General features: G+C 34.9%; 1 protein-coding gene across 1 annotated transcript; it reads right to left on the reverse strand.

Annotated features, from left to right (window-relative positions):
- Positions 1-23965: 23965 nt before the first annotated feature.
- LOC135215728 (tyrosine-protein kinase RYK-like) lies at positions 23966-58870 on the reverse strand. The gene is made up of 9 exons (XM_064250684.1): positions 58849-58870; positions 47876-48003; positions 33934-34189; positions 29613-29796; positions 29102-29486; positions 27630-27916; positions 26687-26821; positions 25694-25853; positions 23966-24693 (listed from the first exon to the last, which is right to left on the reverse strand). Exons 1-9 carry the CDS (start codon positions 58868-58870, stop codon positions 24445-24447), a joined length of 1806 nt encoding a protein of 601 aa, XP_064106754.1. The 3' UTR covers positions 23966-24444.
- Positions 58871-64522: the final 5652 nt, after the last annotated feature.

Raw genomic sequence — 64522 nt, forward strand, 5'->3', positions numbered from 1 at the left:
TGAACTTCTGTCACCAGAAATACACTTTTCTCACACCTCAATGGAATGCCAGAGAATCGAACTCGCGGCCAACGAGGTGGCACGCCAACACCATACCTACCACGCTAATGAGGCGCTAATGAATTGTCTTTAAAAAGAAAACATGTGCACAAGGGAACAGACAAATTACATTAGCAAGGTTGGAAATATACGCAAACGTTGCTGATTAGTAAACACAATGAAAATGAAAATAAAGAAACTATAGCAGAAGCCAAAAATATTAGATTGATTAGTTAACGATAGTGTAAACTGAAAAAAATGTTGACACTGTCCTGTAAGGTAATTAAATATAACTAATGAGTCTAGGTATACGGTCCACAATAATATAGCAATGGTAAAATGTGAGACTTTATACACTTTTATAAAATTTCACATTTTACCATTTCTTTATTATTGTGGACCTTATGCCTAGACTCATTAGTTATATTTAATTACCCTACAGGGCAGTGTCAACATTTTTTCAGTTTACACTATCGTTAACTAATCAATCTAATATTTTTGGCTTTTGTTATAGTTTCTTTATTTTCATTTTTATTGTGTTTACTAATCGGCAAAGTTTGCGCATATTTCCAACCTTGCTAATGTAATTTGTCTGTTCCCTTGTGCACATGTTTTCTTTTAAAAACAATTCATCAGCTCCTCATTGGCGTGGTAGGTATGGTGTTGGCGTGCCACCTCGTTGGCCGCGAGTTCGATTCTCTGGCATTCCATTGAGGTGTGAGAGAATTGTATTTCTGGTGACAGAAGTTCACTCTCGACGTGGTTCGGAGGTCACGTAAGGCGTTGGTCCCGTTGCTGAATATACAACCACTGGTTACATACAACGTAAATTCACCATACAAACAAACAAACAAACAAAAACAATTCATTAAACAATATTGCTATATATCAAGGGAATTATTTTTATAACAATTCCTTTTTGTATTTCTTCTTTGCAATTTCCTCTTGCATTCACGCCCTGAAGAGAAGCAGAAAATAGAAAAGAATCATAATGAAAAGAGCTCCCGCAGTGTAGCAATATTATTATTATTATTATTATTATTATTATTATTATTATTATTATACAAAGTTACTTTTCTGTTCTCGGCATTGAGAGTTCTACACAATAATATGATAATAATAATAATAACACTGTTCAATAAAATGGCAGAATGCCACGAATTATTCTTAGATGTTATCTTTTCTATTTTTCTTACTACTCGCTTCTTTGGCCCAGCGATACTTCTTAATAACTGGCCAATATTCATGTTGGGAGGAATCTAAATGACGCTGAATGTGATTCTTTTGTATGCAAAACAGGATTTTGCTGTTATAAACTAGTATACTATAATAGACTCACACCAACCGTCCCTTACGACGCTCCTGATTGGCTGTTGATAAGCCACTCACAGTGCTGCAAACTCTCAGTTTCCCTCGAGAGTTCATACAGGTAAGATGTATGTTTCAACTCTTCTGAGCGAAACTTTTGAAATACCTATCCCTCAGGAGAGGTGGAACATGCATCCAGCCTATGTGAACTCTCGAGAGAGACTGGGAGTTTCCAGCACTGTGATTGGCTTATCAACAGCGACAATCAGAAGCGTCGTAAGGGAAGGGCCTAGACATTATATGCATCATTATTCAGATTTCTCCCAATACGAATATTGGCCTGTTATTAAGAAGTATATCGCTGAGCCAGAGAAGCGAGTATATAATAAGAAAAATAGAAAATATTAATCTATAAGATTAATTCACTGAATTCTGCCATTTTATTCAATATAATAATAATAATAATAATAATAATAATAATAATAATAATAATAATAATAATAATTGTTAAGAAATTCACAGTCTCGTGAAGAACAATCTGTTATAAAAATCCACAATTATATATCAAAGTATATTACTATGTGAAATAAAATAGACTTTCGAACTCCTGAACGGTGTTCCTCATCAGTGTCGACATTAATATTATAATAATAATAATAATAATAATAATAATAATAATAATAATAATAAGATTATTCCTTTCACTCTCAGTGAAACGGACCTTCTCCCACATTCATTCTTTCCTTTTTTTATTTACCCTTTGTTTTCTTCCCATTCTTTATCCCGTAAACATTTTTTCCCTTCGATGACCGAAGCTGTTTTGATTACCGTTTGCCGAAAAGCAATCAAACGCACCCTTCAGTGGTCCACTTTTTCAGTTTCATTACCTCCCCCTTTTATGTTCGATCGCCATTTCGAAAGTTTTATTGAGTAAGCCAATGCATATATATCAGTTTTATGAAAACCGGCAAGGCCAAATCTGTTGGTTTTTTACTGGGAGCAGCTAAAACAATTCCAAGGACGTTTAAAAATAACGGTGAAAACATAACCTCCCCCACCTCCACCCCCGTTACGGATATCAAACGCAGCAATCCCAGATTTGGCTGTTTGTTTGAAAAACATGAATAGAAAGGGATCTATTTGGTATATCATCACTTTCTCTTGATCTTTAAATGGTAAAATAAAGTTCACGGTAGTATAAATATGTAGTTTATCAACATTGTAAATAGGGGCTAATTTAATTCTTAAATAAAGAGATAAGATGTCTGTTTGTGATTTATAATCATTGTTTTAGTTTTGCATAAAAATTTGAGAAATTTGACAACGGAATGGAGTCTTCCAACAGTATCTAATGAATACTGTTAGCTTCTTCATATCCCCGTTGCCAGCATGTAAATACGCTGTTTCAGATCATTTTCACTCATACAAAGAGACACATTCCTGGTAAAATAAAGTCCACAGTAGTATATAATATATTTCTTTGAATGCTAATACGATGAGCAGAAATACGTTCATATGAGCGCCCTATTAATATGTTGTATATTCCTTTTCATACAGTGGCAAATAAATACACACATGAAAATTTACATAGAGAGAGAGAGAGAGAGAGAGAGAGAGAAGAGAGAGAGAGAGAGATGCAAGCCATGCATATTCCTTTCCGGAGACTGGTGGAATGCCCGAAATTTAAATATTGACATTATAAATGCTGATAAGTACGAGACAGAGGGGGAGCAAGAATAAAAATAAATACACATAAATATAATGCAACTTTACATTTATAGAAATAATATAATTTCAAACGCTGAATTTCCCTGTTAGACAATACTAACTTCCTTTCCCTTTATGTCATTTTGTGAAAGTAAGAGTATCACGATTAGCACAATAAAAGTTATATAACTAGCTGAGAACCTGAACGAATATACTGTCAAAGTAAATATGCACCAAACGAATATTTAAAATCGCGCCGCGTGAAGAATCGGGAAAATAAACAAAATTCCTTATTAAAAGGTGTGTCAAAATTTTTCAAAGGAACGAAGATAGTAATAAAATATAATAAATAGTAAGATTAATAAGTTGTAAAATGGTAAAATAATAAATAACAAATTTATATTAAAGTAGTCAAATAATAAAATGATAAAGAGTAAAATAGTAAAATAATAAATAGAAAATTAATATCAAAACTATAATAAAATAGTAAAATAAAATAATAAATCTTAAAATAATAGTAAAATAGTAAAATAAATAGTAAAATATATAAACCATAATAAAATAATAGTAAAATAATATACAGTTAAAAAATAACGCAATAAAAAAATACTTAAAACACAAATACAATGTAATTCCATCTACCAGCCTCGTAGAAGGTTTGATCACCAACCAGAGACTTGCTAAGAGGTGAATTGGAGTCGTCAGTGCAATTAAGACTAATTTCGTGAACAGGAAGTCTTCGAGATGCACTGCGGAAACACACTAAGATAGAGCCTCGATTCGCCTGGCCTGTAGTTTACGTGGTTGCTGTATGTAGTCGCTAATAACAGGAAGCTGGCTATTAATCAAGGGTTTGAGAAACCGCTGCTGAATTAATGGTTGTCTGTGTACTTCTTGGTGAGAGATTCCCGTGCGATTACGGGAAAGTGAGATGATGATAATAATAATATAATAATAATAATAATAATAATAATAATAATAATAATAATAATAATAATAATAATAATAATAATAATTTGCAATTACGGGAAAGTGAGATAATAATAATAATAATAATAATAATAATAATAATAATATAATAATAATAATAATAATAATGAAAGCCAAGAATTTGGAAAACGTCTGCAATTACTTTTGCATGAGGGGGAAGTGAGATAATAATAATAATAATAATAATAATAATAATAATAATAATAATAATAATAATAATAATAATAAATATTTGCAGTCATTAAAAAACAATGAGCTTGCAGGTAGTCTGCAATTACTTCTACATAAAACCAGAGACGTGATATAATAATAATAATAATAATAATAATAATAATAATAATAATAATAATAATAATAATAATAATAATAATAAAGGCTTGCATTCAATAAAAGATCTGAAAAAGTCTCTGGTTTAAGCAAATGCAAATGTTTTTAAACAGGAAACCAAGGAATGGTTTGATCTTAATTTTAGTGAAAAATTGATTTTTTGTTTTAACTCACGATTTTCAGAAATTACGATGACGTAGCCTAAGAAGAACCTCATAAAGCAATGTTGCAGCAGATGGGTCTCGGTTTTAAACAACCGTCAATGAGAATCGTGCTTATCATTTGAAGCTCTTCCTACAAGCGCGCGCGGACACAAACACACTATATATATTAACACATGTATATATATAATATTATATATATCTATATATATATATATATATAATAATATAGTATATATATATATATATATATAGTATATATATACATACATATATAAAGAGAGAGAGAAGAGAGAGAGGAGAGAGAGAGAGAGAAATATGAATTTAAACTAAAAAAAAAAAAAAACATAGAAAACGGAGACACATCCGCAAGCTTTCAATGAGGAAAAAATCCTTTTTCTTTGGAACGAATTCTGAAAAAAGTATCATGGAAAAATCATAAAAACCAGCAAATACTTTAGAACCACATCTGAAGCGATCAGTAATAATCCTATAAAAGCCTAAAGAGATTTTGATTTGTCGAATCTCTAGCCAAAGTCTTGCATTACAAACACACACACATACTCAAACCCGGACACAACGTTGCCATGTCAATCAAGTTCCATCAACATACAAATAGAATATGTAAATAAGGGCCAGATTTGGAGGCATTTCCGATGACGCTGGGAGTGAAGATATCTTCAGAGATAAACATCTTTGGCAGATATGTGAACAGGGCGATGATACGTTGTTTTTCTCCAGGGAAGTCTTTTTCTATTTTTTAAAATTCAATTCATTTTTTTTCGGATTTGCAATTTAGAAGAATAAAAAGGTTAGGGATTAAGGAACAGATGAAGGGTGGATAATGGATATGCCAGAATGCTAAGGAAAGGTGAAATTATAAAAGATTCACAGAAGACTTTCAAAATACATGAAAATATAAAAATCTGGAAGTTTATATATCAAGGATGGGAGAAATTGGATTACGTACCATTTTCCCATTTTTAAAACCTTCAAGTATTGTTTTTTTGTTTCCCAGATAGTTTCCATCCTGATCTATTTTTTAAGATCAAGGGTAAACTTAGTATACCTCGCTCTCACAACCAAACTTCAATTCTTAGATTCCTTGAACTGATCTTCCGGGGAGGTCATTTCAAATTAACATGTAACGTGTAAGAGAATTTAAGTAGCAGTCAGTTTTTAAATGTCACTGTAATTAATGTTGCAGGCCATATTAGACGGAAAAATGTAAGTTATTTTATGATGAAAAAATTACCACAAATTTACCGCTGACGTTATGAAAAAACAGTCGCAGATTATTATTATTATTATTTATTTATTTATTTTAAGAAGATGGGAATTCAAGAAATATGTAATAAATGATTAGAATACGGATTCTAGAAGTTGACTGACAGAAGAATTGCCAACTAAATTAGAGAGAAGACATTTACTTACAAAGCACTTGAGCGCGTCTCGTTTCTAATGACATTACCAGTACAAATACTGTAATCAATTGCTCAACCCCAAATGCATAAGGTATAGGGTAAAAAACCGCATGGTACAGGGGTGGACCATGTACAATCAATGTGTACAACCTCAAGAAAAGTACATTATAACACGTCCTGACACCGGAGTAGAGGTCTTTAGCTCCGTTTCTCACCAACAACAAGTCGCGTCTGATGCCCATCTCCGATGTCAGGACGCGTTATAATGTACTTTTTTTGGGGTTGTACACATTGATTGTACATGGTCCACCCCTGTACCATGCGGGTTTTTACCCTATATGGTTGCACTTAAATGATTAGTGCATTATTCTGAAGAAAAAAAACGCTATCATTTTGAGGACATGAACGCCAGTGAGGATGGTGGTAGAATGGACGTGATTAATTTGGGCGTAAATAGAATGGATGAAGGTACAATGTCATGAAGGCAGCCTAAGATATGAAGTTAAAAAGAGCAGAGCAGTAACTATGAAGGCAATAAGTGAAGTAAGTGAAAACCTTGCTGAACAAACCCTACTTGATGGAGAGAGAGAGAGAGAGAGAGAGAGAGAGAGAGAGATTCAAATAAATAATTTGACTCATATAGGCACAATAAATGAGGCAAGTTGAAAGAGCGAGAAATTCAAAGCAACGAAGATTATTTTGCAAAGATTCGCTAAAGAGATGAGATATAACAAAAGTATTTTGAGAGTGAAATTGAAGAACCTTTATTTGACAACGTAAAATAAATACAAATGTTATATAACTGCCATTTAATGCTGAGCCAGTATTCAAATACAATACACTGGTATTGCCGGTATAAGAAAGGCTCAAAACCCACCTTAGTCTTGCTGTGTGACTTTTCACTCCTAGTCGTCATATGTTTCTGTTGTTGCAGAAACGTTCCATGCATGTTTCTTTTTTTTTTTATAATCTCAATAACAGGCTTTCCTATGAACACTGAAGGACATGAACAACATCTAAAGACTTTAGTACAGGAAGTCCTATAATAGACCTACAAGACCCAGTGAAATATCTAGAGGCTTTGGTACAAGAAGTCTTATGGCCTACAACACCCAGTGGAAGCCATAGAACACAATTGAAATTCTTTAAAATATCTAGAGGCTTCAGTACAAGATATCCTATCGGCCTACATCACCCACTGAGAGGACTGAACCAAATTTTTTTTAAAAATAAAAAAAAATTCTAGAGGTTTCGTACAAGAATCCTAATAAAGCCTAACATCACCACGGAGAGCACTAGGAAAAAACTCGTAAAATTCTAAGGCTTCAGTATAAGAAGGCCTATCAACCTACAATACTCACTTGAAATATCTAGAGGCTTCAGTAAAAGCTCCTGCTAAACACTTAAAATATCTAGAGGTTTCAGTACAAGAAGTCCTGTAGGCCTGCAATATCCACTGAGATCACTAGAACAAGTTAAAATATCTTGAGGCTTCAGTAAACGCTCCTGCTAACACTTTAAATATCTAGAGATTTCAGTACAAGAAGTCCTGTAGGCCTGCAATATCCACTGAGATCACTAGAACAAGTTAAAATATCTAGAGGCTTCAGTATAAGAAGTCCTATCAACCTACAATACTCACTGAGAGTAATAGAACACTTGAAATATCTAGAGGCTTCAGTAAACGCTCCTGCTAAACACTTAAAATATCTAGAGGTTTCAGTACAAGGAGTCCTGTAGGCCTGCAATATCCACTGAGATCACTAGAACAAGTTAAAATATCTAGAGGCTTCAGTAAACGCTCCTGCTAAACACTTTAAATATCTAAAGGCTTCAGTACAAACGTCTTTCCTTCTACAATACCCACTGAAAACACCAAGAACACGCTAGAGCGGTAGAATAAAATAATATAAAAAAAGCACTTTACTCGACGACGGCTATACGATACTGAACTGCCGTAGCCAACCACACTGGCATAGCATACATACTACCTGGAGCTCTCAAGTCGAGAGTCGAAGTCGAGCTTTCGACTCGATTGTAAACAGTAACAAAACAATTAGGCGTAAACGATCTACTACGTTGACCTAATGTATTTGTCAGTACACATCACGGCAAGCTTAGGAGGCACTTGGCGAATCTGCAACGTTGTTCCTTAATGCTATCAAAATACTAATATAACGTTTGTCATATATTAAACGTGCTCATGAGCATGTGGTAACACGGTTAAGGGACGGCGTTTCACAAGCAGTGTTGCCAACAGCTTCTCGTTTTATGGCAACAGGAATACCACCGGCTACAGTATGAAGTAGCCAGGTGTCTTCTTATTCCATGGATGTGTATGATAGTTCATGAAGTATAGATACAGTATTTGGATATAAACGTTTGTATGTGTGTTCTGGGAAATGCTCTGGTTAAGGGTAGGCTCCACTTTGGGGGTGCCATCGTAAAAAATATTTGCCAAAAATACACTATCAAGTCAGGCTAATGAAATTTCAGGCAATTATTAGCACTATAATAATGCATATTCCCTGTGAGTTTTATCATTCTACAGGGAATATTAATGATTTTATGAAAAAAAATGTGAAAAAAAACGGAAATTCCGGCCCCTCGTACTGAAGGTTATTTGGTGATTGGTGAGAAACTACAGTCTTGAATAGAAATTCGGTCTGACAGAATGTTGGTATATCCACCTGGAACATGCACAAAAAAATTATCAAAATAGAACAGTATAAGCACGTAATAACAAAAAAAAAAAGCAACAACTTTGTAAGTTCAGCGAAAGCCTGCCGAAAAATCAGACTATAGCTAGGAAGAAATGTTCAGGAAAAAAAATTCAAATCTCGATTTAGGGACAAAACCTTTTGGAGAGTTTGTAGTTATTATGTCACTTGATAGCCTAAAACATCTAAAAATTATATTATTTAGGACAATCAAAGAAAACCCACCCTCCAAAAAAAAAAAAAAAAAAAAAAAAAAAAAAAAAACAAAAAAAAAAAAAAAAAAAAAAGGTGTGGTTTTTTCTTTGATTGTCCTAAACAATATAATTTTTATGTTTTTAGCTATCAAGTGATATAATAGCTACAAACTCCTCAAAAGGTTTTGTCCCTAAATCGAGATTGAATTTTTTCCTGAATATTTCTTCCTAGCTATAGTCTGATATTGTTTCGGCGGGGCTTTCGCTGAACTTACAAAGTTGTTGCTCTTTTTTTTTGTTATTACGTGCTTATTTACTGTTCTATTTTGATAATTTTTTTTTTGTGCATGTTTCCAGGTGGATATACCAACATTCGGTCAGACCGAATTTCTATTCAAGACTGTAGTTTCTCACCAATCACCAAATAACCAACTTCAGTACGAGGGGCCGGAATTTCCGTTTTTTCACATTTTTTTTCATAAAATCATTAATTTTCCCTGTAGGATGATAAAACTCACAGGGAATATGCATTATTATAGTGCTAATAATGCCCTGAAAATTTCATTATTTCCTGATGCTTGATTAGTGTATTTTTTGGCAAATATTTTTTACGATGGGCACCCCCCAAAGTGGAGCCTACCCTTAAACTAAGGAGGGGGTGTGCTTCCTTTGCTTTCAGCCTATAGCACCTGCTTTCATTAAAATGATGCTTTATTATAATAAATTTAACAGTAACTGGAGTGTTAATACGCTTATAGTTTATATTACCTATTAAACTAACAGACATCAGGGCGTGTACCACATGATCGGCGTTAACTGCAACAGTCACTGAAATAAAACTTTATTTATTTACACTGCATTTTAACTTCATGAACTACTATGCACAGGCGGTACCTGGCTACTTCGCACTATTGGCAACACTGCTTGTGAAGTGACGTCCTTTAACGTGTTACCACATGCTTATCAGCAGGTTAATAAATGACAAAGTTATGTTGAGAATTTGATAGTATCAAGGAACAACGTTTAGATTATATATATATATATATATATATATATATATATATATATATATATATATATATATATATATATATATATATATATATATATATATATATATATATATATATATATATATATACATATTATATAATATGTGTCCGTGTGTTAAGACGTTATTTACGCCCTTATTCACTAAAAGACCTACACTAAAGCTGAAGCAAATATAGGAAGAAAAACTGTTAACCCTAAAAGCGCTTTTACATCACCCGTATATCATAATTCCTACACACCAGCCCATTTGCACTGCAATCATACGTTTTCAATCACTTCAAAATGGAGACGTGAACAGTTTGAAATCGTTGTTTCGAACTAGTTTCAATCTTTTTTTCTCTCTCTCTTCTCTCAACCGGTCGGCGATTTTCAATTATTTCCCAAATCATTGCTTTAGAATATAAGAGGCAGTCAATCTATGAAGCAATCATCAAAGTCTGGATTGATATAGATTGAAAATTATGTGTATGTGTGTGCGTGTGTGTGCTAGTGCCTTTGTAGACCGAATAATATAAACACATACATATATAGTATGTGAATGTGTCCATGTTGACGTATAGATATAAACACAAACAAACGCATATCTTTTTCCGTCAACATTCGTATTTATATGTCATTCATTTGCATACATCTGCGTTGCAAAAAGCACAGTTCGTTACCGTCTTAATTTATCTTTTATTCCCTTTCGATTAAGGTAACAAAGGGAACAATACAATCAAATGGACGACTTCGCTAAGGGAAAACTAAGTGAGACGAAAAATACCACAAAACATAACAAAGTGAAGAGGAACAACAAAAACAAAACAAAAAGCAGAAGAGCAGCAAAGGAATAAATTAAAACGAAAAGGGTAAAAGACAGGACTGAAAAAAAAAAAAAAAAATGGGGGAAATAGAGCGAAAGAAGGGAGACAGAAATATAAGAAACATAATGAATGCGGGAAGAGGAAAAGGGAAAAAATCGGGGGAAATATGAATGGATGTCTGGAAAATGAAATGACAAGTAATCTTATATTGCTTCTGAAAAAATATGAAATTGTAGTAATCGAATAACGTCAAGAGATTAATGATAAAACAAGCGCCTGCGTAACGATATTTGAATACGCATTGTAGTATATTAGGTAATTTGAACACAATCGCATACTCTCTCTCTCTCTCTCTCTCTCTCTCTCTTAAGGTTCACAGGGTATCTGTCCGTGGACGTTATTTCTTGAGAACTTTTTGTTTTATAGAAACGCAAATATAGACATATATATATATATATATATATATATATATATATATAGGTAATAATATATATATATATATACTATATATATATAGTCGATTTACAAATGTACTTTAATATCTAATTCGCTCTACCTCGGAATTAGTATATTTTTCATATATGCTTAACCGAGGGGGAATTTAATAAATTCCCCCTCGGTTAAGCATATATGAAAATATATTAATTCCGAGGTAGAGCGAATTAGATATTAAAGGACATTTGTAGTTCGATATATGTATATGAATCCAGGCGTAATGTGATAGACTTATATATATATATATATATATATATATAGATATATATAATATATACATACATATATACACAAATACAACCACAAACATAAAATATACAAAATAATATATAAACATAAAGGTAATGTGTGTGTGAATGCACATAAATATATACAAAAATACATATACTACTTATATATTTAACATATATATAATATATATATATATATATATATATATATATATATATATATATATATATATATATATATATATGTATATATATATATATATATATATATATATATATATATATATATATATATATATATATATATATATATATATACACATGCATAAATGCGTGCGCGTGGTTGTCTCCTCCTGCAATAGCACAATAACAATTCTTCCCCTATAGCGAGAGGCTTTGATAGCTTAGGTAAAAGAAACGCCAATGACATTATTGGGCCAGAAAATTCTCCCAAAAAGAAGAGAGCTGGGAACTATCACTCTCGCGCTCTAATTCCAAATTCATTTCGTCCGAAGGTTCGGCTTATCAGTTTTTCGCCGGATTTGAACTGCTTCTAATCAACAAACCAGAGTTAATGCGTTGGTTTTGGAAGATATATATAAAAAAATTGTATCAGGTTAATCGATTCCTGTTTTACAAAAATGAAAAGTGAAAGGAGAAAACAAAAATTGATTCCCATTTCATTTCGATGTGAGGAGGAAAGTTACGAGTGAGGAACTTATTTTCTTCGGAATTCCTCTCTCTCTCTCTCTTTCTCCTTACTTAGCATATACGAAGCCTTCAAATTTTGTACTGGCATCCTGAAATAGTATATATAGCAATGAATACTAAATCAAAGTAATACACGTAGTAGGCATGACTAGAGAGAAAAAGTCGTTAAAAATATATGCAAAAAATAATAAACAGAGAATGCTAAAGTATCCCAATTAAATGGTCTGCCATATATTAAAAGGTAAGTAAACAAAACTAAGGTTTAGTCTTGTTTGCTGCAGTGCATAAACACACATATAATATATATATATATATATATATATATATATATATATATATATATATATATATATATATATATATATATTTATATATATATTTAAGTTGAAATTATAATATGGACAGCAATCTCCTGTTCTATCATCAGGAAAAAACCGATTCCATTTTTATTATCATTAAGAGTTTTGTTATTATTTGTTTTGCTCAAAATTTTATTCTATCTATAATAATATACATCTTATTTTTTCCATTTTTATATCTCTCACTTACGTATGTTATTATCTAAATCATTCATTATTATTTATTTTGCCAACCCTGGATCCGCTAGTGTTTGAGAGAGAGAGAGAGAGAGAGAGAGAGAGAGAGAGAGAATGAATCATAGGGAGCCGTAGGACACCAACTGACGAATTTACGACCTCGGGGACGTCCTTACGAAGCGAGATGAAAACTTTTTCTCTGTCTCACCCTAGCGTTGAGGGGTGTATGAGCGATATCCCCGCCCAACCACCCCTGCGGAACCCACCCGACCCCCCCCCCCCAAACCCCCCCCCCTTCCCCCTCACCCCGGCGGGCGACAAACCCCGACCGGGAGCGAAGGAAAACGCTGCTGTCTGGAGTAGTTTTATGACCCAGGTTTAAAAGAGCGAAGGACATCCTACTTCCCCTCCTCCCATGACCTGTCCATTTGGGATCCTGCATCAGTCTTCCTTTCCTATGGGACGACTATCTTCGCTTCCTTTGAGTTCAGTGCGTTTTTGAGGCTTGTAGTTGAGATTTTCTGAAATATATTTTTGTTAGTTTAAGGCTTATAGATGTGATTTCTGAAATATATTTTGTTGGTTTGTCTTATATATGTGATTTTCTGAAATATATTTTTGTTAGTTTCAGGTTTATAGATGTGATTTTCTGAAATATATTTTTGTTGGTTTGAGGCTTATATAGATGTGATTTCTGAAATATATTTTGTTGGTTTGTCTTATACATGTGAAATATATTTTTTGTTTGTTTCAGATTATAGATCGTGGATCGAAATATATTTTGTTGATTTGAAGCCAATAGATGTGATTTTCTGTGAAATAAATTTTTTGTTAGTTTTAAAGATTTTCTTAAAATATGTTTTTGTTGGTTTGTCTTATAAATGTTGATTTTTCTGAAATATTTGTTAAAATATTTCAGAAAATATTTTAACAAATATTTGTTAAAATATTCAGAAAAGGGTTTGGTTATTGAATCTCAATCAACAAAATCATTCAAGGTTGCTATATTTCCTACATTATAGGTGAATTACCGTCCCGATTATATAACTGAATTATTATTGAACTACGAATTAACCCAGTCACTGTGCGGAAGTTTGATCTTCACACACACACACACACACACACACACACACACACACACACACATATATATATATATAAATGTCACCCGACCAACTTCCATCCGTTGCGCAAGTGACCCTGGCACCTACCGGTGCCTGTGCCCCACACACAAGTTCCGTACTCGCGAACAATTGTCTTTTTTATCTACAATACCAATCGAACCGTTCCGACGTCGAGTCCGCTATACAATCTGTCAGTGATTGCCTTCTTCCTCCGATGAGGAAATCAACGTTGCATATACGAAATGCAAAGATCTGATACCAGAGAGCATTCTCAAGGAGCGATCCGCGAAGAACTTGTCCTCTCACAAAAAAAATATCGTATATCACTAAGTGGCTAAGGACCTGCTCGGTGGAAATCTACGCCGATGACCCTTACAACCTGCCACCAAAGGGCCCTGCTGACCTAAGCCTACCTGCGGTGTACCACACGGCAGAAAATGCCCTTCAAAACAGCAAATCTCTCTCAGATATATTGGAAAAAACTCAGAAAAAATTGAGGAAACAAATGATAAATTATCAAGAATCTGGGACGTGATCAAAGGACTACAGGAATCCCTAGACAGTCTTAAAAACTGTGGAAACAAATAATCTCACACGGATCTGGGATGCGATCAAAGGAGTGCAGGATCGATAGACAATCGCACTGATAGCCACCAGACTACTACGAATGCAGCATCCAGTTTTTCCTCGCCTCCCAGCAACACGGAAGTGCCCCGCTCCGAGGGACTGTTGATCCCCCAACCGCTTCTCTCCCTCCCCCAGTACCTCCGGTGGAAGATATATCTCCGGTGATGATTACTAGCCCTCGTAATCCTCCCCACCCTATCTCTCCCCCCCAACCCCCCATCGTAGATGCAGATGAAACTGATCATGAGGGGTCTGGCGGCTGGCAGATTCAAACAAGCAGAAAGAAGAGAAGAACCTCCCGTTTGGCCGCCGGACCGGAGCCCAACATTCGTGTTTCACCTCGCCCGACACATGAGAAGAGATGTCACATAGTAATTCACAATCTGCGCTCATCGGTGACGCTAGATGCCATAGTGGAGAGAGTCAAGTTTCTCACTGGCTCTGACCCACTCATCTCCCACGAACTCCCATGCAGGATTAAACATAAAGTGGCTTACAGGATTACCTGCCTATTTCAACACCTCGACGTTTCTTAAAGGCGAGAATTTCGGTCCTAATATATTAGTTTCAAGATACAGACTATCCGGATCAACCACCCCCAGGGGAACTTACTGACACTCCAACCAGGGTCATTTCCACCGCAAGTGCCAGCCAACCGCCCACGGCGAGTGACTGCCCACTCCCCCTGGCTAACCCCCCATCCATCCAAACCCTGATCAGCGCATTCATCTCCCATCTTCGTGAGTAGCCATGGATAAACATTCATTAAACATAATCTCTTGAATATCTTTGGCCTCAAGCGGAACATTCCTCTCCTAAACATGTTCTGGTAAAAAATTTGTTGTCAAAGGTTTCAGGCATCATTGCATTGCAAGAAACGCTCCTCTGGCCACATGACCTTGCCATAATGCGAATTCAATTCATGAAGACTTCAGAACCTTCTCGACTTCATCGATCAAGTTACAGACCAAATCCTAGCCGGTCGCCCCTCCGAAAGGAGGCCTTTCTTTCCTGTGGCACAAATCATTAGACAATACGATAAAGGTGATGACCTACAGGAGTGACAGATTGCTGGGGATTCAAGTGACAATAGGGAACTCTAAAATCCTAATTATCAATGTTTATATGCCATGGTAAAATAACAATAATTTTGATCATTACTGCATGATCCTAGGGAGTTACACAGTATTATTCATGATTCTCCAGCTGATCATATTTGTATAATAGGGGACCTTAATTCACACCCCACAAAACAATTTTATCATGAACTTACTCGCTTCTGTCAAAATCATGCTCTCCAAATTAGCGATGTTATGCTCCTCCCTCCCTCCTCTTATTCATATGTACATAATAGAGCGGACGCTATTACAACTTCCTGGCTAGACCACTGCATCACATCCCCACAACTTCATGATTCTATTATGACCTGCAATATTCGCTATGACCTTGCAACGGGCTACGATCACATCCATTACAGGTGTCATTCAGTACCCCGCCCCCATCCCTCCCTACCGTGAACCCCTAACTGATCGCCCACCAGCGGTAAACTGGGATTTTAAAAACCAAGAGAAAACCAGATACTTTAGAGCGACCACGGAAACCAGTTGCGGTCAATAGTTTCAACCGGCAGACGCCTTACTTTGTACTAACACAAATTGTAGAAATGACCACCACAAGAGGGATCTGAATGAATTCTATTCGAACATAATCTCCGCTTTGCTTGCTTCGGGCAGGACTGCCTACAGATTTCGTCAAGGTAATTCTCGTAATATTCCTGGATGGAATGACTTGGTTAAAGATCTGTATACATACTCACGAGAAATGTTTTTTACTGTGGAGGCAAAATGGTAGCCCCAGGGAAGGGGCACACTGCATTGCTAATGAGACAGGCGAAGAGCGCAGTTCAAACTTGCTCTTAAGCACTGCAGGTTATATGAAAAACAACTAAGAGCCGATGCAATGTCTAGAAACTTAGAATCTGGTGATTATCCTCGTCTTTGGAAAGATATCCAGTCTTTAAATCCCAAAACTAAAAAGCTGTCACAGAGAGTAGGGGAAGCAGTCGGAGACGAAGCTATTGCAAATATGTGGGGCGATCACTTCAACAATATCCTGAATTGCATAAATGATCAAGACTCCCGAAGGGATGTAGATAACCTCCTTACTGACAACATTCAATTTCATTTTGCAGACCGTTTTACGCCAGGTAACATCAGCGATGCCATAAACGCCTACCTAATAATAAATCGCCCCGGCTGTGATGGTCTTCCTGCAGAGGCCTTCAAACTCTGCCATCCGATAATTTACATTTTGCTAGCTGCCCTATTCAATGCGTGCATAATTCATCGGTTTCTTCCAGACTCCCTACTCTTAGTTAACTTGATACCATTAATCAAAAAAAACACCAAAGCTAAAGGATGCAGCTGACCCCTGGCAACTACCGGCCGATTGCAATCACAACGATCGCATCGAAGATACTTGAGTCTGTTCTTCTAGTGAGACTTCTCCCCTTTCTACACACCACTGACAACCAGTTTGGGTTTAAAGCAAACCACTCAACCGACACCTGCATCTACATACTAAGATTGCTGAACTACTACCTATCATCAGCCTCTCCTCCTGTTTTCCTTTGTTTTGTAGATGTGAGAAAAGCATTTGACAGAGTAAACTACCTGAAGCTCTTCCTGAAGCTGCATAAAAGGGGCACACTATATCTAATTGGCATTTTACATTGCTGGTTCTCCACACAGCAATTCTGTGTCAATGGGGAAACGTATTATCTTACACCTTCGGCTCCCTAAACGGGCTTCGGCAAGGGGGCATTCTCTCTCCATACCTGTTTAATACGTACACAGATGCCTTGAACGTCAAACTGAACTCGCTCCCAATCGGATGCACCGTCAATGAAACAACTATAAACAACCTCTGTTACGCCGACGATATGGTTCTGATTTCCCCATCAGTGCAAGGTCTCCAACGACTCATCGACACTTGCCGCCAATATGCAGAGGAATTTGATATAATCTACAACGAAACCAAGACCCAGTGCATGTCGCTGCTCCCGAGATCGCTTAAGCATATTGCAGAACCTCAAATTTTCCTCGGAAACCATCGGCTGGAATTTGTGCACGAATTTCCGTACTTGGGTCACATTATCACCGACGACCTAAAAGATACGGCAGACATTGAACAGAGGCGTCGCAAACTATGTGCAGCGGGCAACATGATTGCAAGGAGGTTTGCCTTCTGTCACCGAGACGTGAAACTGCTGCTCTTTGCCGCTCGTACTGCTACAGTATCTATGGGTGTTCCCTCTGGACGAACTATACCCGAAGACCATGCGACGCATCACTGTTGTGCACAATGACATTCTGAGGCGCCTCACAAACACTCCCCGCTACCACTCCGCCACACAGATGTTCATAGAAAACCACCTGGACAATTTAAAAATCATTGTTAGGCGAACAATGTCCAGTCTGGTAACCCGAGTGAGAAACAGCAGCAACTCGCTCATACAAAGCATCCTAGGAGTGAGCAAGAAGAAAATCAAAATTGTGGGAAAGATGGGAAAATGATTTGAGCCTTTGTCCCTAAAGGACTTAATTTCTGTATTGGCAAGATGTCATCTGCAGTTTTTTGTCATTATTACATTTATTGCTGATATTTTTAATTTTTCATTATTACTGTGATTACTATCAAGTTAAAGTTTTATTTACTTTAATTTATGTATTAAGCCCTCTGGACCTGACTACTGTAACCACCTAAGGTCTCTAGTTAAAATTTGAGTTATATAATATATGCACCATCTGTTATTACTCTCAATGCATATTTTTTTTTTCTCACCAATATTATTACTGTTATTACCAGTATGATGATTACTAGCTTTTATGCTACCTCAGCTACCTTGTGGATAGTGCCGATTATTCATTTTCTTTTTCTATTTTATCATGTCACTGTATTTAGATTGTGTTTGCTACTGTCTGTATTTTGTATATTCAATGTATATGGCCCCGAGCCGAAATAAAAGCTATATTATTATTATTATTATTATTAGTTATTTATATATATATATATATATATATATATATCTATATATATATATATATATATTGCTACTGTCAAAATGCATATATCTCCTCTTTGACTGTATAAAATATTGTGTATATGATTTTGTGTAACATTTTTTCAGATTCCTAGATAGCTTAGAATAGGATGTTTTAAATGTCTGTTCAGATTTTGCATAACATAATATATAAAAAGAATATATAACGTAGAATGTAGAAAGAGAGAGATTTGCTTTGTCCGTTCAAAGCTAGAATTGTTTCAGTAACTTTTCATCTCCTCGCTATTTTAATAATATATATCCCTTGAGAGGTCCTCAAGTTCTGGACAAATAACCAGCCACGGTTTGATAATACATGCAAATGAGCCTCCATGACAAAATAGACCAAAGTTCAAATGAAAATTACACCATCGAGGTTAAGGGAGCTCGAGTCTTCGTGTTGTTATCAAAACATGTCAGTCTTAATTATCGCTCAACATCCGTTTCGATCGGGTACGTGTCTGTTAAGCAAAATCGTCTCGTACACGTATGTCTTTGCCGAGTGCCACATGCACATTTCACATTTCTTTATAAAGTTGCGTAAAATTTTGAAGCTTCTAGAAAGAATAGTGTCCCGAAACATTTTGTGTCATCTCCAGTCCAGCTTCCGTAAGGGAGAAGTTTTTCATTCAGGCGTAGATTCTCAAAGTGATCACATCTCTCTCTCTCTCTCTCTCTCTCTCTCTCTCTCCATCGCATAGAACTTTGGATTTTAAAGTAACGTAACGGTTTCGTACTTATTGAATGGTCACTCGTAACTTGTAAATTTCAGATTTGATATTTCTTAGAATTTATTTAGTGTTATTTAGTGTTTTTTTGTGGAATCTGAACAAACATTGTTGTGTAACGGTACCTGGTTTTGTGAGAGTGTGAACAAGCCTGCGGCAAAGAAAGAAAGAAATTGGTATACCAACAAGGTAAAGTGTGTTATATTTTTATTAGTTGCAACTAATAACTAATGGGAACAGTGGTTAACTAATAACTAATAACTAACAGGAACAGTGGTTAGGTAAAAACTAATAACTGATGGTTACAAAGGTTTGGTAAAAACTGATAACTAATAGTTACAATGGTTTGAGTGAAATTTACATTTTTACACATTGCAAGTTTTTGTGTTTTGTGTTTGTTTTTGTGCATGTATTCATTTTCTTATTGAAGTGTGTTTTTTATTTTATATTGTGTGATTAATACTTTTTGCAATTTAGATATTTTCCACATTTGTCTGTGTTTTCATTTACATTCACAATTTAATTAACTTAGTTATTTTCATTGCTCATTTAATTGAATTTAACACTTGTGAATTAATTTGCATTTACGTAGAATTCTTTTCAAATTTTATTGATATTTAGCACTTGTGAATTAATTTCCAAATTTCAATTATTGCCTAACACTTTTGAATTTTGATTGAATTAATTTTCTTGAATTTTGTGATAAATTAATTTTGATTTAATTTTATTTAATTTGATTCAAGAATTAATTAAACTTTACTTTGTTTTCAAGCAACAGTAATTTTCTCTGATATTGTGAATTTCACTTATAAATTTTGAGTTTAATAATAAATTTTTGTATTTAAAATTTTTTATAAGTATTTTCATTTCTAACCAGTATATTTGCATATGATTATATTGATGTTAGGTAGAAACATAGATCTGTTTTTCCTTCAATTAACTTGAAGTGAATTAGAACCAGGGAAGTACTTAGACTTCTGAAATCAGGGAAATACTGAGACTTTTAAAGTTGTTGATGGAGTGATGCCCTTCGATTAATTTAATTACTTACAAGATTACCTCACACCTGTTTTGACTAACTTAGTCTGATTTTCTGCAATACTGGTAAGTTATTAAGGGATCACTGTTGCCTTTAGAGTATTCAGTCGTTTAGTACCTGTGATGAGGGTTCAGGTCTCTGGATTATGTGAGGTAACAATTAATGAATGGTAAGTGTAGTAACCAGATACAATATGTATATATATATATATATATATATATATATATATATATATATATAATGAGAGAGAGAGAGAGAGAGAGAGAGAGAGAGAGAGAGAGAGAGTAACAGCTTCACTGTTGGGTTGAAGATTACCTCGTCGAGGGAGTCATATTCTGATAGTACACATTTCCGAGGAACAATAAATACTCATGCGTGGTTTTTTTTCCTCTCTCTCTCTCTCTTTTTCCCTCCTTTACACAATATCTCTCTTTATCATAGCTCTGACCAATAATAACCCCCTTACAAATTGGTAGACCTAATTCAATACTTACGATAACAGAGGAAAACTGGATTTTAGTCAGTACATTTATTTACCGGTCCTCGTTCAGTTCGAGTCGAACGCTGGTCCATTAAGGTGAGTTTACACTAGGCTTTTCACCCCACACCTACTGGACTGCTCATTGGGGTGACTTAGTGGTGTGGTGTGACCCTAGATGAGAGCAGTCCAGTAGGTGGGGCTAACAAGAATTGGGATTAGTTGGTGATGAGTCTTATGCCTGCAGCGTGGGATGAAGCCTAGTGTAAACCCACCCTTGACTGTGCAGAGAGAGAGAGAGAGAGAGAGAGAGAGAGAGAGAGAGAGAGACTTATTCAGACAGCGTAAGTGTCGAACTACGCCAGCCTTGGAGGAACGAATCGACCAGGAATCAAACTCGTTTGTATTCAATGTTTTATTACGTACCATGTCAAATATTACATACACTGTACATTATACACTTATATACAAGTCATTTACAGTATCACAATGAGTCATTAAATTACGTCGATGTTAATGGCAATTAACACCAGGAAAATTGTCTACAAAAACTGGCCACGAATTATCTCACCTTTTTTTTCTCATAGTTTGCAAATGGCAAAGAAGTGCAATTTTGAGTCTACTCATAAAGGAAGGAAGATATATCACAAAAAAAATAAGAGAGGAGAGAGAGAAGGAGAAGCGAGGAAGAGAGAGAGAGAGAGAGAGAGAGAGAGATTAAGTTGGAGCTGGCTAGATAAAAAAAAAGTGCAATTTTACAGCAAGATATGAAAATTTGTTATCCAAAATTCATATAATGAAATATCACATAAAAGGGAAGCCAATACCTGAGAGAGAGAGAGAGAGAGAGAGAGAGAGAGAGAGAGAGAGAGAGAGAGAGAGAGAGAGAGAGAGAATGAAATGAAGACTATTTCTCGTAACTTCAAAATATAAAAAAATATATATAAAATAAAGCAAAATAAAAGCTACTGTAGCGAAATTTAGACGTAGAAAGTGGTGCCTGAGATATCCTGTTACACCTAGGGAAGAGATGGGAAGAGATGCTCCTGCATAATTATGATGCTGCAGACAGACACTGTTGCCACTCGAAAACGATTGGACGTGTGCATAATGCGAATACACTAATGGACGCGCTAGCATAAAAAGGGAACTGAAAACTGGCAACACTGACAAGCGGTTCTCCAAAGCATTATACAAATAGTACTCGGTATTAGCAATTATATCCCAATCGGCTTTTTATTACGGAAAAATGGTCAAGTTTCTGAAGTCTTCAGTATTATTCCTTATGATACATTTGATTTTTACTTAAAGTTCGAAGTTCTGAGGGCTAAATTATTCTCGGTAATTATAAATTATTCTGCATAGGTAATGTGTTTACTGTAATAAATCCCTACATTATTCATTGTTTGTGGATGTAACTCATCACGTTTCCTAAATCCTATCACATAACGACGTATTTATGTCGATACTCCATAATCTGAAGCCCACTAGATCTATAATTATAATCAATTGCCAAAAATAAAATTACCTAGAATCTTCTTATAGTTTTTTTTTCTTCTTTTATTCAGACTCAATGCAATGTGATCACCTAATAATAGTGCATGAACTGGAATATTTTTTTTTTTTAATTCATAAAATAAGACTGTTCTTACCTGAAGTCTTCAGTACTTGCATTTATAAATTTCGCATAAATAGCGCTTAAGATATTTCAATGCCCGGAATCTATGAACAAAATTATATTATTTCCTTTCACAAAATCGTCCAATATCCGGAGGAAACGGTATTTACAAGTTTATGCGATCAGGTATGGGTACATACCTGCCACAGACCCCGATAGACGGAATCTAATTAATATTCAAGTCCTTTTCACAAAAAAGAAAAGTTTTCTTCTGTCATAGTTAAACCTACATAACAAGCCAAGCAAAATCTTCTGGATAGAAAACAGTAAGGAAGGAGACATACATATACGTATATATATAGAGTGGGGTTCTATATGTATTTATACAGAGCCCTATATGCACGGTATCAAAACTACTTTGATTATATTTGTACAAAAGCTGACCAGACTTTCGAATGTATGAAAGCTACGTGACTAGTTTTTATTTATTTTTTGTATTCTTCTTTCCGGGAACTGGAAAACGACACGAAGTATATATATACAGAAGAACTGGGTTCCTAAACTGAACAATTCTGGATTGAATGCAAATCCGTATTCTTGCTTTCATTTACATTTAATCATTATAGCTACCTTGCGTAGTAACAAATTATCATCGCGTTCGCTTCTTGTAGTTCTAAGTTGAGCAGGACTCTGAGTGTCGTTCACACAACGGAGAGGAGCAGTGAAGTCTGGAGATTGAAAAATGATTTAGGGATATTATAAGTGAAGAGCGATTCGTCACCGGGGGAGACTCGAACTCCGGATGGTGGGAACCGACGTCAACAGTGGCGGTATTTTACCATTCGGCTGTCTAATTGGAAATTTGTAGTTTAATGTATATATATATATATATATATATATATATATATATATAATAATATATATATATATATATGTGTGTGTGTGTGTGTGTGTGTATACACAGTGGTCCCCGTAATTGTGGGGGTTAGAATCCGTGAATAGTGGAACCCCTATAAAAATGCTGAAAACAACCTATTTTGTTCGTCAAAACTCAAGAAAAAACCCACTAAAAAATCTTATACATTGTTTTTTTTTAGTTTTATCACAAAAAAGCCCACATTTTATAATGAAATTAATAAAAATAAAAAAAAAACAAAAAAACAGGAATTTCTGGATATTTCTCTTAGAAAAATACCACCAATAGGCGAATTTTCTGCGAACAATAAGGGGAAATGTTCCCAAGAGAAATCCGTGAATGCATGAGTCCGCGAATCCGGAGAACACGATTACAGGGGTCCACTGTGTGTATATAATATATATATATATATATATATATATAATATATATATATATATATATATATATATATATTGTTTCTCGGTTTTTAATCTGAAGAGAAATAGCTTAGCTGACCAGTAGAGTTTTTGACTGCAATACAGCCAAGAGCTTTATGTGGAACACTTGTGTCAGAGTTAATATGGAAGGGAAACCCCTCTGGAGAAGAGCTGGTTTTGCCAGTGAAATCTACTCAAGGAAATAGACACGACGAAGTATGAAATATCTTTGTTTTATACTATAGCACCTTGATGTTGAATAGACGTGAATGGGTATTTCAGAGGTATTTTCTGGTAAGTTCACAACTTACTTTTAAATTCTAGTCTTCCTTTTTTTTTTTACACAGTTCTTCATTAACTGGATTACGTTTACACAAGTCTTTGTATCTAAGTGAAATCCTTAACAGGTTCATCGTATAGTTACTATCATCCAAGACTCACTGGGACCTCATTATCTTGTCTGATATTCGTATTCCAGTACATTCACTTCTTAACCTTTGGCTTATCCTTCGTCCCACTCTCCTTGATTTCCTTGCTAGCTCTCTTTTTCGTTCCCCCTTCCTCGATTATCCTGACGTCGAACTCCTTCTCCGGACACTTCTCTTTGCACTCCTGGACGAACTTCACCTCGGTCTCGGCACCTTTGCCCTTTTTCCCAGTCTTGTCCTTCGTGTCGGTGCCCTTCTTCTCCTTATATCATATGAAGGTGTTCAGTTGTTTGTGAAAAGCGGCGATGTAGTCCAGTATGAGCTTCGCGTGAGGCCTGTCCTTCGGGTGGATGGCCCAGCAGAACGCCATGACCTTGTACAGGTCGTCCGGGCAGTTGAGAGGCTGGGCAAGCCTATACCCATCGCGGAGGTACTCGCCCATCTCGCAGGCTGCTACTTCGACGTACGGCTGCTGCGCTAAGGTCGTCAGCTCCCACACCAACACGCCGTAGGACCACTGAAAGAAACAAAGGTAGAAGTGATACCCATGGTTCAAATGTGTTTCCATGTCACTGTAATTCATACTATGGGCGAATCGTAATGTACATTTGAAACATAAAGTATTTAACCCTTATAAAAACAAAATTACCATGAAGGTAAATCGTAATCCAGGTGAGAAAGAGCCAGGAAATGCTGGTAAGTGGGTGGTCCTTCGGGAATTATCACATGATTATATAATTATCAAATTTTTCTTTTATTTCCTCTTTGTCAATCACCATACCACAAATAGCCAAGACGACATTCCCTATTACCCTTACAATCAAGAACAGCTTACACTTTAATCACACATTGTGAATATATCAAAGGATTAAGGATTAAGATAACTTTGCCCGATCATTTACCAATCTTCTCATCCATATCCCATTAACTCACAAGGGGAGATTGGACCCCATTAAAAAAAAAAAATAGAAAAAAAAATATATATATATATATATATATATATATATATATATCTATATATATATATATATATATATATATATTTTATAACTAAGACATCAGAATCAATTATCTTTATCCTACGAATCACATAGGATGAAACCATATCGGAAACAGTCTAATTCAAGATATATTACAGCATAATCCATCATGACACAAGAAATCGACTTGAAAATCGCTCTGTGATATGTTGAAGACACTTTGCAATACTAAAAAAATGTATATTTTTTTGGTCTTGTAGTGTATTGCAAAGTGTCTTTAACAAATCTCAGAACGAGCTGCAAGTCGATATCTTGTGTCATGATGGATTATGCTGTAATAAATATTAAATTCGACTGTTCCCGAGATGATTTCAGCTAACGTATTTCGTAGGATAACGATATTTGATTCTGATGTCTTGGTTATAAATTTGTAGATATTTTTTCAACAGATACATAGACGTTACGAAAACACAACAGAAATGCTTTACGAAATAAAGAATAAATTAAATCTCTCTAGAACCGTCTTGCCAAACTCACCACGTCGCTGGCAGAGGAGATGACGTTTTCGTTTATCGTTTCGTAAGACATCCACTTGATGGGTCGCGGAGTCTCGTGCTCGACGCTCTCGTAATCGGAGGGGAAGAGGTCACGTGACAAAGCCGCGTCTGTGATGCGCAGCTGAAGCTTCTCGCTCACGCTGGAGGAAGAAGAATGAAAAGAAGCTTTTAGTAAGCGATAAGGAATTATGTATATGCTTACATGCATATATGTATGCACAGCAAATGATGTAATTCAGCTTACCCTTCTTTTATAGCTGCTGGAAAGGAAGGCAGACTTACGCTATACGTAATTATCTAGTATATACACACATACATACATAAATGGACACACACACACATATATATAACAGATGATGGCATTAAGTGGATTACCTCTCTCTTTTTAGGTACTATAAAAGGAACATTGTATTGCGCAATAGCCAATTATGTATATACATACAGACATACGTAGATACACTACAGATGATGAAATCACCAAGGTTGACCCTCTTTCCTTACCTGCTGAATAGAAAGCTTGTCAAATACGATAGGTAATTAGGTAGAGAGTAACTGCTTACGTACTTACATACATACATATCTAAAACAGATTATGGAAATTAGGAGATTACCCCCCCCCCCCCCATTTACAGCTACTGACAAGGAAGTTTTTCTTGTATTTAGTAATTACTTACATGTATACATACATATACGCATACATACATACAAACGCAAGGTCATAGAATTATGGAGATTAAACACTCTTTTTTTTTTTTTTTTTGTTATTGGAGGAGCACGTCTTGCGCATTAGGTAATCATGTATATAGATACATACATAGCATACACAACAGATGATGCCATTAAAAAGGTTACTCTCCTTTTTTTTTAAGCTACTAAAAGGCGTATCATACCCTACATGAATGCTGCCTCTGAAAAAATTTCATTTTATAATGATTTCTCACAACAATTACCACAACTCTTTATAAAAACTTACACGCAGTTCCTAGCGGCTATGTCGCCGTGCAACACGTTTGCAGTGTGGAGGAATGAAAGCCCCTGAGCAGCCTGGACTGCTAACTCCACAAGTTCAGGAGCTCTTAAGTGACCTCCTCGATGCTCTTGAAGGTACCTGAAATAAAAGACAAGAGCTTTAAAGTTACTGTACGAATTCAGCTGAAGTGGAGAAGAGATTGAAGTTCCTGTGCATTGAAAATGGGATGTATTAGGCTGAGGCCTAGTTACTAACACTGAGACTACTTCAGGTATTTGCTCTACATTACATACAAATAGGGTACATGCATTAAGCTACAAATGTCTTTTAATATCCAATTCACTCTGTTAACCAGAGGGGAATTTTTTAGCTGATAATAATTTCGTCCTCTCGTGGGTTCGAACCAGCGCCCAGCGGACTGAGGAGACATCAGGACTTCAGTGATATTATCGACTCGGCCAACAAGGGTACTACAAATATATATATATATATATATATATATATATTATATATATATATATATATATATATATATTATATATAATTTATATATTTATAATATATATATATATATTATATATTTTGTATATATATATATATATATATAATATATATATATATTATATATATATATATATATATATATGGGATAAAATAAATTATAATAAATATATAATATATATATATAGTAAAATATAATATATATATAATATATATATATATATATATATATTTATATATATATTAATATGAATGTAATATATTTATATATATATATATATAAATATAATATTATAATAATATATATAATATAATTTATGGGTTAAAAGAAAACTAATGAATAAGGTTATTTGGTTCCCTGGACCTCCTTTCAAACGCCAACGGTACAAGAGTTATTTTATTTGTTCTATATAAATGAACAAAGTCTTATTGAAAAAAAACTTACTTTTTGAGATTCTGGTATCCGTGGAAAGGATAGATTAGAAAAGGCGACGAGTTGTTGGCGAAGGATATCCCCACCATCGTCAGGACATTTCGGTGGTAAAGGTTGAAGAGGTGAGTCCCTTCCCTGTAGAGGAGGACCAGCTCGTCGTGAGGGGCGCCCTCCGTCACCGTCTTGATCAGGACCTGTTGATCCTGCTCCGGGTGGTCGCGCTGGATCCAGCCGCGGAAGACGCGCCCGAAGGAGCCCTCCTGCACCACCGCCGTCAGGCGTACTCTCGGGCGCTCAACCTGAAGGAGAGAGACGGCAAAATAGTAGAGAAATTAAATAATACATAATAGTTAATTATAAAAACAGTTCCGAGGCCTTGATAATACGGATTGCTTATTACTTACCAATAGTTAAGGAAAAGTGATTCCAAGACTTCCTTTTTTTTTCTTTTTTTTTTCTTTTTTTTATAAGACGGTTGAAATTTAATTATATCCGAAACACATTAGAACTGACTATCTATCTATCTATCTACTATTACATACATACGTGCATACAAACAGACATACACACACACACATAATAATTATATATATATATATGCACACATATATATCTTGAATAAGGTAACACATAGCAGTGTTGATATACCTCACTTTGATATTGAAATTATCTAGTTCTTCGTTCTTTGGTTTCAATTATTGCATGAGTGGGATTAGGATCGAATATCAATATGGAATTATCGTAGGAAATGACAAAAATGCCTATTTTCATCTAGATCTTAAGCTGTGCATGTTTGTTGAGAGAGAAAAGTATACATATATATTTGAGCTGTTGGACAAATACGGGTTAGCTTGAGTTTACCAAATATACATCTGACAATTAATGGTGAAAGAGATTTAACTGGCTACTGATCCAAGCAAAATAAAGATTAAAGAGATTTAAATCGCTACCGATCCAAGATAAAATAAGGATTAAAGAAAATTAACAGGCTATTTATCCAAGCTAAATATAGATTAAAGAGATTTAATTCGCTACTGATCCAAGATAAAATAAGGATTAAAGAGAATTAACTGGCTATTGCTCCAAGCTAAATAAAGATTAAAGAGGTTTAATTCGCTACTAATCCAAGATAAAATAAGGATTAAAGAGAATTAACTGGCTACTGATCCATGATGAACAAAGATTAAAACGTCTTTGGTCAAGGTCAAATTCTTAAGCTGAATATATCAGGATATAAAAGATTGTCTCATATATACGGATATGTACGCTTTAAAAAAAGGGGGAAGGGGTAAAAATGTTCAAAGTATAGTAATAGACACTTGGAATATTAACATACACATTCATATTCAAGCATAGTTGTGCATATACACAATTTGTAAAAAAAAAAAAAAAAAAAAAAAAAAAAAAAAAAAACGGAAACCTAAACACACTGAATAAAGACATCCCGCTGATCACTCAACCACAAAGACCCGCAGTTCTCTCACCTCCATCTGCCTGAACCTCTCCTGAAGCTCTGCTGCAGAAGGATCCACGATGACCTCCGAGCGGTTGAGGGTATTCGAAGACTTACAGGTCTCTCTGGTGCCCGTATCCCTGCTGGAGTTACAGGTATCCCTACTCCCAACGGTATCCCGACTGCATGGAGTGAGGGTGACTGCGGTCGAGGCGTAGGGCTGGGGCGTGGCGTAGGTGGTGTGGGCTGGCGTGGGCGTCATGGGGGAGATGGGCGTGTTGAGCTTCCGGATGGAGGCGTAGGAGTTGGTGAGGGAGGAGGGCAGAGTGTAAGTGTTGTTGATGGAGGCGGGTGGTCGGAGGAGGGTGGAGTCTGTCAGAGTTCCTGTCTTGACGGGGGGCGGGCCTGTGCTGATGCTGCGAAGTGAACGTTAAAACAGCAATTAGTGATTGTAGAGAGAGAGAGAGAGAAGAGAGAGAGAGAGGAAAAATGTCAGTTCAATTATTCATAAACAACAATACCCAAAAGGCATCGCGTCCTACCCGAGGATTCTGTGATCGGTGTCCCTCTTCAATTTTCTTCTCCTGAAGAAGGCGACACCGACGATGACAGTGACGACCAGGGTGATACCTGCTAGGACGGAGACGATGTAGTAGAACACAGGTAGGCTGTCGCCGTGGTCGCCTAAAGGACCCAGGTGCGGCGAGTACATCTCAGCTGATTGACCTGAACGACGACCAAAAAAAAAAAAAAATGAATAGCGACCTTTAATGAAATAATGAAACCGTCGGATAAACCGATACATCAATATCGAACCCCTGATATGTGACCTTTAATCCAGTAATGCCGATTATTATTCAAAGAACAACTACTACTCTTGAATTAATTTTCAACTCTGTTTTTTGGTTAATTTACCATAAACAGAAATAATTTAACATCTGGTAAATTCATGCAATAACCTCCAATTTCTCAGTACCTACAAGAGATTAAATTTAATTCTGAGATTACTAGTTTAAGCTCAGAGCCGTTTAATGAAATATATATACATACATATATCCCAAGCATAAAAGGCCCATTAACACAATCTGGTTTAAAGCTAAGGACTATATTTCGGTGGACTGACTCCCACCCGTATCAATAAGTGAATGACAGAAGAAGTTACATTGACGAAATATGTAGTGGGAGATATGCCCACTATATATTTAGCCAATGTAACTTCTTCTGTCATTAACTAATTGATACGGGTGGGAGTCAGTCCACCAAAATATAGTCCTTAGCTTTAAATCAGTGTTTTAATGGGCCTTTTATACTTGAGAAGTAACCTGTCTTAACGAAGAATGTATATATATATATATATATATATATATATATATATATATATATATATATATATATATATATATATATATATATATATATATATATATATTATATATATATATATACTCTTCCCAGCTGGTTCCCATTTCTATATATATATATCTTATATATATATATATATATATATATATATATATATATAGATATAAAATTCAAAACATTGATGGTTAGGCTATTCCTCGGCAGTACAAATCAGAAGGCGTTGAAGAAGACAGCATTAAACATATGGTCACTTTATTCTCATTGCGACGTTTCGAGACCAATGTCTCATCATCCAGGCTAAAAGATAAAGATAAAAACAAAATGATATACAATACAGCATTAAATTATTTTTGTTGACATAAAAAAAAAAAACACATTGAATAAAGTTTTAATACTAGGAAATTCACAAACATTGAAATACAAGTTACTCTAAATAATGAAATAAAATAAAACTAAAATATAAAAAAATATATATAAATAAAAAAAAGCATTATTAAAATAGGAATAGTTAAAAAAGACACCTTGTCTCAACGACGTTCGGTTGCTGTATGGAAAACGCAATCGAAAGTAAACAAGAAGAAGGGCCTGGTTTAAGGGAACAGATGAAGAGTGGTTGTTCAAGGTTGGAACTAGTTTCTTTATAGCTAGCGATTCTAAAATTGGAAGGTGATGTGAGTATGGACTTGATAACAATATCTTAAAAATCCTTATAGTTTATACTATTTTTACAAAATTTACCATGATTTCTAATGTTAGATAGTTCTGGGTTGGACAGTTTACCCTGTACGAAACTAATGCCCATATGTGCATCACATCTCACCTTAAGCAAGCGGCGCGTGTTTCCAACGTAAGTCTGCCTATTGCATTGGCAGCAAGTATAAATGTAGACAACGCCGGATTGCATTAAAGAAAAGGTAATCTCTCTTTATGACGCACATATTACTGATAGTTCTAGGGTTCATTAAGATAAACTTAACATCAACAGCTGGAAAATGATTGATTAAAATCTCCTAAGTGAGGTTAAAAAAGATGTGTCATGCATATAAGGAAATCGTACATAAAACTTGAGTTTCTGGGCCAAATCCTTCAGCAGCAACACATTTGGCCCAGAAAACTCAAGTTTTATATACGATTTCCTTATATGCATGACACATCTTTTTTACCCTCACTTAAGGAGAATTTTAATCAATCATTTTCCAGCTGTTGATGTTAAGTTTATCTTAATGAACCCTAGAACTATCAGTAATATGTTGCGTCATAAAGAGAGATTACCTCCTTTAATGCAATCCGGCGTTGTCTACATTTATACTTGCTGCCAATGCAATAGGCAGGGACTTACGTTGGAAACACGCGCCGCTTGCTTAAGGTGAGATGTGATGCACATATGGGCATTAGTTTCCGTACAGGGTGTAAACTGTCCAACCCAGAACTATCTAACATTAGAAATCATGGTAAATTTTGTAAAAATAGTATAAACTATAAGGATTTTAAGATATTGTTATCAAGTCCATACTCACATCACCTTCCAATTTTAGAATCGCTAGCTATAAAGAAACTAGTTCCAACCTTGAACAACCACTCTTCATCTGTTCCCTTAAACCAGGCCCTTCTTCTGTTTACTTTCGATGCGTTTTCCATACAGCAAATCCAAGAAACGTCGTCGAGACAAGGTGTCTTTTTTAACTATTCCTAATTTTAATAATGCTTTTTTATTTATACTATAATATATATTTAGTTTTATTTTATTTCATTATTTAGAGTAACTTGTATTTCAATATTGTGAATTTCCTAGTATTGCTTTATTCAATGTGTTGTTTTTTTATGTCAACAAAAATAATTTAATGCTGTATTGTATATCAGTTTTTTATCTTTTATTTTAGCCTGGATGATGAGACATGGTCTGGAAACGTCGCAATGAGAATAAAGTGACATATGTTTAATGCTGTCTTCTTCAACGCCTTCTGATTTATATATATATATATATATATATATATATATATATATATATATATATATATATGTATATATATATATATGTATATATATATACATATATATATATATATATATATATATATATATATATATATACATATATATATATATATATATATCATATATATGTATATGTATCATTCCATAATTAAATAAGGCATAAAGTTATTATGGAAACGAAATGTTGCAGCACATCAGTAAAATATTCATCGTCATCAAGAGAGATAAATTATAAAACAATGAACGTATTAACGAGTAATTGTTGTATATACAATTGTTGCCGGAACATCACTGCATAGATTCACATTCCTATTAACATATTAAAATCATGACCGGGAATAATATTAAACGATTTGCATCCTCTTCAATTTGCTGGCTATTCTGAATGAATGTAGATAATGAACATAGGCAGGTCAATTTGTAATATTCAAAATTTATAATAACCAGTTTGACAAACAAACACCAGCAACAAACAGGTACGAAGAGAACAAACAGGAACGAAGAAGAACAAATCAAACTTTTGGAAAGGTATCTTAGCGAATTGATAAAATTTCAGAGATGAAAAAAAAAAACTTCACTGACGAATAAAAACATCACAAACGAATGCACAGTATAGGGCCATACATATAAAAAATAATCAAACGTAACAATTAAAGGATCAACATAAGCGCCAGATAAATAAATAAATAAACAAATAAAAGCAAGATAAAAAATACAAAGAGTAAACTATAAAAAAAGATCGTAAATTACATAAAGGGAAGCACCGAATGAATAACAAGGAAAACAAAATTATAAACACATGACAGATAAATTATCGTCGTCAACCCAAAATAAACATAGAAATAAATAAAGCAAGAATAAAAAAGCGAAGAACCAACTGGAAAAGCGATTGTACGTTATACGAGGAGAGCCCTGAGTAAACAAAGAAGATTAAAATAAATAATATCGCAAAACAAACAAATTATCATAATAAACTTCAAATAAAAAAAACACACACACAAAGAAGAAACCGCATAAGCCATTGTATATTATATAAGGCTCGTATCGAATGAATAAATAAAAAAGTATACATACATAACAAATAAACTATGGTCATATACTCTATCTAAGCAAACAAATAAAGTGAGAAAAAAAGCGAAGAACAAACAGCAAAAGCCATCGTATATAAGAAGTACCAAATGAATAAACAAAAAGAAAATAAATAATCGCGCATCACAAATAAATTACCATGCAAAAGTCATGGCATATAAGGTGGGCACCAAACGAATAGATAAGAAAAAATACACATAACATGCAAATTACCGTCATGAACTCTACAAAAAAAAGGGCCAAATAAGCAATGAAAAAAATAAACAAAAAACAAACGGCAAAAGTTTATTGTATATAAGGGGGGCACCAAATGAATAGCCAAGAAAAAAATACACATAACTTTATAAATTACTATCATGAAATCTACATAAACAAATAAAAAACTAAGAAAAAAAAAAAAAAAAAAGGCGAACAGACCTTCGAGACAGATCTTGCGCCTCTTGAAGAAGAGGACGGTCGGGGGCTGTTTGGGTCGAGGGGAAGTGACGTTGATGTTCATGGTGACGTCGACCTCGGCGCTCCGACTCCCCGTGCAGGGGAGGTCGAGCCGGAAGGTCTCCGGTTCCAGGGGCACCGTCCCCGTCAGGGAGACGTTCACGGAGGGGGCTGCCATCGCCGGACGCATGCCGGGGTCGTCCGTGTCGTTCACCCAGATGTCTAGGTTGTAAAGCACCTGAAGAAGCAGAAGGAAAAGATATGAAAGGGATGGAAGAATGAGGTATATTCTGAATATTTATATATATATATTAATATATATATATATCATACTATTAATAATATAATATATATATATATTATATATGTATGTATATATATATATACATATATATATTATATTATATATAATATATTATATATAATTTATTTATTAATATCTACACACGTATACACATGAATATACATACTGCATACTATACATATATATATATATATATATATATATATATATATATATATATATATATATATATATAAACACACACACACACATATATATATATACATACATATATATATAGTATATATATATATATATATATATATATATATATATATATATACATATATATATATTTGTGTGTGTGTGTGTGTGTGTGTGCGTGTATTTATATATTTGTTTTTGTGTTGTTAATAAAAAAATTCATTGTGAAGTGAAGATGTTACAATTATGTGTGCTATTATTTTTGTATGTCCTTATTTAAAAACATAAGACCTGTGTCCCCTAGAATGTCTGGGGTTAGTTTTATCCTTATTAATATTGCACTTGGAAAATCGTAACAACATATATATACACATACACGGAAAAACATATACACCCTTACATATAAAACACTTCATAATGACGTATTCGTACATACATAATCTAACAGTCTCTCTGAGCTAATCACACGAATCATCCAGAAACCCCACCTTCCTAAAACCACGTAAACAGTCAAATGACTTTCTCGAGAACCTATAAACAATGAAACATCCCTTCATTCACAGTAAATCACACTTCCAACATTGGGAAACGCGACAGAGTGGATCGGAGCCTTTCGCAAATGGGCCCAGGCCAGCCCACTTCGAAGACAAATCTCCAGAGTCGAATTGGCCAATTCATCGGAACTTGGGATATACAACGAGGCTTTGGGCGATATAAAACTGATTTATAACCATTCGCAGGGCTTCTCTTTGGCCCGTTCGCCTGTAGATGAATGGCTACACTTATTAGCGGCCTTTTGAAAGAAGCAGGTGGGCTTAGCCGCGCGAGAACGGCCGTAGAAGCGACGTCTATGGGACGTTTATGAAATGCGAATGTGGCAGGAGATGGTTATGAATGAGGGTGTGGGAGATGGGGACGGGATAATTCGGTGCAATTAACTGCTTACATTTACATATGTGTGTGTGTGTATATATGTATATATGCAATTATATATAATATCTATATATATATATATATATTATATAATATGTATATCTTATATATATATATAATATATATATATATATCTATATATATATAAATGTAAGTAGTATGTGGGCGTGAATATATAAATATAAGGCATAGAGGTACATACGTAAGTATAATGCATATATGTATGTATGTATGTATGTATATATATATATACAATCTATATATATATATATATATATATATATATTATATATTATATATTATAATATAATATATATATAATATATGTATATGCGCGTGCGTGTATGAGTGCACATTGTTGTTGATAAAGAGGTCATTCAGTTGGTCTTGGTTTTTTTTATCAGTTATTAAAGCAATACCTCAGTAAACATGTTCTGAGATATATATCAATTAGCTTAGGTACAATTAACTATATACTTCTGAAATGTAATAATACCACAGACAAATCGACACAAACAAACCATGAAATCATAACCTGAGGTTATAGAACCACCAAACTCATTACAGATTTCCATTTGTAAAGAAAAAAAAATTAAATTATTTAAATATTTACTGTTTTTATCCTCAACTCGTCTCCATCTCCAACCTACGACACCCACAAAAAAAGTAAAACAAAAAAAAAAAAAGTAAGAAAAATCGGAAGTTAAGAGAGAATGATCAAATGTCACATTAACGAACGATCTCCCACACGCCCCTTGTCACGTCACTTCCGCCCACACTTGCCCATTAGAAAAGGCACATGGGGGGGCAATAGGCCCCCCACGGTTGGAGATCCCTACAACCAAACACCTCCTGCGGAGAAGGAATATAAGTATATTCTCCCTCACTATTGGCTCTTCTTCCCCTACTATACATGCCTCTCCCCTAACCCCGACGGAGCGGGGGGGGGGGGGGGGGGGGGGGGGGGGGGGGGGGGGGGGGGGGAGATCGCAGTGTTGCCGAGGCTCTTATGAAGCCCGAACTGAGATCTAGGGAAAATGTCAATAGGATCTAGGGAAATGCGAAGGGGAAAAATTCCCTTCACGTGGAGAAACCGAAACAATTTGAGAGATCTTGGAGAAGCCTTTTTTCCCAGAATTTGGGGGGGCATTCGAGGGGGGTGGGATTTGGGGGAAATTCCACGCCAAAAGCCGTGGCAACGCTTCGGGGAAGGGGGGTTGGGGAGTAGAGAAGAAAGGAAGTTATTTTATGTTTAGTCACGTAAAATGAATACCGTAAGGAAAGAAAGCGTGTGAGAATCCATTTGCCTTTCAGCGCCGTTATGTTCGTGTACTTTTGTTGTTGTATGTATTTCTCCTTCTTTATCACCTCTCGGTTCTTTTGCCTTCGTTAGGTTTAATTGCAAGTTGCGCTGCTGTTGCTACTTCCTGTTTTCACGTATCATTTCCTCTGTTTTTATGCGTCATTTCATGTCTGCGCCAGCTGGGACCTTAAATTTTTTTTCTGTTCTTTTTTAAACAGCTGTGAAATCTCACCCCATTTGACATTGCACTGGGAGCATTTCAAGTAAAAATATTAATTTGTTCCAACCCTAAATAAATTCACACTAATTCCTGGCTTAATAAATTTTTTAAACCCTGTTAACGATGCTGTTTTACACTGAGAATCACAACACATTGTCCAACTTGAAGAATTGGATTTCATTATGTATATATTTATACGTATGTGTGAATAACATATAATATACAGGGTGTCCATAACGTCCCAGTATACCATTCGAAGCAATAAATACTTGTAATGGTACTGGTACTTTATGTACACCCTGTATATATATATATATATATATATATATATATATATATATATCATATATATATATATATATACATTAATGAAATCCAATTCTTCAAGTTGGACAATGTGTTGTGATTCTCAGTGTAAAACAGCATCGTTAACAGGGTTTAAAAAATTTATTAAGCCAGGAATTAGTGTGAATTTATTTAGGGTTGGAACAAATTAATATTTTTACTTGAAATGCTCCCAGTGCAATGTCAAATGGGGTGAGATTTCACAGCTGTTTAAAAAAGAACAGAAAAAAAAATTTAAGGTCCCAGCTGGCGCAGACATGAAATGACGAATAAAAACAGAGGAAATGATACGTGAAAACAGGAAGTAGCAACAGCAGCGCAACTTATAATAATACATAATATTCTTATAGTATATATATATAATATAACATGTATATTATATATATATATATATATATATATACTATATATATATATAATATACAGGTATAATTATACACTCAACAGATACATTGGTAAACAAACTAAAATTTCACCACGCATGAAAATCGCAAATAACATTTCAAATATTCATTGTAATCCTTTTGGATGTTTTGAATATATATTTGCTGTAATTCCAGGCAGCAATAATATTTCCATTTTAATACAAAACCTCGTTTAAACATCAAAAATGGTTTCACGCGGAGCGTTGTCATATCCGTTGCCGACTGAAGTGCTGTAATATACCGTCCGAGTATCCTCCATGTCATTATATCCCAGATAGATATTATGACATTTTATACTCCATATAGACATCATAACTTTATAATATCTACGGTGGCACGTGACTGCCTAATATACAAAGAAACAGTGGATTATAATCATATCTAATACTTGTGACACGAATGGCAACACAAATATTCATTGCCATATTATTTCTATCTAACTGAATTCTGGTATTAATTTTTCACTGGTTTTCTGTCATTTTTATAGCGTCCGTTGACAACTGCTTTTGCCTCATCTTCATAATTAAATGGCGAATCATTCAATCCTGGTATATTAATCATTTAATTACATTTCCTCATATTCATGTATCAATTCGTTATTTATTAATTCTTAAACGTTTTCATTTATTTATTTATTTTGATAACTGCTCTCTTCTCTCTTTATTTCTTATTACCTTCTGCTACTCCTTTCATATGAGCATCTACTCTTTGGGAGCCTGAATTTTAAGTTAATGAACCTTGTGAGATTATTCTAAATAAATATGATTCATCTTCAGAATTAGTTAATTAATTAATTAATAAAATAATAATAATAATAATAATAATAATAATAATAATAATAATAATAATAATAATAATAATAGGTTGTATCATCGATGTTATAACGATCTTTATATATGAAATTTTCAGCATTCATCATGATGGCAAAAGCTGCGTAAAATATTTAATAAGTTGATTATTCAGATCCAACATAAAATCACTCAACAATTCATACTGATTCACATATCAAGAGCAGCTCTTTAATAAATGAAGCCAAATCTCTCGGCAATGTACCTCTTCTTGTCGAAATTCCCAGTACGCCCGACGATATTTCATATATTCGCTGGAACTATCAAATGATATTTTAGATATTCATTGCAATCCTATACCACAGATTAAATATATTTCGTTACGCTCGTTAAATAAAAATAGATTTGTTAAATGTTTAGCACGTGCGTTTAATCACAGGGAATTTATTTCATGTATATATGAACACAACTATTTCAGTAATATCACGAGCTCAAGGGCGTGTTTTTCGAAGGAATTAAAATAAAATTAATATTGTTACTGGGGTGAGGCGAACATTTTGAAGCAAATGGTGAAGAAACAAATTGAAAATTCTTAACATTACAATTATTATTCTTATTCTTATTATCATTTTATTATTGTTATTATTATTATTATTATATTATTTTATTATTATTATTTATTATTATTATTATTTAATATACTCATCCGCGGTTAAATTTAGGTATTACCAAAAAAATGGCAATAATGAATACTATTTCTGATGACAATGCAAGAGAAATTAAAGAGTAAAATCTTGAAAATAAGTTAAATATATTATTCACTCTCTCTTTCTTTTATTATATACAGAGTAATATACATACATACAGATGTATATATATATATATATATAATATATATATATATATATATATATATATATATATATATATATATATGTGTTTTCTTTGTTAGATTCAAAGAAAAAGACAGAAGCAATAAAAAACACCTTAGTAAAAAAAACAGTAATGACTTTACAATTCACTTTTAAATCTCAAGCTTTTTCTCCCCTCATGACCACGTGTGAGAGGGGTAAAACCCATACCACGCATGCGCGTGCTAGGGAGGAGATGGGAGCAAGATAACAAGTGATGGGTACTGTGGAGTTGGAGAGAGTGGGGGGGGGGAGGGGTTGGGGGGGGGGAACATCACCCCTCCAGCCATCCCCTTCCTCCGTACACATGCCCACAAGTGCCACCTTAAACCTTGTGAAGTGGTAGTGCCAAGCTGATAATGTCTGAGCCACACCTTTCCCTTCTACGCTTCACATCCTTCACTTATTTCCTGAGCTCTCTTTTCTTCTTCTTCTTCTTCTTTCGAGGAGGATCCGTTCTTTTCTGGTCACCAGAAGGGTATTTTTTTTCCATCTTTTCTTTCTTCCCCCTTTTTTTGAGGGAGACTATTTTTTCCTTCCCTTTTATTTTCAGGAAAGTAGAAGGCGGGTTACCAGATGGAAGAGGGATTCGTTTTACGAGGAAAACTTTCCTTTGAATTATTTGCGGGGGAAAAAAGGAAGTAATTCATGCCAGTTACACTTTCCTAATTGCCATTCGACTCCTGACATATAAAGGCCGCCGGTATATCAGCGTCTCTGATTTTTTGCAAATTCGAGTATTGACAACAAAAGGCTGATTTAAAAAAAAATTGTGTCCTTTTTTTCAGAAAGTAACACATATTGTACAGATTTTTTCCACAAGAAAATTTGTGAGATTCTCCTATTGTTGTTCGCTTGAAATATCACTCGTCTACCTCAGAAATGCAATATACACTTTCCGGCGCAAAGCACAGTGAAATTCCCAAGTAAGCTTTGGAATCGTAATAAATTGACTGATTAAAACTTCAGTGTTGCAATCATTGGATGAAAATGCAAAAGCTATACGTTGATTTCGTGTTTCAATCTAGTGTTATAATGATTTAAATCTTTCAGGTGAACAATCGTATATATTACGTCATCTCACTGACTTATAAAAGTACACAAAACACGAACAATATAACATACATTTGGAAAACATAAGCGCATTGACTGCTACAATATATCATCAATAATAGAAGTGGTATATAGATATCAGCATATAATACTATTGTAGGTATTGACAATGCTATTGTTTTACCATTACAGAATACCAACGTAAAACTGAAAACAACAATAAAACGTATTCTCTCTCTCTCCTCTCTCTCTCTCTCTCTCTCTCTCTCTCTCTCTCTCCCTTCCTTCCTCTCTCTTCCCCATACTTTTTTTGTGTCCTCTCCGTGAGTGATTAATGACCGGAGTAATGGAGCGTAACACATACGTCCCTCAAATATTTTGTTTGATTTTTACACCGAGAGTTTAACATGGCTCAAAGGCTTTTTCTGGCGTCATTTTTATTACGCTCACGACGGACGCTCTAATCTCTTCATTAATTTTGCACGTGTGTGTGTGTGACTGTGTGTGTATGTGTCGGGTCACACAAGACCATATCTGCTTTGTATAAGATATATATATATAATATATATTAGGGTATATATATATATATATATATAGATATATATATATATATATGTGTGCTGACTGTGTATAAATGTGTGAGGGTAATCACAAGACCACATATTCAGCTTTGTATTTGTGATATATATATATATATATATATATATATATATATATATATATATATATATATATACATACATATATCATAAACACACACATATATATATAATATATATATATATATATATAGATTAATATATCTATATATAGCCTATATATATATACATACATACATACATACATCCTACATTACATATATATAGTTATATATATGTATATATATACATAAACACATATTACACCTACATACATATAAATAAATATATTATATATGTGTGTACGTAATGTAAATAATAAAATAATAATAATAATAATAATAATAAATAATAATAATAATAATAATAATAATTGAAAGCCACAGTACATAAGGAGCAGTATCCGAAAGTCTCTACTAGTAATTTTTAACCTTTTACAAAAATATATTTTTTAACACTACTGTGGCTTTTAATTGTCAATATTATAGCCTCGTTACGGAGGTTCCTTAGTTCAATAATAATATAATAATAATAATAATAATAATAATAATAATAATAAAAGGGATATGACAATATCGTGATAAAAGAACTAAAGTCCAGGCACCGGCAGATCGCACACACCAGGCACCTGCTACTATATTTTTCAAAACAATAATTTCAATTCGCAACAATTTAGACCTCCTTTATTACAGCGCCGGAGAAAAATTGGGTAAAATCGCCCGATTCACGAGTGGAATAAACTTTCTCCCGAAATGAAATCAAAGTTTAGAGAGAGAGAGAGAGAGAAAGTTAAGAGCATAGAGGGAGAATCTCCCTCACCTTTAAAAAGAGACGATATCCGAGCCAGGCCCACGATTACTAAGATATTACGAAATATTCACCAATAAAAAAATTTATATAAAAATATTATTATCAATAACTTTTATTCAGGATTCTAAGCTTCTGTAGCGCCTTTCATTTGCTTTCTTTGTTGAACGTCAGACGTTAAATATTTTATCAAAAACAATCATTAAATATTTTTTTCAAAAAACAATCATTTAATATTTTATCAAAAAACAATTAGTTAAACAATTATAGGGAATTTTGCTTTCCAAAACCACAATGGCTATTGTTTTCATCGTAGAGTTCCTTTTACAGTATTGACAGCTGCTTTTGCTCTTAAAATATTTCCAGAGACAAATAAAAAAAATGGCCATTGCTGACTACAGACAGAGATGGTTGCATATGATTTATTTTTGTCCAAGACATAATTAACAGCAAATAAAGCGTTTTACATTTTATACCCTATTCACCATAGCTTTCATAAATATCAAATAAACAAATAAAGTTTCACTTCTAAACAAACATAACTGAATCGATACATATGCATATATCTACAATGCATAAATGTGATATATTTCGGTGACAACTATGATGAAGATAATCGTTTCAATACAAACTCATATATATTACCGCGTTGTAAATCAGATATAGTCGGTAAATGAAAGTCTGTATGACGTCGTCTTACTCAATAAAACCTGCAAAGAATCGACAAAATACACTTTTAAAATCTTTTGATCCGCCTCAGATCCCATAATTGACTCTTATGTCAACTTGGCAGAAGGTCGACAATCAATCATGCTCACTTGGGCCTGGCGACTGACAGGTTAAAAAATAAAAATGTCTTTTTAGAGAGAGAGAGAGAGAGAGAGAGAGAGAGAGAGAGAGAGAGAGAGAGAATGCTTATAAAGCGCAAAGAACGATATTATTATAGGCGAAGCAGTATTTTGAAAGAGAAAAGGGAGCGGGTAAGTGATATCTTCGTGAAAATATTTTGAAAGACGAAAATAGGAAATGAATAACAGCTTATTAGCTAAGACAGTAAATATTACCTCTCTCTCTCTCTCTCTCTCTCTCTCTCTTCAACACATAATATTGATCTTTCCCTTCATCTCCTGCTCGTCTAATAAATTAACCACATTACTCATCGATGTTACATTTTAAGTATGCCCTCTCTCTCTCTCTCTCTCTCTCTCTCTCTCTCTCTCTCTCTCTGCCTTCCATTCGTGAGGCTTCCAGACGCCGAAAAGGCCATGCAACCCCACCACCACTTCCATGGGCTATTTCCCTCAACCCCCAAAACAATCCCTATTCAGCACTTCAGATCTTTCCCCTCTGAACCTCACCCCAAACCCCGGGGCTAAGTTGGCTGACACGTTTGAATCATCATTACATACATCGGACCTCGCCCCCCCCCCCCAAACCCCAACCCTCCTTTAACCCCACCACGAAACCCATTATGTATAAGACCTCCCAAATCCACCCCCAACCCTCAGGACCCCTTAACCTTTCCCAATCCCCCCCCTCCCCTACTCTTGCCTCAAAACACCCCCTGTCAGCTGGTCAAAAATGACACCGTAGTTTCATTCTTATGGCCTAAGAGCAAAAGGTCGTCTATCGCTTCCTTCCAATTTTTTTTTTCTGCGAGAATACAGGACTGAACGAAAATCTAAAGGGTGGCCCATGAAACAGCAGGAGAGAGAGAGAGAGAGAGAGAGAGAGAGAGAGAGAGAGAGAGACTTCAAAATATGTATCAAAGAAGAGCGAATATTTTATGAATGGGGTCACTGCTGTGGGTGAGGATTACCCACGGGGCGGACTGCGAGAGAGAGAGAGAGAGAGAGAGAAATACACATTTCAGCCGAATTACTTGCGACAACCCCAGCGTCATTTCCCGCAATCAGATGATGAGTAGTTAAAGAAGTGTGAGTTCCTTTTCCAAGGGACCCTTTGAAGAAATATATCGGAGTCGAAAGGTCAGGTGAAAATAAAAAATAATTAGTATTTCCCTTTGCCAATCTCGTACACTTAACTGTGAGTATTATAGTTAACGACTGTTTATCGATATGCAAGAGTGGTTTATGGCATCCCCTCTCGAAGAATTCATTGAACCTTCTATTCTCAGGCGATTCTTTCTCTCTCTCTCTCTCTCTTATAAAAAAATCGGCTTTAACTTCTCTTCGGATTATTGGTTTAAGATAATTACATTTTCTGGAGAAAAGAATAATTAACCATATTACAGTGGACTCTCTCTCTCTCTCTCTCTCTCTCTCTCTCTCTCTCTCTCTGAATGCAATAACTCCCTAGTATTTGTAGAGGAAGATGGATTATTTGCATTCTCTCTCTCTCTCTCTCAATGTCATAATTCTCAAGTATTTTGTTGAGGCATGGACTATATACAAAACATCTCTCTCTCTCTCTCTCTCTCTCTCTTCTACGCCTTCTTAGACTTCTCTCTCCAGTCTGGCTCAGTCCCTTGTTATCTAAAAGCTCACAAACAACAAACAACAAACGCGGAAGTATTTCCTCGGTGGTTTGTTTTGAATCCTCAGAAAGACGCAGGTAATATGGTATAATGATATAACTATATTTCTGCTCCAGAGCAAATCTGAATGCAGAGCAAATCTGAATGCAGGATGCACAAAGCAAGCATAGCAAAAACAGTGAAGTAATGCATAAATAGCTAAGAAATTTGTAAACATTAAAATAAATATACAAACAACAAAAGAAATATGTAAACAATACAAAATAAATGCAGAGCCATGTAACCAAGTAATGAAAGCTACGTCGATAATAATGATGATCAGGCTATTAATAATAATTGTGGTTATAATCGATTATAGCGATAGGTTTAGCTCTAATGTGTTAAATAATAAATAAGAGCCTTCCATATTACATTTGAAGTCGCCTTAACATTCACAAGATAATTTCGGCAATATTTTGGATGGGATGTTAAGATCTATTATATTCTATTCCTCTTCTGCGTCACATTTTATTCCAGGTAGTTATTTGTACTTGAAAAAAAATTAAATAATTAAATAAAAAAGTATTTCCATTGCTTTCAAAAGTGATAATTTCTGAGTATACATATACATATACATACAGATATATATATATTTATATATAGATATATATAGAAGTATATTGCTTTCAAAAGCGATAATATTCTGTAGTATTATACACAAACACACACCCACACACACACACACACACACACACCACACAACATAATATATTATATTATTATAATTATATATAATATATATATAATATTATATATATACACATATATACATACACACATACAAACATACATACATACATACACACACACACACACACACACACCACACACACACACATATATATATATATATATATATATATAATATATATAGTATATATTATATATATATATAGTAAATGTCTGTGGGAGTGTGGGCGCGTGCTCCACTCTAATTAGATAATATTTACGACCGGCTCCCCTATGATAACTTATAATGTTGCTATGAATTTTGTATGAGGTGAGTGCTTATCAGTTACCTGTTAATTAAATACTTGTAAATTAAAAGTGAAGTAAAAGGGCTGGTAATTAATAAGGAAGTAATAGCATTCCAACGTCGTTGTAGATACTGCTAAGCCAAGTCATTAAATTTATTATGAGAGTGGTTTTAAACCGACGTTTTCCAAAGGATACATTTCGTTCGACGAGTGACAAGAAATCTAGTGATAAGTTATGGTATTTTACATCTGAGTTTTTTAATTCCGCTGAAATTCGGTCAGTCTACCTTACGAGGTTTATACCAAAGAAAAAAATAATATACGGTTTTCTTGATGATATAAAATTGAAATATAACGGGACTTTATCATATACGTATATTCTTCCAGGCATACGCTACGATTTCCAAGATTTACTTCAGAAAATGAACAGGAATTAATGACCCTGTAATGTCATCTAAAAAGCCTCACAGGAAGAATGAATAAAATTCACTGAAGAAACGCAGCAAAAACTACATTATTTCTCCGGTCATGTTTTCTGATGAACAAGTTAATACCAAGAGGGAAGAAATCGCGTAGAATGAAAGGAAGGAATGAATGAAACTGAGAAAACTGAAAATCCATAGTGAAACGACTAACGAAAGAACAACAGAAGAATGACTTTAAGGAAAAATAAGAAAAATAATAGGAAATCCTTTCTCCTGAACAGACAAACAGTTATTTGATAAAATGATACTTAAATCTCCTAAAGAATAAGTAAGATATTTCTATAAGACAGAAAGTAGACCATCTTAAAAAACAACAAAATAAATGCTCTAGCAACGTTTTTTCTTTTTGACAGTAACAACAATATTTAACAGTTTAGAAATGTGTATTGCATAAACATGTATTACATAAACATGTATTACATAATTATTTGAAGAACACAAATAGGAGACTGGAAAACAGCTAAACCGAAACTTCCTTTCTATATACAAGGCTAAAATCGGACCCCTAACAGACCAACCCACAGATGCTATGGGAGCTTTCTAGTTACAAGGCCAAAATCCTCGGACCACTAAAAGACCAACCAATCGAGGCTATGGGGGCTTTTGAAAACCTCTTGCCTAACTCCCGCGGGTCTGGAAGGAGCACAAACAGCAGCGGGGAGCTCTGGAAATTCGCTGGATGCGTCGTAACGAAAATGGGGAGACAAGACTGAAATATTTGTAATGCTCAAGATGGCGTGATATGGTTTCCTTTTGATCTGAACTCATCGTCAATTCCTACAGATGTCAGAAGGGCCTAGGGAAGAGAGAGAGAGAGAGAGAGAGAGAGAGAGAGAGAGAGAGAGAGAGAGAGAGAGAGAGAGAGCTATAAACAAAAAGGGGAGGAAGGAGCAGATCGTGAGAAACGACAACCAGACTGGCAGCAGGAAAAGAGACCGTAAGATTTCCACAATCTTCTTCCTTCGTGTTTCTCCAGGAAGTTGATAATCCTGGAGAGGTGCTGGATTTGATCTGTTGCATATTTTTCGTCAAATACAGTTCTCCATCTCACTCCCAATTACCCCTAGAACCAGTTACCAATTCTAAAGGGACTTTCCTCTAATGTATTTTATATTTGTTAATTGGCGTCCGTGTTCAAAGTCTCCAATTTCGTTCGTAGAAATCCAAAGCATTTTTATAATAATATTTTCGTTTCGTCCCGCATTTTTCTCTCTTGGAAGGTAAAATACAATACTATTCATTAAACGTATAGCTGTGTACATGAAAAGTACGCGAACGGCAATTAGATGGTGCTTCTGTCTTTTAAAAATACTCCAGCTCTTAAAGCTTTGTAGAGATATATTACTTGAATTTCTCGCTGGGATCATAGATGGAGCAACTGGCTGATTTACCAGAATGAGAGGATAATTTCTAGAACAATTATCCTCCCCAGGAAGAATGTTTTACTGAATAGCAAGGAAGTAAGCCACAACAATACCAGTATAAAAGATTGCTAGGCAAGTGATGAATTACATACCTAGGTACAACAGGCTGTTGTGACCAATTCAAAGGATGCACCACATAACAAACCACTCCAAAAGACTGTTTGGTTAGGTTATTTGTATGCACACCGAAGTATATTGACCCCAGCAGGATGCAAGACTATTTTGCAAGGCTTCCTATATACAAATACATACATACACACACATATATATGATTATAATCACTTTAGCAAGTGATTCATTTATCACACATACCCACAGGTTAAAAATAAAGAGCCGGAGTGTAGGTCCTGGCCGGTTTCGACTTTATTTCCAAGCCACTGACGAAGTACTGATACATAGTATTAGAAGTCACAAATATAATATTATATACTACAGAGACAGTACTGACGAACATACACACACAACAGTTTGAGACTGCAGATCCACCCATGGTCCCACAGGTGTATGTATTATGTATGCATGTGCCATAAGCAACTAATAGCTGATCTTTTAAAGGCAGTATGCAGACAAAAAGAATGCAATGCATGCTTACCTGTTTCTTGGAGGTGGCTTGCCATGTGAAATAGAGCGAATGCACGTCGGCCTTCACGGGGACTATCCAGTTCATGGCGTACTCGTTGACAACGCCCTCGCGAACATAGAACAACTCTGCCGCTAGACCTACGCCCCAAAAAAAAGAAAGAAAAAGGCATTAGATGTTTTATTGCTTGGTCTGGTTACAGATCTCTCTCTCTCTCTCTCTCTCTCTCTCTCTCTCTCTCTCTCTCTCTCTCTCTCTCTCTCTTTACCTGGATTTTAGCCTGAACCTCACGGTATGTTTGGACTTAAATTTAAACAAAATTTTCTGGACGCTTCGGTAGAAGGAATACTTTTTATTGATATAATATATTACAATATCTTTATTTTTTTTACTAATATGAATAATGTTTGTTATAACAATAATAAGTTGAGCAGCAAGTGTTTATATGTGCACGTTATATACACATATATATGTATATGTACATATAATATATACGCATACATACACACACTTATATATATATATATATATATATATATATATATATATTACACAATCACTACTCATATTAGTATAAAAAATCATATTGGAATATATGTCAGTGAAAAATTATACCTGTATCGAAGCGTCCAAATAACCTTAAATAAGTACAAACATTCCAAGAGGTTCTAGCACATACACACACACACACACAAAAAAACACACACACACACACACACACACACATACATATATATATATATATATATATATATATATATATATATATATATGCATAAAACAAAGCTAGTCCGTATTCGAGTTCGTCTGAGTTATTGTGGGTAATATCTGGGATGGTTAGTATACGAATTTATGAAACCCTCACGAATTATTTATTCTTTCAACGAAAAATATACTTAGAGAGGACAAGATTTCCTTAGCAACAAATCACGAGCTCTAAGTCGATTTCTTTGAAAACGTTAATCATCTCGGAAAGAGAAATAGATCAAAACTGCTTCCGGCTAAGACACCGGAAACAACAATAATAGTGATATCACGAACATTTTTTTAATATATTTCTGCGATGTATAAAATGATTTTCATATCGCAGTAAAACTATATTGCTTCTGCTGAAAACGTGGAGAGAGGAAAGACAAATAAAAGCGAATATCCTATTTCAAACTGTTTCTGCAAATTCCTTTGAGCAAAATATCGAATGTAGAACTGAAGGGATTTTTTTTTTTAAAGAAAGGGATAAAAACATTCAGGTTATAAAAAAAATATCTCTTTTTAACAGCAGATTGCTGAATCTTTTTTTTTCATATCCAAAAATTCTTTTCACATACAGGCTTAAAAAGGAAAACGTATCCTATTCCTAAAAGAGAAAATGCTAGAAAATTTTTCTTTTTTCATACACCATATCAGTCAAATGGCTGTGGATAACTGGTGTAGTTTCATTAGAGATATTTAAGGAAAAATAGATAGTATCATTTTCTATGAAACTGATTAAATAACATGGATAAAGTTTCTTCAGAAACTAGGAAACATGAGTTCTGATAATTTATGCACTTTGATCACCTTGGTTATAAAACGGATTTAATAGATGCCTTTCCAAGTACCTGAGGGATACAAAGCTATAACTGCTATCTTACAAGGCAGCTGAATTGATGAGTTCAGGAGATTGGTGTGTTTTCGAGTGACTGAGTTGATAACTTCATAATTCACTTTTTTTTTAACCTATAACTGGTATCTTACAAGGCAGCCGAATTGCTGAGTTCAGGAGATTGGTGTGTTTTCGAGTGACTGAACTGATAACTGTTCAAAATTCATTCTGTTTTTTTTAACCTATAAACCGGTATCTTACAAAGGCCGCTGAACTGAAATTTTTTGGAGTTCAGGGATTGGTGTGTTTTCGAGTGAATGAATTGATAACTTTTCATAATTCATTCTGTTTTTTTAACCTATAACCGGTATCTTACAAGGCAGCTGAACTGATGAGTTCAGGAAATTGGTGTGTTTTCGAGTGACTGTTCATAATTCATTGTTTTTTTTTTTGTAACTTGCACTACATAGTCACTGATATCTGACCTGTTGAAGTATAGAAAACAAGAAAGGTATAAAGTAACTTCATCTAATGCTTTTTTTTGCGTTTGATTGTACGTAATTTACGAATGAAAATAATTGACATTTTAACGTACGCGGGCAGTTACAGTTAGCTGATATCCTCGCATGCACTCATCAGGTAATAAATGATAATCCTTTATAGCCAGAAACGTAGAAACAAATTGAACGGTGCAGGGTGGGGTGGGGGAGAAGGTAGGCATAAAGGAGGGTTGGGAGAGAGGCGGTGTCGGGAGGGACAAAAGGAGTCTCTCTCTCTCTCTCTCTCTCTCTCTCTCTCTCGTTTCATTCACTTCCTCTTTATAATGGAAGCTGGCAACCCTTCACAAGGATCCTAACAAAGAATGATGTAACGTGAAAAAGGGCAAAACAATAAGATCCAATTGTGCATAAATATCAAATGCAAATGCACATACTTTTTTTACATGCATCAACGGGCATCAAAATTCACTGGAAAACGGAGTGCTTTTAAATAATATTACGCTCCTCCCTTTTAAGTCGTAAGCGTATTACGCATTGATGCAAATTCCAAGAAGACTATACCACTGTTGTTTCCTGAAGGGAATGCCAGACTTATGGGTATGCACCACGTACCTGTGTGTATGTATGTATGCATCATACATATATACATACATACACACACACACACTTATATATATATATATATATATATATATATATATATATATATTATATATATATATTATGATTATAACTTTAGCACGAGATTCATTTATCACACATATCCACATGTGAAAAATAAGAGGCGGGGTGTAGGTCCTGACCGGTTTCGACTTTATTTCCAAGCCACTGACGAAGCGCTAATACTATGTATCAGTCCTTCGTTAATGGCTTGGAAATAAAGTCGGAAACCGGTCGCGACCTACACCCCGCCTCTAATTTTTCACCTGTGGATATGTGTATATATATAAATAAAATATATATATATTATATATATATATATATATATATATATATATATATACACACAACAGCTGCACGCACCTACAGAGGCAAAAGATCCCAGAACACCACAGCCACATCTCCGACAACGCCAAGGACCCCAAAGGTATGAGCAATATAAATAAGAACACGGGGTCATCAAATCAGTTTACAACTCTCAAAGGCTTTGAAGAGCAGGGCGAGGGTCCTCTCTGTACCCTGTGCCCATATACCACATACCCTCTGGTGTGTGTGGATTTGGGAGACATTCTCTCGGGGAATGTTAACAACAGCGAGGGAACAGAGAATAGGGCACATGTTAAAAAGACCCCATGCAAGAATATGTACGCATTCTTAAAGTGTTTTTTAGGAATTTACTTTGACTTGTTCTTGTTAAATATATGATCAACAGCTGGTTATGAAGAATATTTTTCGAGAATATCTTTAGGCAATCGCTTTGACTTGTACTTGTTAAATATATCATCAACAGCTGATTATGAAGAATATTTTTCAAGAATATCTTTAGGCATTTACTTTGACTTGTAATTGTTAAATATATCATCAACAGCTAGTTATGAAGAATATTTATCAAGAATAACTTTAGGCATTTACTTTGACTTGTAATTGTTAAATATATATCATCAACAGCTGATTATGAAAACTATCTTTAGGCATTTACTTCGACTTCTTTTGTTAAGTATATTACGAAAAAGCTGATTATGAAGAATATTTTTGATTATCGATAATTCTATTCTTACCAGAAATATCTTTTTATCAACGTTTCTTTAACGACGAACTTCCAAAAATGCAGCATAAAAGGATTCGTTTCTATTTTGCATCAAAAAGCTGAATCTCCTATTAATACTATTGTAGATTCACATCAACCGGTGCATTTGACGTCTAGGCCAGTCCCTTACGAGCTCCTGATTGGCTGTTGAACAGCCAATCAAGAGCGTCGTAAGAGACTGGCCTAGACATCGGATTCACGGTTGATGTGAATCTACTATAGCAGTGTTCAAATGAGCAAGGTTGTTAAATCATTTTATGCTGCGTAGTCTATGATCGGCGTAATCAGTTAGGCACGCCATGCGCATGGTGTTGATATCTCCCTTGTGATAAAACTTCCTCATTATCTATACAGACTGGCTACGACGATCTTCTACGGTTACGTCGATACTGGCAGACCATGTTACGTCAGAGATAAGACTTCAAGCTCTTAAAAGGTGTCCGAAATGGTGTCTGCTCGCTTCATGCTATGTTACCTGGTATGTAAGATGTGTAAAGGTGAGAGAGAGAGAGAGAGAGAGAGAGAGAGAGAGAGAGAGAGAGAGAGAGAGATGTTTGTAAGGTGTGTTTATACGTTTGTACAGCTAGAGAGAGAGGTGAGAGAGAGCCGACTTTCGTTCCAATTGATTTAAGGCCTTGGCAGTATTTGATGGCATATGCCGTACCTTTTACAAACATAAAACGACTTCGGGAGGTAAAACCTATGATGAGAAAAAAAAGAAAGAAGGAAAAAAAAGTGTCGTGGGCTAGTGGTTTGTCAACTGTTTCCAGTTGGCGCGAGTTCGAATCGCACATAGGAAAGGATTCTTCAACCCTCTCCTTCTCCACATTCGAGGAGTCCAGCTCAGACAGAAATCGAAACGCCAGTATGATGATCCAAGCGAAAGAGCGGACCTGATTCGTACTGCATCTAATTGCGCAAATTGGTCTAATTGCAAGAGACGAGGTATCCTGTTTTTTTTGTTTTTTCTTTGCAAGGGGATCTGATTGGGAAGACGATGAAATCGCTCCGGAGTTCAAATCTAATTACGGTGATTAGAAGGAACATAAAGAAAATCCTGTTTTGTCTAATAGAGGACAATTTGCAAAAAAAAAAAATAATAAATAAAAATAAAAATACAAAAAACAAAAAATAAAAACAAAAAATATTAATAAGAGAAAGAGGTAAGATTAATCTCAATACACAGCGAAATAGCAATCAAATCATATCCTAGTTGATGACTGAGTGGATAAGGTCACTGTGTCAACACACGTGAAACTACAAGGCAAGTAGGTTCGAATGCTGATTAGGGAAGATGTGGCTTTATTTCTGATTGCATACAGAAGTATCATGTGGGAAACTGACAATTTATATATATATATATATATATATATATATATATATATTATATATATATATATATATATATGTATGCATGTATATGTATGTGTATATATATATATACGTATATATATATATGTATATGTATATATTTTATATATATATATATATATATATATATATATATATATATGTATATATATATATATATATATATATATATATATATATATATATATATAAGCCCATACAACGCCAAAATATAGAGGGAAAATACTATACTTCAGAGACTGATGAGAGAGAAAGCAGTCTCTGAATTATAGTATTTTCATTCTATATTTTGGCGTTTTTATGGGCTCCTTTTATTAGATGGAATTTCTGTTGTAACAGAACACTTTTACCAGTCGTATATATATATATATATATATATATATATATATATATGTGTGGTTATATGTGTATGTATATATATATATAATATATATATATATTATAAATATATAAATATATATATATATATATATATATATATATATATGTATATCTGTATCTATGTATGTAGTATATATATATATATATATATATATATATATATATATATATATATATATATGTTATATATGTATGTATATATATATAATATATATATATATATATATATATATATATATATATATATTTATATATACATATATATAATGAACACAAGATCACATGCTTCACAGAAATAAATTTCTGGCTCACACCCAGGGGCGAGAAAATATGTAGGCAAGTTCCTTTGCATCCATCAAATCGCTATTATGCTTTGTGTAGTAATCAGCTGTTCGAAGGCTTTTCCCAGCATTATTTTTTTTTATCATCTTCGTTTCTGTTTATCTGTACTGTTTGGTTGATCAGGTATAAGCTTCCATAAGGCCCAGTTGGTCAGTTGGGAAAACATCATCTTCTCGAAGATTTCAATAAAGTACGCTGGAGACTTTCAATAATTAAATTAGTTTAATTATTCTCGTCAGTGGAGGCAGAAGATTCTCTGTAGCTTTTTAGATTGATCTGAATAAATTTACAGAAAATGAAACACATAACTAGACAGATGGACCAAGAATTATTTTTGCAATTTTTTTTTGGGGGAGAGGGGTGATTCTCGTCATTGGAGGCAGAAGATTCTCTGTAGCTTTTTAACGTCATTTGAATAAATTTACAGAAAATGAGACACATAACATAGACAGAGATGGATGGATGGATAGACAGATACCTGTCCTGAACCTGAAACCAATTTGTGTAATACCAACCTAAAAATGTTTGCATCCATTTTATTTCTCGTTTTCCAATTTTCCACATCTCGGGTCGGGCATCCAGACTGAAACGTGTACCATTCATAGATTAACATTTCCATCCATAACCGGATGATACATATCGACTATAACACGGACATCGAAACATCAAAGCGAAATTTTATATGTATATTTTTTTTCCTTTTATTTATCACATCTAAACGCGCGGCGGCCACTCAAAACGAGCGTTCAATTATCTGAAATGTATTTCCAACGACCGTATTGAATATCAAAAGAAATCGTCAATCGAATAAATTCCGAATAAATTCACCCATGATGAAGCTCAGAGCATCAAAATGCTAATGACCATAATTATGTGCGATCCGTTTCATATAGTATTGACGGAGGAGGAGGAGGAGGAGGAGGAGGAGGAGGAGGAGGAGGAGGAGGATGGTGAGGAAGGGGGGGAGGGGGGGGGGAATCTAAAACGATCTCTATGTAGCTCAATTATAAGGCAACTATCTGTCTGCTTGTCCTCCTGCCCAATCTAACTGGAAAGGAAAAAGTGCGCATAGAAAAATCGCCCTCGTGGACCGATAACCGATGGCTTATTTCCCTCTGCAGCGTCAGTCGCAACTTCATCTTTATCAAAGGTTTCTTGGCATGGGTTTGGGGGGGTAGGGTAGGGTAGGGTAGGGGTCCCGTGGGAGGCTTTTGGGAGGAGGGTTTGGCATAAACGCCATTAGGTGTACGTACTCAAAGGGTCCTTTCAGCCTAACAAGTTTATGCAAATAGGTTGTATTACAAATTATTGGTAGGGACTCTGCAAAATGCACTGCATCGAGCCAGATGGCACTATTGGTGGATATAGGTGTGTGTGTGTGTGTGTGTGTGTGAGTAGCAGTTCAAGAATGGCGGAGGACGTGGAGTGAAACACTGATTGGAGAGAAAGTAAAATATGTTAAGTTTTCGTTCTGAATTATTGGGCTGAGTGAGTTTTTAAAACGACAGGCATAATGACATCACAAGTACTCACAATGACAGAAATGGTGGCACAAAGATGAGAGAAAACTTATACTTCATTCGAAATAAAAATGACAACTATAATAGTAATAATAACAATTAATAATAGTATTTTATTTTATTTAATTGCTGCTACAATGCCATTCAGCTTAAAGTAAAATTTTTCTATTCTTCTGATGTTGTCTTTTCCCAAAAGAAGAAAAAGACAACATCAGAAGATTAGCAAAAGATTACTTTAAGCTGAATGGCTTTGTAGCAGCAATTAAACTCAATAAAATATGCTTAAATGAAGGGTTACTACCAATAATAATAATAATAATAATAATAATAATAATAATAATAATAATAATAATAATACAGAATTGAAGGGGATAGCTGAATCACCCTCAATACTATATGTTTGAAAGAGGGTCTACTGCCTAAATAATAATAATAATAATAATAATAATATAATATAATAATAAAAAAAAAATAAATAAAAAAATAAAAAAAAATCAATCCAGGGAAAGAATCACTTTAGACAATAAAAGCCGTGCAAAAAAAAAAAAAAAAAAGTATTTTCCCATTTTACAACTAAAACTAAAACTCCCTGTGAATAAGATGCAAAAAGTGCGATCGCTAAAAGGGATCGTGGCAAAGCAAACACACTCGCTCACTAAGAAAAACAGATACATAAGAGTTAATACAACAATCCTCTAGGCCTACGAGAAATTAGATCTGCGAGGCGGCAGGGAAAAGTCACCCTTATAAATCTAGTTCTCTGAAGCCAATTTTCCTTGTCGTGAACGCCAGTCTCCGTTAACAGCTGCTGCAAAAAACCTAAGTAAGAACGTTATGGAATACGATGTAAATTTCGGTATTAAACCGCACAGCAGATTAGCCAGTTGATGGTTGAAGATCTCTCTCTCTCTCTCTCTCTCTCTCTCTCTCTCTCTCTCTCAGCTTAGAGACTGAAAGCCCCTTTTAGTGTGCTAATGAATCGAACGACAGAAGTTACCATTTCCAATGTTGTCTTCAGTTATTCGAAAACTTTGGTTCCTCTCTCTCTCTCTCTCTCGTTTGGACCGAGAAAAGACATACTGCATGTTGAGGCAGATAGACTAAATGCTCTCTCTCTCTCTCTCTCTCTCTCTCTCTCTCTCTCTCTCTCTCTCTCACACACACACACAGTGCTCAGTGCCATGATTCCTTTGTACAGGCAGATGGACTAAATACATTCTCTCTCTCTCTCTCTCTCTCTCTCTCTTTCTCTCAGTGTCATGATTTCCTTGTACTTTGTAGAGGCACATGGACTAAATGCATTCTCTCTCTCTCTCTCTCTCTCTCTCTCTCTCTCTCTCTCTCTCGTTTTGACCGAGAAAGGACATACTGCATGAACATCCTAAAAACTCATACATGATAAAACGTGAAGCCGTGTTTCCTCTCTCTCACTTATCCTGGAATTAATGGTGATGCACCACCCTCCTACATCGTTGAATTATGCAAGACTTGGGAGAATTCAAAATCAAGGAATGGAGAGAGAGAGAGAGAGAGAGAGAGAGAGTCTTCATCGCCATCTTTCAGGGATTTAATATTAGAATATTAGCAGGGGATAAGAGAGCAATGAATTAGCACACTGGAATTGGAATATAAAATTTAGGCCAAAGGCCAAGCGCTTGGACTTATGAGATCATTCAGGACTTATGAGCTCATTCTGGAATTATGAGCTCATTCAGCTGAAAGGGAAATTGAGAGCTGAAAAGGTTTGAAAGGTGTATCAGGAGGAAAACCTCAAAGCAGCTGCACTAAGGAACATTTGTTAGGAGAGGGTGGAAAGTAAGATGGAAGCAAGAGAATATGAATGGATGTACAGTAAAAGGAAAGAAAAGGGGTTGCAGCTACGGGCCGAAGGGACGCTTCAAAGAACCTTAAAAGTAATGCCTACGGGGCAATGAATTATATGTTTATTATCCTTTATCTCTTCAAAGATGCTGACGCAAAAAATTCTTGGAGATTGCTGTCTATTTCTGTGGATGTTACTTCATCATCTTTCCTATGATGTTAAGACATGAATCGCTTGCATGAATGTTATACACAGCCATTGACTCTTATTGATTTTTCGTGCAGTTATTTACTATAACTAACAATGCTATATGAATGAAGAGCCAGAAATATGTCTCTTCTATTGAGCAATTTACTATTTTTTTTTTTTTTAATATCTTCGAATTTACAAAACGAGTAAAAAACTGACCATAGTGTATGTGGGTAAGCTAAAAACAAACTCATTCGGAAAAGAAAAAAAAAAAAAAGAAAAAAGGGTGACAATCAATTATAGGGAAACTTTGCATAAAACAAAACAAAAGAATTCAGCATTAAAAGATCATGTTGATTCATATCTTACCAAATCTCTCTCTCTCTCTCTCTCTCTCTCTCTCTCTCTCTCTCTCTCTCTCTCTCTCTCTTTCTCTTTTACATTTTTTAATATTAAAGTTTCTGATCTTTCTAACAGCCTTCCAGATCATTAAAACGACCAACTTTATTTACAGTATGAAGTTATCGTAACGTTTCCATGGATTTAGCTTTTAAATGCCTTTAAACATTTTCTTTAAGTGTTTCCTGAAAATGTGAACTAAAATTACGTCTCTTGAGAGCAGCCTTTCATAACAGTTCAAATTGGGGAACTGAACTCCTCTAAGGGAAAAGATAAAAAAAACTGTACAGTATGGAACAGTTCTTGAGGACATAGAACATACATTAAAACTATATAAGCACACGCAGAAGAAATTTTCTTATCTTCAAAAAAAAAAAAAAAAAAAAAAACTTGAAAAAATTAAGGCAAACGGAATGATGAGAAAAGAAAAAAACTGAAAAAAAAACCCTTATTGAAATACCTGTCCCCTCCAGTGCCAAATGCCGTGACCGCAAGAATAAACATTGGCACTCCGAAGTATGTCTTTAATGTCTTTTGTGTTTTACCACCTGGGCGAAGAGAGGATTTGGCACTTGCCCCTACACTCCATTACCGGCAACCACTCTTATTTACGAGCGATACGGCTTCTGTTTTATAATTCATTCTTGTCAAGGGGGTTTCTTTAATCTAGGTCGGTTTTATTGGTAGTGGGAGGATGATGGGGTAGGAGAGTGGAGATGGGGGGGGGGAGGAGGCAGAGAAATCGAGAGAGAGCAAGAATACCAGTAGAGTGGTCGATGTAGGGAATTAACACGTTGAGAGAGAGAGAAAAAAAGAAAGGAGAGGGAGAAAGTTAATGAGGTTTAAATCTGTAGCGTGAATGGCGTCAGTTAAACGTAGATTCGACTTTACTTATAGAGAGAGAGAGAGAGAGAGAGAGAGAGAGAGAGAGTACAGGTAACAAGGGTACTCAGCAGAAAGCATTTATCTGTCGCGGCTGCAGTAACGAGTTAATTGTACCTGTCTGAATGGATACATATGGCTTTCTTTGTATAATTTGGGGCCAACTTACTTTCCAACATGGTTTCCATAGCAACAAATCATCAAATATTCGTCAATGAGCACCAGATAATAGTCATCTAGAGGTACTCACCCCAGTGAGCATGTTCATCCATGTTACCCAAATCCGTTCATCCGAATTCATACACATGCAGCTCATCCATTCTGAACGTATGTTGTTAATGCACCCACGTACGCAGACCAAAGTAAAATCAAAATAAAGATAAAAATAAAAATAAATTACGTAATAGCAACTTGACTGACTGAGTAATAAGATAAATATAAAAAAGTCATGACAGTTATACAAGACAAGACACACGTAGCCAGAATGTATACACATGAAAAAAAAGACTGTTGGTTGACATATATCCATCTTAACCTTCATTATGTCAGAGAGAGAGAGAGAGAGAGAGAGAAGAGAGAGAGAGAGAGAGTTGCATTTTTAGGTCCCCTCTGCCTCCTACAAAAGTAGACAAGGAATCATGGCACTGAGAGAGATCCGATCGAAGGATAGACGAGAGTGCAATATCTTTTCCTTGGCCTCTACAAAGTACAAGGGAATCATGGCACTGAGAGAGAGGAGAAGAGAGAGAAGAGGAAGGAGAGAGAGAGAGAGAGAATGCATTTAGTCCATCTGCCTACAAAGTACAAAGGAATCATGGCACTGAGCACTGTGAGAGAGAGAGAGAGAGAGAGCGAGAGAGAAGAGAGAGAGAGAGAGAGAGAGAATTTTCCCTGCTGACATGCACATCACCGTGATAGAGCGAGAGTGATTATAACAAAGCAAACGAGTACGTCACGTCAAAAGAATAATGCCGAAAGTTTTATCAACAGTGTCTTTTTTTTTTTTTCCTTACCTGAAGTGAACCTTCAGAGGACGAGTCACTGGATAAATCATTCGTCACTTTATTGGAACTTGAACCATGGCCAAATTTAAGACGTCAGATCCTAAAAGTAATTCGTCTTAGACGGACAGACGTTTAAATCATCGGGGCCGAATAGAGATGACATAACCTCACTAAGATTAGATGTCACGAACCACTTCAGAAAGAGTAAACATCTACCTTAGGGATGGCATCAATTTCTTTTTCGGAGCGTCAATGGAGAGACACCCGCTATTCACGTAAACAGTTTTAGGACCAGGTTTTTAGTCGAATGCTGCTGGACGCAGCACAGAGTTACAAAGAGTTACAAGGATTAGGGTGTCTCAAAGACTTGTTAGTCCATCCGAGGAGATATCGTGCGCTCACTCATCTGTAGGAGGAGGTTTTACTGTGCATTCACAGTGCCCTAATGATTTTGTCTAGCTTTCTTTTAAACTCTTCCATACTGTTGCTGTTAACAACTTCTGGTTGCAGTTCATTCCACGTGTCACATATCTTGAATGAGAGAGAGAGAGAGAGAGAGAGAGAGAGAGAGAGAGAGAGAGAGAGAGAGCCGAAAAATACAGCTTTTGAAACTGCTACTGAATTAAATGAGAGAGAGAGAGCCGAAAAATACAGATTCTGGCACCGCTACTGAACTAAAAGAGAGAGAGAGAGAGAGAGAGAGAGAGAGAGAGAGAGAGAGAGAGAGAGAGATCAGCACTCCTACAAAATGTGGACCTATATATATTTACCATTATAATTGCAGACAGGAGAACTTCCATGAAATACTCCTCACCCTTCGAACGTTGCTCTCTCTCTCTCTCTCTCTGTGCAACACAAGGGAGCTAATATTCCTTTCGCTGCTGCGAGACAAGTCGGAGCACATCAAACGACTGCCCGAATAATACCCCTCTGCTTGAAGGCAAAGTATGATGCAAAGCTCCTTAAATCGTTGCGCATTTTTTTGAACTGGCAACTCAGCTGACCTTCTGGGGGTTGGGGGGTGCAGGGTTAGTCGAAATGGTACGATGTCAAGGAGGGGGGAGGGTTTGGTGAAAGTGGGGGGGTAATGCCTCCCTTTGACATCAGTATCTCGTAAATCATGTTTGCTAAGGAGATGGATTATATAACGTATTAGAAAATTCAAGTTGAAATGAAACCCAACTCGTAGAGCAAATTTTCAAAAGTATTCTATATGTTTCCAGCTGACCGATGCCAATTTTGTCGATATTTTCACTTCAAGTACGTCATGATATTCTTTTACAGTTCTCTCTCTCTCTCTCTCTCTCTCTCTCTCTCTCTCTCTCTCCAATTCATCCCTTTTGTTCCTTAACCTTTGTTGATGCCCAACAGAACAGCAGATATTTCCATACACACGCGCGCGCGGGAAGCTCTTTAATCCGCTATACGAAGCGAAATAGCATTTTCAGCGATTTTCCGCTCAGTTTAGTCGGTCCCGATGCGAGCCGTCCCGCTGGGCTCCCCTCCCCCTATCCTATCAAGCAAACCAGCAGGACTCTGCAAGGATATTGGCAGCCATGGCGCCTGACTCAACACCTGTTCGCGACACCTGTACCTATTCACCCCCTCTAATCCGGGACGAGCGGCACGTTTCCGTTTTTAATACACGGCAGGAAAGTTATACTGTATTTAAACGTCGTAAGTCTTCTATTCAGTTTTATTTTGCGATTCATTAACCGGTAATGAATGGGTTATCTTTATCAGTAGGTGGCCGATTGGGCGAACTGGCATCTGCCAGAGATAAGTGCAGCGTACATCAAAGCCATATTTTTTTTACGTGGCAGGTAATGAAGACGTTAATTATCGAGTATTTATTATTGCCATCATCAAGGCATCGGTCAAAGAAGACAGCAACAGCGCATAATAATAATAATAATAATAATAATAATAATAATAATAATAATAATAATAATAATAATAATAATAATAATAATAATATTTTATTGAATATAATGGCAAAATTTACAGATTTATCTTATACAGAATTCTCTCAATTCTTCTAATGACTTGAGAAAATTCTGTTTCTTCTAAATCTGTATAAAATAAATGACCGTAAATTCTGCCATTATATGGAATAAAACATGCTCGAAAGAGGGTCTGTTTCCAGTATACAATAATATCAATAATAATAATTGATCTTGCTATTCGAGTAAAACCAACGCAAATATTCATTTCTGACTATATTAAATGTTTATAGTAAGATGTCCAAAACTTACACATTATTCTAATAACGAGAGTATAGGCTCTCGGAACCTAATACAGGCTTTAATAGACACATGTAAAAAAATTGTTATGGATTTTATTCTTTTGTTCATAGCCCATGTATACATAAGAAGCTATTATTTGTATTATTATTATTATTATTATTATTATTATTATTATATTATTATTATTATTATTATTATTATTATTACTTAGCTGATAACTCCAAACATATAAAAAAAGGCCTTTTCCACGAGATGATATTATCATTAATTCATATTAGGTGGATAGATATATAAAAAACACCTTTCCCCGAGAAACATTCATTATCTATTTTAGGTAATTAAAAAAAAAAATAGGAGGAAAAGACCATTTCCATGAGAAATTATTATTATTATTATTATTATTATTATTATTTATTATTATTAATTATTATTATTATTATTATTATTTAAAATAAAAATTTAACTTGATAACTATAAAAAAAAAAAAAAAAAAAACTCTTTCCAAGACAACTTCGCATAAAACCGCAGCGAGCATTTTTAATTACTCCACCGACCTCTGACAAAGACACGAGAATTATGATGTTATATCCCCAGCGTCCCCGATCTTGGAATTAGCATGAAAATTCCATAAACTTCACTCGAACTTTGCAGGTATCGTTTATAACGCTGAATTATGACGGCTATAATTCTTCGTCCATTGACATGTCATTTGATTTAGGAGACCCCAGCGGTCAAACCTCATGCAGCGAATTGAAAAGTTCGGGTAATTTTACCTTTAAAATATGTTTTTTTTTTTTTTTTTTTTTTTTTTTGCGAGGGGGGAAGGGGGGAGGGGTGGAGGTTACTGCAATGAGATTGATATTAGGATCGTCTCCTAAAAGTGGACTGTATGCATATGTATGTGTGTATGTATATAATAATGTAAACATATATACGGACACGCATACCTATAAACACACATATACCACCCTATATTATATTTATAATATACATACACACACACACACACACACACACACACACACACACATATATATATATATATATAATATATATATATATATATATATTATATATATGACATCTCAATTCACTATCCAAATAACAATTTTAATCATTTATCTCTACAAGGTCTATCATTTGAAAAAAAAAACAAAAAAAAACATTGATTGTCTTGGTTGGATACACCCACATTCTGGAGCAAAAGATTAGGTACAACACAACACAACACAACACAACTGATGAAGTCAATGGAATATTCTATAAAATAAATGAAGAACGAAAGAATATTGATTTATAATATAACGAACCGTTGGATTAGAACGAGTACCGAAACAGAAAGACTTCTCGTACAACTGTAAACCTCCCTAAAGTGACCTTCAGGTAAACGTAGACTAGAGTTCAGAATTCAGGCCAAAGTCCAAGCGCTGGGAGCAATGAGGTCATTCGGCGCTGAAAGGGAAAATTGATAGTAAGAAGGTTTGAAAGGTGTAACAGGAGGAAAACCTCAAAGCAATTACACTAGGAAAGAATTTTTATAGAGGGTGGAAAGTCAGATGGAAGGAAAAGAATATGAACGGAGGAACAGTAAAAAAAATGAGAGAAGTTGCAGCTAGGGGCCGAAGGGATGCTACAAAGACCTTTAAGTATCATGTAATTGCATTTGTGCTTGGGGAATTTTCCGATATTGCAATGTTTGCAAGAAATATCTATAGAGAAAATCCTTAGTGCTTATCAACATTACCCAGTGAGCAATACCTTGGTGTATAATGATGAGGGGAAAGATAAGAACACTTGAAAATTGAGTGTGATAGCCATCGTTCAATCTTCATTATCCTTAAAAAAAAACTTATTAAATTCAAGTGCCCAATCCAATGATCGTTTATTTTCTTTGTTGACCTGTCATGATATTAACGAATTTGTAAAAAATTGAGTTGTAATCACCACGTTTCTCTCTCTCTCTTTCATAACATCAGCCTATTATAACCGTCTAATGTTCGAGTCAAATTCTCGCTCTCTCTCAGCTAATGTGGACACCAGTATATATTTTCAAATTCTCTTTCTCTGTCTCTCACAATGATATCAGTAGACTATAATCAATTAAAGTGGAAATTTCATCATCATCTCTCTCTCTCTCTCAGGTAACGTGGATACCAGTATGTTTCTTTTCAAATTCTCTTTCTTTGTCTTTCAAAATGACATCCGTAGACTATAATCAATTAAAATGGAAGTTTCGTCTTCTCTCTCTCTCTCTCTCTCTCTCTCTTGAATTTTTTTCACGTTTCATTTGCTCGCAAAATCCCATCTCTGTGAAACTTGATTTCAAATTCCCGAATCTAATGGTAGTGTGTGATTCCAGTTAAGGAATCCGATTCCAAGTTGGTGGGGACCGGAATGGGGAGGCGGAAATTCCGACCTTCTCCGAGACGCTTTTTCAACAAACTGGAAAAACGCCAAAGGTTTTTTTTTTTTCCTTCCTATCCTCTCCCAAAGACGTTTTCGAGAAATATAGAAGTATAAGAATATGGCTGCGTTCTGTTTTTATCAACGAGAGGCGCTTTTCTACTGGCTTTTTATTTTTTTGTGGAAGAATGGTCTCTTATACTAATATATAAATATTATATAGTGTATATATAATATATATATATATATATATATTTATATATATGTATAT

Source organism: Macrobrachium nipponense, chromosome 5, assembly GCF_015104395.2.
Source record: "Macrobrachium nipponense isolate FS-2020 chromosome 5, ASM1510439v2, whole genome shotgun sequence".
Lineage (NCBI taxonomy): Eukaryota > Metazoa > Arthropoda > Malacostraca > Decapoda > Palaemonidae > Macrobrachium > Macrobrachium nipponense.

Excerpts from the sequence above, each read along its gene's own strand:
- LOC135215728 (XM_064250684.1), bottom strand. The coding sequence starts at position 58,870 with ATGGATGAACATGCTCACTGGG. Across the intron at positions 29,797-33,933 it reads GCGCAAGATCTGTCTCGAAG|GTCAATCAGCTGAGATGTAC; the intron begins GTCTGTTCGCCT and ends GTCGTCGTTCAG. Across the intron at positions 29,487-29,612 it reads ACCGATCACAGAATCCTCGG|CATCAGCACAGGCCCGCCCC; the intron begins GTAGGACGCGAT and ends TTCACTTCGCAG.